The 71,016-nt window shown below is 50.7% G+C and overlaps 1 protein-coding gene across 4 annotated transcripts; it reads left to right on the top strand.

The window, feature by feature from the left end:
- Positions 1–40,191: 40,191 nt before the first annotated feature.
- PKDCC (protein kinase domain containing, cytoplasmic) lies at positions 40,192–50,249 on the top strand. Of its 4 annotated transcripts, none has more exons than XM_060026742.1 (7): positions 40,192–41,006; positions 45,266–45,388; positions 46,071–46,255; positions 46,921–47,000; positions 47,255–47,362; positions 48,981–49,154; positions 49,350–50,249. In XM_060026742.1, the coding sequence occupies exons 1-7, from the start codon at positions 40,353–40,355 to the stop codon at positions 49,433–49,435; spliced, it is 1,410 nt and encodes a 469-aa protein (XP_059882725.1). In that variant the 5' UTR covers positions 40,192–40,352; the 3' UTR covers positions 49,436–50,249. The 4 variants fall into 4 exon arrangements, with proteins under 4 accessions (XP_059882725.1, XP_059882722.1, XP_059882724.1 ...); XM_060026739.1 differs by having other exon boundaries at positions 45,984–46,255; XM_060026741.1 differs by having other exon boundaries at positions 45,984–46,255; positions 47,238–47,362.
- Positions 50,250–71,016: the final 20,767 nt, after the last annotated feature.

Here is a 71,016-nt window from a genome sequence, read left to right as displayed (position 1 = left end):
TTTTCAGAAGGGAAAAAGGAAAAAGAAGAAGCAGAGAAATGTGTTTGGGGCAGTGTCTGGGCAGGAGGGGGAATGATCCCAGCCTGTGAGGATGGAGGCTGTCCCCTTCCTCAGGTCCCAGGTTGCAGCCCACGGGCCTGGGAGGGGAAGGGCCACCACGCAGGGATGAGCCTCGGAAGTCCTGGTGGGGAAGAGAGACTGAACAGATGCAGGAGGCAGGCAGGAAGTTCACGGTTCAGGGGGTTCTAGAGCAGGGTGGGAGGAAAAGGATGAAGAGGGAAATAGGAGGGATCAGTTTTGACACCCAGGCTGGGACGGTGAGTGGGTGCGCTTGGGAGGAACAGAGCGTGAGGAAGTGAGCTGGAGAGCTTAATCAACGTTGTCTGCCTTCTCTAGAAACAGGAATTAAATGTGGAGGAGACCTAGAAGTTGGGTGTTATAGATGGTGGGGAGATCTGAAATAGTACCACGAGGAACTTTAGGGAGACAACGAAAGCCCGATTCAACCTCTAATGTGTGCAAGGCTCTCCTGGTTTGGAACACCCTCAGAGGAGGATCCCAGTCAGTAATCCTCAGAGACGGAGTAAAGGGTCACTTTCCTCTGGCTGACTGTCTACTCAGGCACTGGCTTATGTTCTGTCTACACCCCTGAACCAAACACCTGGCAGAGACTCATAGAAGTCCGCTAGCAATATTTTTAGAATGAATGAATGAGCTAATATATGAATGGATCAATGAATAAGACGAGGGTCTCCTAAGCAACTGTATTCTTTCTGGGAGGAAGTATGGGTACTTCTCCTCCATCACTACCAAGATTACATCCCCCAAAATAAAGCTGCCATGTACAGTTGCACAGGTATGAGGAATCAAAAAAAAAAAAAAAAAGAAGTTTCCTTCCAAAGTGGCTTGTCATTCAGAAAGCAAAATATTCTAATAGGGGCTTCCCTGGTGGCGCAGTGGCTGAGAGTCCGCCTGCCGATGCAGGGGACACGGGTTCGTGCCCCGGTCCGGGAAGATCCCACATGCCGCGGAGCGGCTAGGCCCGTGAGCCATGGCCGCTGAGCCTGTGCGTCCGGAGCCTGTGCTCCACAACGGGAGAGGCCACAACAGTGAGAGGCCCGCGTACCACAAAAAAAAAAAAAAATCTAATAAAGGTGGAGAAGTTCCTCTCTCGCTCTCCTGCTTTTCTGGGTTTAACAGGTTGGGATTTGAAAATCAGAGAAGGCACCCGGGACAGCAAAGTCAATCTGGAAGTGCCCCAGGGAGAGGCTGGTGTGAGACACCTGTGCTTTCTACGTGGGTTCTAAATCCTCGAAATTTAGAAGCCTTGGAAGGCAGACAACCCACCCGAGGCCCCTAAGGGATGGTGCCAGCTCTTCCCGTTTCTGAGGCTGAAACAGGTCTTTGGAGTTTCTGGATTGAATTGCCTCTCAGCCTCAAGAGAGATTCCCAGCAAATCAGCCAGTGCTTCCCTTCTGTTTCAGTCTGGTTTGAAAATAATGTCTCCAGTGCCTCCACTTCATTCCACCCAGGAGGCTCTAAAATGTATTGAGCTTAGCCCTTCCCCACCACACCCATATCAAAGGACACTGCCAGGGACCTCCAGGGAAAATGCTTCTGCACCCCAGGTGCCTGGAATTCACTCTTCCTTCTAGGCAATTGCAGTGGAATGGAGGACGGAGATAAAGATGCAGATGGTGTGAGCAGAAAGAGAACCCTCAAATCAGCCAATGTCCCTTCGTAGGCTGAAGCCAGGGAGAGGGGTTGCCAGTCAAAAGGCAACTGTCAGTGTCCCCCACAATTTGAACTGGCAAGAGAAAAGCACACACCTCACCACTGTCATTTCACTCTGCCTTATAATTTAGGGAGTAGAGGATATGGCCTCATGGAGCTAAAACTCTTCACACTAAACGTAAAATCACTTTTTTAAAAAAGACAACTGCTTACCAACTTAATTCCCCTCCTATTTGGATGTGGAAAACGCTCCGGAGGGAAGTTACGTGAGCAAAGCCCAGTTTACTGTATGTATTTCCCACAAACAGGGCTCCTGGTTTGTTCTGCAAGAAATAAAACCCAGAGGACCCACCCAGCAGGCCTCTTGGGCAAAAAGGAGTCTAAGCCAGATAAAAAAATCCACTTCAGGAATTTTTAATGCTGGGGTGGGTTGCAGAACTGTCAATGGGCAGGAAAATAGCACATCTGGAATGTGGCTGTGTCCCCTCGTTGGCTGGTATAACTCAACATGTACGTCAGATCTTTTTCTGTGTGTGTGTGTGTGTGTGTGTGTGTGTGTGGTTTTTTTTTTAATGGCCTAGATTTAACTGGCTTCTCTTCATTTTTTAAGTCCAGGGTGAATATGATTGTTAAGTTCTGTACGTTTACATTTGTGTAAATTAAAAGCCACATTTCACTACTGGGCGGATCTCCTGCTTGCCTGAAAGGTAAAAATGGCCAAACTAAGCCCTGTGATTCAAGACCCTGATGATCCAGCTCACCCAGAAGATACTAACGGAGAAAGATCTTGCGATTTTCTTCACCAAAGATACAACCCCTTTGTGCCTTTATAAAAACTGGTTGTGGAAAAGTCGGCGCCAAGATGCTCAAACCGAAAGTTAGACCTTTGGATTAATTTAGTCAGTCGTGTTCTGACCGTGGCAACAAGAGGCTATTATAGGCCTTTTTTTGCAGCAAGCAAAACTGGTTTGTAAAATTGATATAGCCATTTTAACTCCTAAAGGGATTTGAGACGTAAATGAGCGGACCCTTCTGGAGACAGTGATCTCTTGCTTTTCTGGTCGGGGGCTGAGATCAGTTTTGACCATAAGGAAATGTCTTTTTCATGGAAATCCACACTTGGCATTTGCTCTTCAGTTAAAAGCAAGAGCAATGTAATAAACGTTTGGTAACAACCCCCCACACGCTTAGATTTATTGGCTAGTTAAATCTTTAATGGTTAAAGTTTAAAACCTTTTATTTCAATGGCCTGGGGATTTGCACAGCTGGAAGGCTGCATTTTAATATATTCAAATTGGAACGGAAAAGCTAAAATGACCAGAACACTGACTTTCATTCTTGGATACTCCCAAGCTGCTAGTGAGCTGACAACAGGCATAGCCCTGGGGCCTCCCTCCTCACCCCAAGCCAAGCCCAAAAGGGAAAGAGGAGAGGGGGAGAAGGAAGCCTGCTGCAGGAGCCAGTTTGGGTGGCTTACTTCCTACCGGCACTTACCTGCTGTTATTCTCTACCCAAGTAGTTGAGAAATCAAGAAGCATTGATACAGGTACTCTGGTTCTGCCACTGAAGTGATCCATCTTGGCTGGGTCATACCCTACCGGTTTCGCCTTCCTGGAAACTCCCTAGTTTGGTGGCCTGGATTAGAGAGGTGGTGTACAATAGCAGTGGCAAAGGGACTGGGGTAACCGAGTTGACGGAGGTTGATAAAGTGATGAAGGGAGATGCGGCAGAATGGAAGGCTATCATGGCATAATGGAAGTACAGAATTTGGGATGAGAGATGGGAGTGATGGACGTGACGAGGGGTGGTGCTGATGACATCTAACCAAGTGCAAGGAGTTTCAAATTGCTTTCTATGAATTATTTTCTGGATTCTCCAGTTCAGCACTATTTTACTCTCCTTTTACAGACAAGGAAACCGAGGTATATAGAGGTTAAGCAACCTGCCCAAGATCGTGTGGCTAGAAAGAGATGGAGCCAGGATTCAAACCCAGGCAACCTGACTCAAGAGCCTGCAATCTTTTTTTTTTTTTTTTTTTGCGGTACGCGGGCCTCTCACTGTTGTGGCCTCTCCCGTTGCAGAGCACAGGCTCCGGACGCACAGGCTCAGCGGCCATGGCTCACGGGCCTAGCTGCTCCGCGGCATGTGGGATCTTCCCAGACCGGGGCACGAACTCATGTCCCCTGCATCGGCAGGCGGACTCTCAACCACTGCGCCACCAGGGAAGCCCGAGCCTGCAATCTTAATGGGACTTTCAAAGGGTTGGGGATAGGAACACCCAAGGTCTTGGATATTAAGGGGCATGAGTGTTAGGGTCACTGGTAAAGCAGAACCAACAAGGACATCTCCACCACCTTCAGGAAGCATGAGAATGAGGAAATTCTCATTCTCACACATATCCACAAAGGCACACGGCCACTTCAGCCCAGCAGTTCCTGATGCACCTTAATACACAGAAACACGTTCTGACAAAGATATGTTATGCACTCTTCCACTAACTTCATAGGCACATACTTCAGAAATGCACAGGCATCATGGTACCCATGCTTTCACACAGATGTACCAACATTCAAACTCACGTTGTGGCACCATACATGCATGTACACACGTGCACACGCACACACTTGTGCATGCCAAAGGGTATACCAGATGCAATTCTCTCTTGGTGATCCCTTGGGACTCAGCAATGCCATTGTTTCTCAAACACTGACTGCTATCTGTCCTGCTGACCATGATCCACCTTGCCAAAGATGGACCCTGAAGGGTGAAGGATAAAACATGTGGATCAGACTGCCAGGAATATAAGATGACCGAAAGGCCCCCAGGACAAAGTAGAGGTAAATGGAATCATCCATCCACCACTTCCAATCCCCCATCCTAAGAGCTGTCACCTTGAGAAGGGTCAACCCAGCCTTTGCTAGTGAACTTGGCCAGGTTGAGTTTAAAGGTCTTCGGTCACCAATAGCTATCTCAGCCTCCAGGATGCAGGCTGCAGTCACAGAAGTTGGATCATTCTTGTTAAGGAAATCTGATTGCTGGGAGAGAAGACTCTTGATGGAAAATGCCAGGCTCCCAGTGAATTTTCTAGTTCTGGAACGGTAATATTTCTCATATGGAGGCTCACAGATGTTCACGGGGTTTTCGATTTCAAGGCCGTTTTGGATTTTTATGGGGTTTGATGTTCTCTGCACAAACATAGGTTTAATAATAGACAGAGTGCCAGGATGCCCACCCTGGCACTTAGGAGCCTATCCTGCAGGACAGCAAAGCCGCTCAGCTCCTACAGCCCTCATGCCATCTGCTCCCTGGCACAGAGACCTTGCCAATTGCAGGAAGTCGGGAAATAAAAGAAAAGTTTCAAATAAAAAGATGTCAATTTAATGGCCAGGGACCTGGAAACAGATGTTCCTCGCATAGCCCCAGAGCTGCCCACCCGCCCGCCCATCCGTCCTCCGGGTTTTCAAAGTCACTTCTTGTCAGGTGCCCTGGTTAAGAGGGAGAATTAATGAGCTGTGCTCCATTTTACGGCTGTCGTCTGATGTGGGAGCCGTGCGGAGGTGCTCCGCGGACAGGCCAGCCTGGCCCCCAGCCCTTCCTCCAGCAGCTCAGCCTGGATCAAAGCAGAGAGCAGCCCGGCTTTTATAGCAAAATGATTAAAACCGCGTGGGGCTTGTTTCCTCCCACGTGACCTCTGACAAAGTGCAGAGGAGGAAGCAGAGGAAAGGTGAACCCAAGGGTCTCAAGGCTCAGGGTAGAGTGGGACCCCAGATGCAGACATCACAGAAGATAAGCCCAGATGTGAGCACATGCATGCGCACACACAAATAATGCCTTTTCCTCTGCGAGTTGAAACCTGGGCCCAGAATGAGCAGCCAGAGGGCCTAATTAGTCACGTTAGGAAGACCACATAGCCATAGCACCACAGCAGACGACAGCCAGAGAGCTAGCTAGCTAGATAGGTTCCTACTGATTCAGTCACTCCTAGTTCCTGAAGAAAGTAGTACAACTGGATTGTACTGACAAAGTAAGCCTCAAATGTCCCTGCTGCATCTGGACAAATGACTCATCTGTCTGTAGTCTCTGGCAATTCTGCTGCACCTGACAATCAGAGTTCCCGGCGGCAGGGAACCTCACCTCTGCTTGCCCAGCTGCCTCCCCTACCCTGGTATTTATGTGAATTCTCCTATTTCTAGTGAATAGGTCATGGGATGTCACTTCCAAGATCATATTATTAAAAGACTGTGGCTTCCGAATGGGATCGATCGACACACATACACTATTGATCCTATGTATAAAATAGACAACTAATGAGAACACACTGTGTAGCACAGGGAACCCTACTTAATGCGCTGTGGTGACCTAAATGGGAAGGAAATCCAAAAAAGAAGGGATATATGTATACGTGTAGCTGATTCATTTTGCAGTACAGTGGAAACTAACACAACATTGTAAAACAACTATACTCCAATAAAAATTAACTAAAAAAAAAGACCGTGACTTCCTTCTTGGGCATGCTCTCTTGCTACCAGGTTGAAGCTGAACTAGGAGAGGTCCAGGTGGCAGAGAACTGAGAGAGGGCTCTCAGCAGCAGCCTCAAGAATGAGTGTAGAAGTAGACCCTCTCCCAGGCAAGTCTTCAGATAACTGCAGCTGTGGTCACCATGATTGTAGCCATCGGAGAGACCTAAGCGGTACCTGAATTCCTGACCTACACAAACTCCAAGATAATAAATGATTGTTCTTTTAAGCTGCTAAGTTTGGGGGTAATTTGTTAGGTGGCCATAGGTAAATAGTACACCTACCTTGGCTCCTCTTCCACACCCGAAAATCACAGCTCCCTCAATCTTTCCTCCTTCCCCACTGAGATATCCCAGTGCAGCCAGGTATAATTTACAGCAATCTTAAACGAGCTTCTACCATCAACCCTACTCCTGCCTTTAGCTCTCTGAGCTCATCCCAGCCACCCTGGCCTGTTGTTGTGCCTTGAACATGCCAGGTATGCACCCACCTCAGGGCCTTTGCACTTCCCCAAGGCTTACTTTCTCTCCTTCTGCAGATCTCTGCCCAAACCATCACCTTCTCAGCTAGGCTTTTCCCAACCACTCGACGTAAAAAGGAAATCCCTTCCACCACCCCGCTGCTGCTCCCTTATTCCCCTTTCCTACTTAGTTTTTTGCCATAGCCTTTGTCATCAACTAGTATACTACATATCTTATTAATTTTGTTTCTTGTTTGACCCCTCACCCCTAGATCAAAGGACAGGGATTTGGGGATTACGTCTGTTTTGTTCACTGCTCCATTCCCAGTGTCTAGAACCTTGCCTAGCCCATTGTAGGCATTCAATGAGAATTCACTGATAAATTAATGAATGGAGATATAGATCTCCCATTTTCTAAACACCTATTATTAAATACCAAATATGTATTGTCACTTATCCTCATAACAACTCTACAAGGTTGACATTATTGTTTTTCATTTTACGGAATTTAAAACCTGAGATGAGGGGATGCTACGTTCTTCCAGGTCCCACAGCTAATACACGGAAGTGCTGGGATTTGAGCCTCCTACATTCTTCTCTCTACCCTTTTCGATTGCACGGGTAACTCTTTACAGTTAATGAGGTGCTTTCCAAAGCAACGATCTAAGCTTCACAAGAACCCTATGAGGTCGAAATTATAATTATTATCTCCTTTTTGACAGAGATGGATATCGAAGCTCAGAGAGGTGAAGGTATATGCCCTGGCTGACACAACTGGTAAACAGCAGAGCTAGAATTTCTTTGGTTCATTCAAAAGACACTGACTGAGCGGCTCCCAGGTGCCAGGTACCATGACTAGTAGGACAGGGTCCCCCCTCAGGTCTTCCTGTTTCCCACAATCCCCAGTCCCGTGGCACTACGTGTTGGCCACTGCAGTGTGCTGAGTACTTGCTCAGAATAAATGCAGATATTTGTAAACGTTAACTTATAAGTTGTCAGATATGGCCTCAGAGGAGCTGGTCTGAAGGGAAATTGACAAGTGAGGCCCCAAGACCTTTGGGAACAGAACCAGGAGAAATTATGAAGAAGGAAATTTTTAAAGATGGAGCCAGAAGATGCATTAAGCAAAATAAGGTGGAGGGATCAGAGTTCCTTTAAATCCCCTTTTATCCTTCTTCCTCACTCCCACACCCCCACAGGCAACTCTCTTAATGTGTACAGTGTATACGCATCTCTTGATTTGTTTGTGCTTTTGCAAAATGTTTATATTTCTTTTGCGTGGAAGTAGTTTTAACTTATGCAAATGGTATTAGGCTGTATATCTCCTTCTGTTTTTTTTTTCTTTTCCACCCAGCACTATGTTTCAGAGATCCATGCGAGCTCCTGAGTGCACATCTCATTTGTTGCTTCCAGTTGCTACATAATACTCCATGGTGTGCAGCCATGACATCCTACCCACCCACTCCCCCAAGGATGACACCCAGATGCTCCCTGTCACCAATGCAATACTGTCATGCACACCCCTACCATGCTCTCCTGGGCCTGTGTGAGGGGGAATGCCGGTACACAGGGTGTCAATAATTTTAGATCAGTAGTCCTGCTTGCTGTCCTGATACACTCCTCCCAGCAGAGCATTCACATTTTTAGACCCTCATGTCCCAGCCAGCACTTGGTGTTATACAGCTCTCTAACTTCTGCCAATCCAATAGTTATGAAATGATATCTTATTATTCCTTAATTTGCATCTCTCTGATTATTAATGAGTTGGAGCAACTCTTCATTGGCTTGTTGGTCTTTTAGGTTCTCTTGAGTGAGCTAACTATATTTAAGTGGCAGAAGGAAGATTAGTCCACAAAACTAACCTGGATTCTTGGAAAAGGGGAAGGGTTGGGAAGTCCTCAGACATAGGAACCAGGGATTCTCAGGCAACACTTCCAAGTGAAAAACGGCTTCAAGGTGAAGAGTTTGGGCCTGAACTATGAGGTTTTCCTTGAAAACCATCTTTGTATTTCCCCGGAAAACATAGAACAGAACATGGAAAACAGGATGACTCAGAAGGAAAGAATGAAGTCAGCCAGGAAGATGACTCTATATTCAGCCAGTCAAAGCACATTACCTGGAAACTTAAATAAATTGGATTCTATTAAGAGGAAGAACTTCTGTTCTTCAAAAGACACAGTTAAGAGACTGGGGAGGTGAGAAAATTTCATAGAAATATATGAAATGTACATATATGACAAGGAACTCAAATCCAGACTATATACATAACCTCTACAAATCAAAAAAAAAAAAGGCAAACTACTCAATAGAAATACGGGCAAAAGACTTGAACAAGCACTTCACGAAAGATGATATACAAATGGCCAATAACCATATGAAAATGTACTCCCACCTCCTTAGTAATCAGAAATACAAATTGAACCATCAGTGAGATACCACTAGACACCCACCAGAGTGGCTGAAATGAAAAATACAGACCATACCAAAGGTTGAGTGGAACATAAATTGGCACACCTCTTTTGACAACTGTTCAGCAATATCTTCTAAAGCTGCCCTTTGGGTATGCACACCATTTGAACCAATAATTCCATCCTAGGCATATATCCAACAGAAATGCATTCACCAAAATACATGTACGAGAGTGTTCATGGCATCACGATTCATGATATACATAAACTAGAAACTACCTAAAGGCCACCCAACAATAGAATGGATAAATAACTGTGATTTAGTCACATAATGAAATATGACACAGCAAAGAAAAATGAAAGAACTACCACTTCACACAGCAGTATAGATGAATTTCACAAACATGACGTTGAGTAGAAAGTAGCCAGGTACAAAAGAGTACATGTTATATTTATTTATGTACATTCGTATAAAGAACAAAAACATGGGGAATTAATTTATGGTGAAGTCAAGACAGCAAGTATCCTTGAGCAGGTATCAACTGGGATGGGACTTTGGGAGTGGGGGAAATGTTCTGTTTCTTGATCAGGGTGCTGATTACATGGACATGTTCAGTCTGAGAAGTGGCATGAAGATATATTCTTAGGATTTGTATTCTTTTCTGTCTATATGTTATACTTCAATGAAAAGTTCAAAACAATATTTCGCAGGTACCTACTGCCTCGCCCCAGCTGTATACTGACAAATCAGGAGTAGGAGACAGCCCGACAAGAAGCTACTGGCAACGGGCTGCGGAATCATCACGCACACGGGACAGATGCTCACGCTACCTTGTTTTGTGAGGGGAGTACAAGCTGAGCGCACAGCCAAGACATGCCTTGTGAGATTTCAGAGGAGAACCAGATACGCATGTCTAGGGCTTTATCGAGAACCGAGCCCTTTTCTGTATCTTATCCTGCTCATGCAGCTGAGTGAACTGAGTTCCCCAAAGGCAATGCTACTTGCCTGCAGCTACACTGCTAATAAATCCCAGAATTACACCTAGTCCTCAGGTCTCCTAGCTCAAGGATCTTTCCCTCAGGCCACACTGCCAGCTCTATCTGAGCTGGAGCAATCAGGGGAGACTCCCTAGGGGGAGGAACACATTACCCCGGATACTGAAGGATAGAGACAATTCAAAAGGGCAGACAACGGAGGAAGCCCAAGTATGAGCTCTGGCAAGGAAATGCTGGGACCGGGAGCTCACCAATGTAGCAAGAACTCAGCTTTCTGCAGAGGAGCTGGTGGAGGTGCTCCTGGGAGACACACAGAATGGCCAGGGGAGTGCAGCCCGCTCCCCTAGCCTCACTCTCTTGCCCGTTCTGTGAAGCCCTAGGAGTCTCTCCTCCCAACAGCTCTCTGTGTCCCCAGATTTATTTTGCTTTCTTTCGCTAAATCAAACTTTATCAGACAGTTTTACTGTCAGCCGTTAAACCAAAATGTGTTTGTGCAACAGTAAACACCCCGTTACTGCAGGGAAGGATTACATAAACAACAGCGGAGACAGGCCTGACTCGCCGCCGTACCCAGGAGTCCATGATGCTCCCTGGGGCTGGAGGAGGGCAGGCAGGAGGACACTCCAGGGGCATCCCCCGGCCTGAGGGCCAGCAGGATGGCCCACACTCTTGCCTGGAGCATCCTCTCTCACCAGAATGGAATGGCTGGCAAACACTCCTCCAGCTAGAGGTATGCATGGTCCTCCAGCGATCTCGGAGGGGTACACAGACCCTCTCCAGAGCCCAGTGGGAGAGGGCAGATGGAGAGCGAAGGGGGGAAATGCTAGGCAGGGGTGGAGGGGGTTGGGTTTGGATTAGTACCTGGTGAGATAGGGCAGGCTGAGGGCTAAATGGGGTTGGAAAAAAGATGAAGGCCAGGGCTTCCCTGGTGGCGCAGTGGTTGAGAGTCCGCCTGCCGATGCAAGGGACACAGGTTTGTGCCCCGGTCAGGGAAGATCCCACATGCCGCGGAGCGGCTGGGCCCGTGAACCATGGCCGCTGAGCCTGCGCGTCCGGAGCCTGTGCCCCGCTACGGGAGAGGCCACAACAGTGAGGGGCCCGCGTACCGCAAAAAAAAAAAAAAAAAAAAAAGTTGAAGGCCAGAGGAGTAAAGAGAGGATTAGGACTGGCTGAGGAGAAAGAGGGTAAGGAAGAATGTGGCAGCGGAGCTGACTGCTAGGGTCTGAATTATTGGCCAAGGAACAAAGAGATTGAGGCCCATGGGGGCTTGGAGGTTTATACCAGCCTGGGGTGAGTGGCAGATTACTGGGATATCTGACCAGAGGCAGGGACCAGTGGGCAGAGTAAGCCAGCTGGGCTGTCCCTCTCACTGGATCTGCCCAAGGTCGTCAGACCTCCAGGCCTCCTGCCAAGGCACACTGCTCCCTCCATGTGTTCACAAGACCCTCTCATCATGGCTGCTTGCCGAGCCAGAGAGACACGTGACATAAGCTGTCTAGGGGAACTTGAGAGATGGGATCTAAGGAGGCCCCAAGTGCCGGAGGGACACTAGGGACAGCTGGCGAGAAGATGAACAAATGGTTTACATTTTTGCCCCTACTGGGCACCAGGCACTGTGCTGGGAGCTTCTGTCCCACAGACATTATTTCGTTTTGAGTCTCACGCACTCTGGCTATATTTTTTCATTTCATCCTCACATCCAGTTTATGAGGCAGGTACTTTCATTACCCTCTTTTGGGGAAATCAAGACTCAGAGAGGTTGAGTTGCCTTGCTGGGGTCACACAGCTGGTAAGTGACCAAGTCAGAATTGGAGCCCAGATCTCTCTAATGCCAAAGGCTGTGCTCTTCCTGTCTGAGTCTGTGCTAAGATGGTCTAGAGGAAGGGGTAGTGTAATTGGGGGTGGAGGGGAGTGGAAGAGGTCCACACACTCAGAACGGTTTGCCCTGGATACAGGACATGCAGAAGCCCCTGGTGAAGAAGAGAGAGAGAGGTCATCAGCCCCACTCATGGCCCAACAAAGTTCTGGAAGCCACTGGAAGCCCTCCAGAGCCCCAGAAACCAAAGGCCATTCCAGGCTGAGAGTCTATACGGCACCAGCCCCAGCTTCCTGAAGTCCGGCCTGAAGCATTTTAACCTCAGAGGCTATATCTTTCTCTTCCCTCCAAGGTCCAGACCCCAAGCACCTCCTCACCCTTGCCTTTGGCCTTCTAAGCTACTCCGCAGGTACTTCATCTCCCCATCACCATCCCACCACCCCATCCCCCTACCCCCTACCACACACCGGCCCCACCAGCCAGGCCACAGCCCTGGAGCTTGAGGCCACACAACAGAGGCCTAACACCTGAGGTTAGTGTGACCTCAGAGCCTTAGATCACTGGGGCTGCAAGTCCCCAGGTCACTGCAGTCTTTCTGCTCAGGCCCTGAGCACACACAGGCTATTGACTTCACTGACAATCTAGTCCCTTCTGAGGAAACCAAGGAATCCAGCAAGCTCGGATCCTAGGGTCTGCACCGGTACCTAGGGCCACAGACATCAGGATTCTATTTAGTAGAACCACAAGGTAGGATTCAAGCGGGGAGGCCCAGTATCCCATGCTCAGAAGGGTCCATGCTTGGTTTAATGCTCTGTGGTCGCTGGCTTGAAATTTTTAATTTTTTTTTTAACAAGGAGCTCTGCATTCTTCTTTTGCACTGAGCCCTGAAAATTGTATAACTTGCCCTGCCCAACAGCACTGGGCCCTCTTCTTGGGTCCTCTGGGCCAATTCCAGATGTAGGAAGCCTGGTGTGGGCAGGACCGCCTCCCCAAGCTGGACACTGCTAGCCCAGAGGGCAAATCGGCGCTGGCCCAGGGAAGGGCACAGTTAGATCGTTCTGTGGATTTCTGGTATCTGGGACCCTGGGGCCAGCGAGAGGAGAGGAAAGAGGTTGTCGTGTAGGCAAGAGGGTGGGAGAAAAGAAAGATGACTTCCAGGAACTATAGCCAAGGGAGCTGGGAAAATGAAATAATCAGAGGTCCAGGGAGCTCATCCCCCAGGGGTCCTGGAACTGCAGCAGCATGGCCAGCCACAGGCACAGAGTCTGAGGCAGCCTATCAGAGAAGTCAGGCACTTGGGGTTCAAGTCCTACTCTGCCACTCAGTAGGTGTGATCTTGCTTCACGCAAGCTCTGTTTCCTCATTTGTAAAATAAAAATAATACTTACTGAGCAGAGGGAAAATTAGAGACAATGTAAGTCAGGAACAACTCCTCAAATGCCTGTCACATGTGAGGGAGTGTCCTGGGCACGCTATATATCCCTTGGGAGGCCTTATTTAATCCTCAGTGTCAACCTATGAGGTAGATATTGAGGCATAGAGAGCAGACCCTGCTCAAGGTCCCAGGGCAGGTGAGAAGCAGTGCTGACGTGTGAAGGCAGTTTCGTGATACTCCAAGCCTTCTGGGTGCCACCGCCCCGCCCTGTCAGGCTGAGCTAGGAATGTGGGTGCGGGTTTAGTCACACGGATTTGTCAGTGAAAAAAGTGTTCCAAGGGTAGATGACATCAAGGAGGTTCTTCCACGAACTATCATTTAAAATCCTTCTTTCGGAAAAAGAAAAAAAATTCCTTTTTCTAAAAGGAAAAGTATAATTAGAGACCATCTCTGCTGTCTCCATGGAGCCTGCCCCACCTCCCCACAATCCGCCACCCCATCTGAGACAGAATTGAACGGAGGTTGCCATCATGTCTGGAGTGAAGGATGCTGGGATGCCTGCCAGCCACCCAGGCTCTCCCATAATCCCATTGTACTTACTGGCTTTTTTTTTCTAACATTTTATGGGATTGTACGCGGTGAAAGTGAAAAAACTGTTAAGTAGGTAGCTTGATGAATTTTCACAAATCAAACACACAAGGTAACCAACATCAAGAAAACAGGACATTCCCAGCATCCCAGAAACCCCTCTCCTATTCCCTTGGAATATTGACCCTACCCCACCCCCCGAAGGCTGACTTACAACACCACTGATTAGTTTTACCTATTTTAAAATTTATATTAAAAAAATTTATATAAAGGTAACCAACCCATACATACTCTTCTGCGTCTGGCCTTTTTGCTTACTATTAGAGTTGTGAGTCATCTATATTTTTCCATGTACACAACTGCAGTTCATTGATTCACACTTTTGTACAATATTCCTTTGTATGAATAAGCCACAATTTACCTATTCTGGGCATTTGAGTAGTTTCCAATCACTTAGAGGTTTTTAAATATTGTATCTTGTGATTTTGAATAACTAGATGTCAGGCTCTCCAAAAATCTCTGTAAAAAGTAAGGTTTTGTTTTATTACTGATGGATTTTTTTAAACAAGGATTTAAGATTTCTCTTCTGTGAAGTTAAAGTATCACAACCAATTTGTGTGATAGTTTCACCTCTAATAGGAGTCTTAGAGAAATAATACCTTGGAATAAATACACGGGTTAAATTCTACAAGGCATCCCACTGAACCTTCTCTTAGAGCCAATTACAGTTTCAAGAAAATTTTGAGACTTCAAGTTAGCAAATTATTTTATGAGAGAGATGGACAAAAGAGCATGATAAGAAAAAAGCTTTGCATAAAATGTCCCTCATTCCAAAGAAGACCTCGCAAATGCTTTGCCATTTTTTTCCAAAAATATGGGAGACACAAATATGACTTAAATGGCTAAAATAATTTTCCTCTGTTCTATTGCAGTCATAAGAGGGTGGGGTGGAGGAAGTAAGTGACACATAAAAACACAATAAATTATTAATTTCCCTTGCCATGAATTTCTCCATGAATTTCTCAGTTGCCATAAATGAAAGTAGTTATATTACTGAAAATGCCTGCAAATTCATTTGTCCAAATCACTGAAATTTTAATGATTACTCCAGACTTTTTTTTTTTTTTTAACTAACTATTCATTACAGGAGCTGACATTTTGAATTGCTAAAGTGATGCATTAAGAATGCTGAAAACAATGGAGGAAGAGTTGGAAATGAGTCTGGACCAGTGGTCAGGGCTCAGATTACACAGAGCTGTAAGTAACAGGAGCTTGGATGCTCACTTACCTATGACTATGGACCAATTTCTACATTTTTAAAAGAAAAGAAATAAAATGTCCATATACATTTTAAACTTCTTCAAATTAGTTTACCAGGCAAAAAATATGTTTTCCTCTCATTGTTTAAATCAATGTGATCTTTCAAGTGTAAATTCAGTCTTCTGAAAGCTTGCCACGGAAGGGTTTGAGGCACTTTTTAATTTTCTCTGTTTAATTAAAAATCATATCCAAGATTTATCATTGCGGGAAACTGAGTGAAAGACACATGAGCCTTTGTACATGTTTCTGCAACTTCCTGTGAGTCTATAATTATTTCAAAACTTAAAAGTTGAAAAATAATAACATTAAAATAGTAAAGAACTCGGATTCCCTGGTTGCACAGTGGTTAAGAATCCGCCTTCCAATGCAGGGGACACGGGTTCGAGCCCTGGTCCGGGAAGATCCCACATGCCGCACAGCAACTAAGCCCGTGCACCACAACTACTGAGCCTGCGCTCTAGAGCCCGCGAGCCACAACTACTGAGCCCTCCCGCCACAACTACTGAAGCCCGCGCGCCTAGAGCCGGTACTCCACAACAAGAGAAGCCACCGCAATGAGAAGCCCGCGCACCGCAATGAAGAGTAGCCCCTGCTCACCGCAACAGAAAGCCCGTGCGCAGCAACGAAGACCCAACACAGCCCCAAATAAATAAATAAATTGATTAATTAAAAAAGAAAATAGTAACGAACTCTGTTGGTTTGGAGTTTGATTTGTTTAACCCTGCCTTCAGGCACCATCCGAGTGCTCACGTGGCGTTTTGGAGACACTGAAGCTGGGAACCTTTCCTTTCCACAAGTTTATCATTCCAGACGGCAATATAGAAACATAGCCTCCAACAAATGACTCCAAATTACAGACATTTGTAGCCATTCAAGACTTAGAGTTTGTAAAATGTCTACTTTCCTTCCATTTGAAACCTTTGGTGGGGGGACGGGGTGGGTAGCAGTGGGAAAGAAGCCTTTTTAGATACTTTTCTCCCCAAAATTGAATACACTGAAAGGTCGGGCCTTGCTCTACATTCTGTGTGCATTTTTGGTTTGATTTACGTCTGCGAGTAGAGTTTTTTTCTTCTTCCGTAACTACGTTTCAAACACAAGTATGGAGTTGTGTTAACAAACATTCATTTAAGCAGTCTGAGTTTGCAACTGACGGGGAAAAAATTTTCTCAATATTGAAAATTTGCTAAAAATTGTCAAAAATAGTGTCATCTTTTTGTTTGGGGGCCGTTAGCAAGGGTGCTGCCTGGAGATCCCTCAGAGTCCCTCAGGTGACGCCCCCACTTCATTCAGTACCTCAGTAAAAGAGCCTCCATCTACGTGCTGGGCACCAGATGAGCTGCCCGGAGCAGCAATTATGTTGAGACCACATTCCAGCTCTGTCCCATGCCTTTCAGGACAGAAACTGGGTGTTCTACTGGCCTCTCAGCAACAAACTCAGATAACCAAAATTCTCAGAAGCAGCTATGGAAACAAGAGATCCAATTTATTAAATTAATATGGGATCGACCCCTCACTCCCTCAACAGGAACCAGAATACTTAAATTCCCAGCCAAATCCACCAACTGGGTATGCAAGGGCAAGGAAGTGGTTCAGAGTTGGGGACCTCAGTGTCCAATGGCCTAGGTTCAAATCCCAGCTCTCACTTACTACCTACGTGATGTTGGGGAAATGAATTAGCCTCTGTACCTCCATTCCATCATCTGCAATATAAAGGTAATAATAGTCACTGATAGCATGAGTTATTGTGAAGATCAAATGAGAGAATGTATTAAAGGGCTTAGAAGAATGTTCTCTATTGTGCTTAGAAAGTGTTCTTTATTAACTAGAATTATTCACCAGAAGGCTGCTTGGTGAGCTCAGAATCAAAGCAAAGGGCAGTTAAGGTGATAGTTCCCCTTAGCTTAGGAGATGCCTGGGAAACAACTCTCACCCAGCAAAACAATGGACATTGTCTGGTCACCAGGCTGCTCCCAATCTTCACATTTTATACTTCCCTCCCCCGGGCCAGGCTGGAGAAGCCTGACGCGTCTTGTTTTTCTAAACTCCTTTTTCTGTGGGAACCACCTCTTGTCTGTTGGTCCATTTTTTCCCTTCTGTTTAAAATGCATTGAGATTGTTCTTCCCACATTCCTAGTAGACATTGCATCTCCACCCCACCCCCACCCAGCCCAGTGTTGATTCAATTAGAACCACTCTCTGAGCTCCAGCTGGGGCGCCCCAGGTCAGAGCCCATCTGCAGAAATCACATTACCTTCCCTATGAATCACAACCCATCATTTCGTATTGGTGTCAGCAAGATTTAAACCTTTCACTAAGAGCTACACATGCATTTCACAGTTGTATAGTTCCTGCCTTTTTTGTTTTGTTTTGTTTTCCTTAGCATAATTAAGTTCAGGGCACATGTAATTTTATTTTAGGTTCCATTACTTTATTTGCCTCTCACGATGGAAACTATATATATATGTTTGCATACTTTTTAACTTGACAGGTAAACATGCTGAGGGAGCTCACATTAACTCCTTTGATCTGTTTTCTTGCTTAGCTGAAAGCCGACTACTTCCATTCTGAACATCATGCTTTCAGATGACTGGCTTTGGAAATCCCCTGTTCTGGGCATATAGCTATTGACTTGACATTTCTCCCCTGACTGCCAAAAGCACCTTACATTCAATATATGTAAGATTAAACTCATAATCTTATCCCCAAACTAGGTCTTCTTCCAGGCCCTTCATCTGAGTGATGGCGCCTTCATCTATGCATGTGGATAAGCCTGGACCCTAGAGCCCATTCTTGACACTTCCTCTCCCTCATCTGCCATATGCAATTCATCTCAGAATTTCAGCTCCGGAACATCCCCTGAATCCACCCACTTCTCTCCATCTCTAATACTCTCAACCCTAGTCAAAGCCACTTTTGTTTCTGAGCTAGACCATGACTGTAGCCTCCTGACTGGTCGCTCTGCATTCTTTCCTGATGCTCTAAGTCTCCTACTGATGAAGGAGGCATGTTCTGTTTGCCAGATTGTCTAGATATAGTTTCTAACCATGGTACACATCAAATCACCAAACAACCTTGCTAAAATGCAGCATCCGCCTGTGGAAATTCTAATGCATTATGTTTTGAATGGGATTCCAGAATCTGTAGCAAGTACCTTAAAGTGATTCTGACGCAGCTAGTCTATGAATTAGACTACAGCTCACCATTTGGGGGTCATTGGCTGCAGCTCACCAGCACCATACTTGGCCCATTTAGAAAGAGTCAAATATGTTTCCTCCACGAATCAAGGGATGAGGACTAATCTGACAAATATTCCTTGAGTCCCCAGGCTGTTCAGGCACTAGGGATACAGTAGTGAATAAAACAGGCAAAAATCCCTGTCTTTGATGTAGAGACAGACTTGTGATTGTCAAAGGGGAAAGAGAGGGAGAAGGGTTGGATTAGGAGTTTGGGACTAGCAGATGCAAACTAGTGTATATAGAATGGATAAACAACAAGGTCCTACTGTATAGCACAGGGAACTATATTCAATATCCTGTAATAAACCATAATGGAAAAGAATATATATATACATATGTATGTATAACTGAATCACTTTGTAAACCAGAAACTAACACAACATTTCAATTTTTAAAATCCCTGTCTTCATGGAGCTTATGTTCTTGTAGTAGGAGACAAACAAAACAAAAAAATAAGATAAACAACAAGGTCCTACTGCATAGCACAGGGAAATATACTCAATATCCTGTCATAAACCATAATGGAAAAGAATGTACATATATATATATATATATATATATATATATCTGAATCACTTTGCTTTATGCTAGAAATTATCACAACATTGTGAATCAATTATATTTTGATAAAATAAATTAAAAATAAAAAATAAATTAATTAAACATATAGAAAGTTAGATGGCAATAAGTGCTCTGGAAAAAATAAAGCAAGTTGAAGGATGGGGGGATAGAATTGTGGAGGGAGGGGCAGGTCACCATTCAGAATAGGATGGTCAGGGAAGTCCTCCCTGAGAAAGTGGCAGTCGAGTAAAGACTTGAAGGAGAAGAGGAGAGGAGAGTAAGCCATTCAGATAATTGCAGGAAGCTCTTTCCTAGATGAACTCTAGAAGGAGCAAGCAAATTTTGCTTTTCCAGCATTCTCCAGAAGAAAGATATTCTCTGCAGATCCCGTGTTCACACTCTTGGTCCTCAACTCCAGACTGGAGAAGATATTCCCAATAAAATGCGGTATTTCTCACCTCTGTGTCATTGCTCAAGTGTTCCCTCTGCCTGGAAACCTGCTCAGGACCCCTCAGCTTTGAAGCTTCACTAACTCAGCCCTTTATGCTCCACCATATCTGTACATACTTCTACCACAGCAACGAAGATACAGTATTGTTTTTTCTGGTTTATATTCTTGCCTACACCCCCTTCCTAGACCAGACTTCAGGCTGTTTGTTATTATCTATTGTAGTATCCTTAGTGCATAGCAAAGCATTGGTCCAGAGGCGATTCTTAGAAAGTGTTAAGTTCAGAAAAGAAAGAGAGAAGGAGGGAGGAAGGGAAGAGGATGGAAGGAAAGAAGGAAGACCCAACTTCATGTTAAATGCGGGGATAGGTATTACACAGTGGTCAGCAAACCAGGACTCCTACCAACCAGTCCTATGGAGAGCAACACCCTCATTCTTCTACCATCCTTCAGTAGTCTCTCTGGAATTGCCTTCAGGTGCAGGTGAGTGATCAGAAGACATGGTAATAATAATAATAGCTGTCACCTGCCAGAGGTATGCTATGTGCCAGGCTCCACACTAAATCCTTTACACGCATTACTGTATCACCTCGTTTAATCCTCACAACAGCTCTAGGAGGTAGATACAGTTACCATCCCTATTTCACAAGTAAGGCGGCCAGTGTCTTGCCCAAGGTGAGTGATGGAGTCAATACTCACATCTAGGGAGTGTGACACTAGAGCCCATCTGTTTCATTTCTGTTTCTGAGTCAACTAAGCAATAACTTCAAGGGGACCCAAGTTCTGGGTTGGGAAGCTGGGGAGCGCAGGTGAAAAAGAGAGGAGGAAGGATGGTCTGGGCCAGAAGAGAGTCCTGCTGTTAGAGAGAGAGGGTAGGTAGGTGGAGCAGGTGGAAGTCCAGGGCTTCAGAACCCCAGAGCGCTCTCGGGAGCTGAGAGGCTCTTCCATGAAGCTCTACCCAGAACAGAGGAAATGAGGCTGAGAATCCTCTGAGGGAATTGGGGGAGGGCAGGTGGACTTGAAAGTGGATTGAGCAGGGATCCAAAATTCAGGAGGCCACAAATGGACCTGGGGGTCTTGGACCTCCAGGGAAGGTCATCAAGGCTGCCCACTGGCCGGGGTTCCCCATTACACAGTTCCAGGGGCATCATTCATACTGGGCTGGAAGAGGAGTTTTCTCCACTGCATCGATACACTAAAAGGAAGTATATTTGATCCCTGTGTCCACAGGACTCTCTCACCCATTCCACAGGGTCTCCCCAGCAGCTCTGTCCTCCTCTACCCTACTCTCATCGCACATACCCCCTACCCCCAAGAAAACCTCCTTCCACTGGACCTCTCTGCTACCTGAAAAACAAAATTTAACTCTGAGGAAATTGAGGCACAGGGCCCTGGGTTAAGGGAGAAAACAACACGGAAGAGGTAAAAGGGAGAGAGGTGAGGGGTCCAGCTTGAGCCCAGGCAGGGCCTCTGCTTCTGGAAGCTCTGGAGAAACTTGACACCAAGGCCAGGTCCGGAGCCAGGGCGGGGGAGGGAGTAAACCATCCTCCCGGAGCAGGAAGTGAGGGAGAGAGAGAGTGAGCTGGAGAAGCTCTGTTTTCTTTGGCCTCTGCCAGCCCGGAGAGGGAGAGGGAGAAAGGCCAGAGGGAGGAGGATGGGGCTGGAGGAAAGATCTGTCTTTGTGTCCTACCCTCTCCCAGGAGGCGGAGGCTGGAGGTGGGGAAGGGTAGGATGGAGGGCACCCAGGCCAGGCCAGGGTTTCTCCCCGTCTGCTCCCTGTGAGATGTGCAAGGGAACTGGGGCCATAGGACCCTGGGATCAGAGGCCCTTCAGATCCCAGTGGGTGTGCTGAGAGTGGGAGGGCTGGAGGCGGGGAGACAGAGTGTTAGTGTGTCGGAGGGATGGGACTGGCCCAAAAGCACAACCAGAACACTGGCCCTGCCTTCTCTCCAGCCTTGACCTCCTAGGGCTCCCCCCAAAAGGCCTTGATCTTGTGCATTGCTCTTTCCACCAAACAGAGGCTGAGGGGTGGGGGTCATCCTGGGAAAAGCTCCAGGCTTAGGCAGGCTGGGGTACCCCCTCAGAAGGCAGACTCGCAGAGTCCTAGTGTGACTCCTGAGTGCATGGTGGGATGTAGACAGAGGTAGCCATTCTGCTCCCAACAGAAAGGCCTCCTCAAGGGCAACTCCATCCCTAACTGTAATTCTCCCAGGGCCTTCCTTCCTAAATGTCATCCAAACCTCAAACTCGGTGCTAACACCCAGACCTCCCAGGAACCCCAAAGCAGTCTCAACCCAAACACTATTCAAAACTGCTGAATTTAACCCCATATCTTAATCCTCATCCGAAACCTTACTGTAGCCCCAACTCCAGACTCTCATCCTGATCGTTGTAAATCATAAGCCTGGCCCAGAGGTGTCTGTGGTGGGGTGGGAATTACCAAACAGAGTTAACATGCGTGGAGCATTTATGAGGTGTTAGGCACTGTAACCGGTTTTTTCTATTTCTTGTTTCGTTTAATTAATACCAACCCGACGCCTTAGGCATTACTATTACTACCTTTTTTATTTTTTTTTTTTTGCGGTAATGCGGGCTTCTCACTGTTGTGGCCTCTCCCGTTGCGGAGCACAGGCTCCGGACGCGCAGGCTCAGCGGCCATGGCTCACGGGCCCAGCCGCTCCGCGGCATGTGGGATCTTCCCGGACCGGGGCACGAACCCGCGTCCCCTGCATTGGCAGGTGGACTCTCAACCACTGCGCTACCAGGGAAGCCCTATTACTACTGTTTTTACAGATAAGAAAACCAAGGCTCAGAAAGATTAGGCTAGTTACTCAGGTGAAGTACGACCAACCCTGGATGTGATTGGAGTCACTGCTCCCATCAGGATTATCTCACAGGGGAAGTATGGGACCTCAACTGGTGTATCTTCTGTCCGCATGAGGAAGGTTATGGCCGTTCTAGAAGCCAAACCAACTCCCATCAGGTGAGATACAGATGAGGGTGTCTGCTCGGCTACTGAGTGAAAGTGGGCTGTGAGGTCGCAGAGCCTGGAAACCCACTGCAGAGTGACAAAAGGTTCATAGCATAGGTGGGAAGATTTGATCCAGGAAAGCAACCCCAGACCTGTTAACTCCCAGCTCTACAGAACCACTGAGACCCTCCACCACGGCCCTCATGCCACCACTGTGGGGTGCTCTTCCGAATCAGCCAGCTGTAACTTGGGCTCAGCTAATATTCTGATTCATCCTGAGGAGTGTGCCAGGCAAAATGCCACTCTAAATCACAAGGTCCTTCCAGAACACAGTAGGGGGGACCCTGGATCAGGACAGGTATGATGGCCCTCTAAGCACAGAGGATGATCCCTGTCTCACACACACACACACACACACACACACACACACACACACACTTACAGATGGGCTCGTTCATACTCTCACACACTCTCCCATTCAGGACCTCTCCGGTTTCTTTTCTCTTCCCCGAACTTTATGTCTTCTCTAGTCCAGTGAGGGGAGCCAATAGGGGGTCTACCTCCCTCATCCTACAGGACCTCACTCAGGTAGACACTGGCCTGCAGGGTTCCCAGGACATCAGCAGGTCTGGGCCAGACCAGAGGGTAGGAATTGGCTCTCTGGAGTCCTCTATCCCCTTCTGGGTCAGGCTTTTTGTCTGGGTTTTCATGGCCAGGGTGTCTGTCCCACCATGAAGGACCACAGCAAGAAATGCTCTGTGTGTCCCACCCCCATCCCCACCACTCTCCAGCAGTCTTGAGAAGGTGACCCAGCCGGGGAACTCTAGCCACCAAAAAGCCAGCTGGGAGACCCAGCCTGTGGCCCAAGGTGCTCTGGCTTAAAAGCCAGACGTCCTCTCCTGGATACTCCTGGCCTGTAAGCACGGAACATCTTGACCACACAACCCTTGCCCCTAGTGTTGCACGTTGACATTACCTGGAGCCTTTCCACACCAGTCCAGGGATCCCTGAGACAGCCCAGGAGGCCCCCCAAAGCACCTGCACCCAGTCCCATCTTGTTTTCCCTCCCTCCCCACATTCATCTCCCACTCAAATGCAGCATGCATGGTCTTTCTCTTCTGACACCACCCCCAGTGTCATTTGGGAACCATAACTCAGACTCAGTAAGAATCATAAGTATAATTAGCTCCTGGAGGAGAGGGGCCAGTGGCATAGGCAGAGTCAGACTGGGGGAGGGTGGGAGCCTGGGGAGGGAGGTGTGAGGCTCTGGTGCGATTCCTCCCCAGCTGTCTCTGCCTGGAATCAAAGAGCCAGGAATCCATGACTGCAGAGAGGTGGGAGCCGCTGCCCCTGACCGAAGCCCATCAGAACAGCTCTTCTGGGCCTGGTGACATGGAGTCCTCCCCAGCCCTCCCCCGGAAACTGACAGCTCCTGGGGCTGGGAATCCACCAGGCACAGATCCCCTCCAGATTCCACAGATGCAGATAAAAGTCAGAATAGAAAGAACCAGCTCTGAGAGGGGCGGATACAGATGTGGCCATCAGAGCCCCAGATGTGGCTCAGCCATGGCTGCTGCCAGGACTGCTGTGGCTATGAACAGGAATGCAGACCCAGATGGGAATGGGGATGGGGGCCAGAGGAGGGGACAATGCACAGAGTTGCTCCAGGAGGGTTGCAGCTCTGAGAAGGAGAGAGGTCTAGTGGCTGACTTTGCAGAAAGATTCAGCCCGGTCCCGGGGCCAATAGATTCTTGCAGATGAATCCTCCACTCTCATCCACCCCAAGCCTGCTACCCTCATTCTACACTCCCCTCCTATTCCTGACGCCCTTCTCCTACCTCCGCCTCTAGCCGCAGGATCAGCTTCACTGATGGTGACCCTGGGGTCCTCCTTGGGTACCTCCTGCCGCAGAGGGGAGGGCAGCAATGCTGCCTCTGCGTCTGTCTCTGGGAAATGGAGGGACATGTCAGTGTCAGCCCGGCAGGTCAGCCTCTGTCCTAAGCCCCGCTAATACCCAGCATTCCAGGTGCCATAAAGACGAAGGGGCCCACGGCCCTGCTCATGAACACCGCCAGCGATAAAGCTCCCTATGCCATCACTCACGAGGCCCATTTACTTCCCACTTGATTTTGAACGTTCATCTCAAGAGACGTTCGCAAATCGCTAACAGCAGGAAGGTTGCAGAATATAATCGGTGCCTTCTAGGCCTTGCCCCTCTGACAGAGCACCTCCAGGGAGCCGCCTGCCAGTGAGTGGAAGAATCAGGAGGCCGCAGGCAGCCAGCAGAGGCTACGTGGGAAGGGGCCGGGGAGTTCCACTTTGCCCAGCCCCCGCCTTTGGGTGAGCTTGGCCTGTACCCCAGCCAGGCCCCATCCAGGTCCTGTTTGCCAAAATAAGGAGACCAGCCCACGCTCAGCTATTCTGGGAGGATTAGCTATCTCAACACAGAACATCTCTCCTAGGCAGGAAGTTTTCTTTAAATAGACCCTCACATTGCAGGATGGGCCATCGCCTTTGGTCAAGCCTTGGGGGAGGGGAGGGGAAGGAAGAAAGCTGTCACTGTCCTCTCTTAAGGAGCCAGAGCGGCAGCTCCGGAATGGCCGGGTCCCCCCACCCCGGCACTTCTCTGGCATCCCGTTCATCTGCAGCTTTGGGATCCACTGGCCTCTGAGTGGAAATTTTAGGACTGGGTCCCTCAGCATCACTCTGTCCCTTCGATGATCTCCAGGGATAGCCTAGTGCGTTTACCACAGAAGCAAAATCTCTTTTAGAAAAATTCACCCCCTTCTTCCAGTCTCCTCGAAAGAGCCAGACTAATACTTCCTAAGTACCTACTGTGTGCCTCACAGGCTTGAACGCATCTAATTTCATCTTGACAACTCTGCAAGTGTAGAAACAACACCATCCTCTTAAACATGAGGGAACAGCCTCAGAGAGGAAGAAATAATTCACCTGAGGTCACACAGCTACTAGACAATGGGGCAGGGGCAGGACTCGAACTCAGGTCTGAGTCCCCGACCTGCGCTTTCTCTTCCATGTCACACTCCACCTGAGAAGGCAGGAGGCTGGACCCTGAGTGGGCAGAGGAAAGAGACAGAGAGGCTCACACAGCACCTCCCTCACAGTCACGCTCCAGCTGCGACTCACCTGGCCGCCTTCCTGACGCGTAAGCATCCGGCTTCACACCTGGACTCACAAATCGTCCCACAGCCCAGCAAGCTGCGGGGTAGCCATCGCTTCCCCTTCCTTCACCAGAGGGGAGTAAATGGCTTTTAGAGTTCCACCTGGAATTTAGAGATTGGTAAGGATTGTCAGTGTCAAATGGGTTTAAGTCAAGGCAGACTCCAGGGAAGAGAGGGGCCTGTGGCCCGTTCACAAAGAAGTGAAATTCTTTGTGCAGAAAGGAGGGAGAAGAAAGCCCCAGAACAGTGAAGGGATGGATCAAAGTTTGGAGAACTGGGCCCATCACGGCGGGGAGGGAGTGGGAGCGCCAGGAATGACACACACTCCGTGGGGCTCAGTGGCCATCTGCAGTTCTCCCATCCAGAGCCCCGAATCCCCAGATCCCCGCGGGGGCCGCAGCAGCCCTCCTCACGCGGTCTACTCCGCATTCCTCACATTCTTTACGCTCAATTAAGGAGAAATAATCAGGGGAGTAAGCAAGGCCGCAGCAGGGCGGCCATGCCCCATACCGGCGTCATCACGTGTGCGGAAACAGCCCGCCTCGGTCAAGCCAAACCGGAGCTGGGACCCAGGGGCCTTCGGGGGAATGAGGAAGACAAGTGATGAGGACAAAGGTGTCTCTCTGTGCCGCACAGAGACAAAGGAGGGTGAAGGAAGTGGGAAGGGAGTGGAAGCAGGAAAGAAAAGGAGACAGAAGGCCAGGTCAGAGCAGAGGGGAGGTGTGCAGCTGGAAGACCTCAGCCATCCTTTTCTTAACCGTGTCATTGCTTTACCACAATCACAACATTGTGGCAACATCACCATCCTTCACCATCATCAGATGCCCTTTGAGACGGTCCTGGATGCATAGACGGTTGTTGCCTTCACCAGTTAGTGGCATGTCATAAGAATAGTACCTCCCTGTGACCTTTAAAACTTTCTGCCCATAGTCTGCAGGGGACGCCATTCTTGACCCCAGTGGAATCTGCGCGTCTTTTCCTCCACTTGGACCCAACAGGCCTGGTCAGTCAAGCAAAATCGTACTTCCACAAGCCTCTATCCGAGGGCTGCCTCCACCCCACTCCCAAGCCCCACTCCCACAAAAGCACCCCCCCCCCGACATCCCCAGCAGACCCAGAGTCTCCTCTGGGTTCCTCCTTCGCTGGTACATGGAACCAGGACAGATCTTATGCTGTTTTGTAATTTTAGGCATGTTTGTCTACATCCCCACTGGAATGAATAACAACTAAACGAATGATCATTATTATTTATCGAGCGTGTTCTATGCGCCACGCACTGTGTTTGCACCTGATAGAGCACGTCATCTAATCCTTTTAACGTCCCTAGAGGTCGTTATTATTATTAGCCCCCATTTGCCCGTGAGGAAGTTGAGACTTAGAAAGGTTAAGTAACTTGTCCAAAGTGATCCAGCTAGTAAATCAAGGAGGAGGAACTTGAACACAGGATTGTAAAATGCCCAGACCCATGATGTTTATCTAACGCTGAGATGTTTGAGCACAGGGTCTGTATTTAGCCTTGTTCAGCACTATATGGCGAAGAATAGGTGCTCAGTGTAGGATGGAGGGATGGAGGGATGGAGGGATGGATAATGTGGGCTTTACAGAGTTTCAGCAGTGGAACTAGACCAAGAGCTCTCTTCCCACCTCCCTTATCAATGGATCGAATTTGTGAGATGATTTGCTAGACCGAAGACCCACTACGCTCTTTATTGGGTCTACTGTTAGGACACACTCTGTGGGCACTTTGGAGCTTCAGTCTATGACCATATCCATGCTCAGTCTGTGGCCACTTTGGGGTCTCAATCTGTGGTCAGAGGTAGGAGCCAGCTTATAATCAGGGTGGGAATCAGCGTGGGCCCAGCGTACGGGATCAGTCTGTGGCCAAGCTGACTTGCAGCTGAGTAGAGAACGGGACAGTCTCGAGCCAGAGCACCTCGCTCCTGAGCACTTAGAGGTGGATGACACGTGTGAGAGTAACCGGGAGTGTGGGATCGTCCAGGCCAGAGTGCCCTGGGAACGGGGGTAAGAGGGTGCAGCCACTCGGCGAGCGCCATGCTGTGAGTCCCACATACGTGTGAGCGTGTGGTGTGGCACGTGTGTGTGCTCTGTGTGTGTGGCGGGGCGACAGGGGCTGGGGAAGCTGGGAGAGACAAGCACACACCTGTAATAACATTGGCTTCAGACGCTAGGAGAGAAGAAATTCCCCCAACTGTTTTATCAGAACCCGAGTTACCAAATTACGTTGTTGTTTTAAATTTGAGCTTCTCTGCCTGCAAACGGGGGTGGGGGGTGGGGGAAAGGGGTTGGGGATCTCAGGTTCACGAGCTTAATGCTTGGCTGGGCCTGAAGCTCCACTTCCCCACCCAGCCCCGGCTCCCAGAGCTCCCAGGCCCTGTGAACAAAAGTCTTCTCTCTTGGGGCTTTGAAGTGGAAACACTAACTGCTCCCTTTAATTAGAAAGAAACCCCCTATTGTTCCTGCTTTATTACTGATGGATGAAGATTGGGGGGGGGGTTGGATTCTGAAGAGCAGCAGTGGGGTAGGGGAGGAGGGAAGGGGGCACGAAATCTCTGTTTAAAATAGAGAATCTCCACACTGTCTCCATGCATCACACCAGATCTCTTTGCCCATTCAATCAACCACGATTTTACAGGACATCCAGACTTTGATTAGATGTTATAGGAAAGATAGAGGACAGGGTCTCGGCCCTCAGAGAGTTTATAATCAAGGTAAGGGAGGCAGGGCAGGGGGACAAGAAATGAAAGATAATTGACACTAAATCAGTACTGCCAATATAAGCCAGAAGAATTTAGGATACATAGAGCAGGGAGATAGTCCCATAAGATAACCTCCTAAGAAAATTCAGGGGCAGGGGGTGGGTGGGAACCAGGGACTTGCTGCAGACTGGAGAGAATTGACAGAGAGTCTAGGAGAGGGTATTCCCACTCCAGGCAGGGTAAATGGTCTGTGCAAAGGCAGAGAGGTAGGAATGGGCACCTCGTCTTTGGGGGACTGTAAGCAAATGGGTCTGGTTGTAGAGGAGGGTGCAATGCAAGGAACTGCAAGAAATCAAGTTGCATAGTGCAGGTGTAGCAGAGGAGTGGAAGACTTTGAGAGCACATAGAGGACAATGGCCTTGATGAGATAACTGGGGAGCTATTGGCTCTTCTTGAGCAGGGGAGTGACCTGATAAATGGTGGCCGTTGGGGAGATGAAGCTGATAGCCCTGTGCAGCAAGGCACGGAGGGGAGACAGAGGAAGGGCGGGGAGACCCATTGAGGAGCTCCTGGGGAAACCCAGGAAATGATGGCTTAGACTAAGGTGACGTCAGTGGGACCAGGAAAGAAAAGGTGAGTCGGGGATGGATTTCAAAGGAAGAAATAAGAAATAAGATGTGCTGACAGAATAGATATCCGGGGATAAAAGGGTGGGAAGAGTTAAAGATACTTCCAAAACCTCTGGTCTGGGAGACTAGGTAGTACTGGAGGGGGAAAGAGGGTAGAAGCCCTCTAGGGGAAGTGAGGGACCAGAGAAGTAAATAAGCAAGGCCCCCAAAAGCTTTATTCTCCCTTCCAGATGCCAAAGATGCCCTGAACTCAGTACTCAGAGGATAGCAACTCCAGGGCAGGAAAACTTTGTTCCCTGTGACAGGGAAGGCCATTAATGAAAACAACAACATTTGTATAATCTTTTTTTCATGCACTTCAAAGTGATTCACACCTGTGCCTCATTTGACCCTCAAAAGAACCACAGCAGGTATCACTATCCCCATCTTGCAGATGAAAAAACTGAGTCCCAGAAAGGCTGAATAACTTACTCTAAGTTACCCACCTAGTTAAGGGCAGAGCTGGGTGCTGAAGCCTTCTGCCTTCCAGCTCAGAACGCCTCCCAATGCCTGTTGGCAGCCCAGGGGAAGGGAGGGGACTGGAGCTGTATGTGCCCTGCGTCACTGGGGGCAAGGACGCTGAGGGTCAGAGAGAGGGTCCACACCGGACTTCAACCGCACCTCCAGCCTGCTCGTCACACTCACATCGGGCGTAAGTCGGGAGCCCAGAGTTGGAAACGCCAAGTCTAATCAGACCTCACAAGCCCACAGATGGTTTGAATCAACGTGCTACCTTGATAGGAATAATGAAGAATCCTGAAGACAGTCTTATGCCAGCTCCATCCATCTGGACAGAGAACCTCATCTTCCACAAGAATTATGCCATCCAGGGTCCCAGTGCCCTCCAAGCTGGGCAAATCCCTCATGGGAAAGTCCCCAGGTCCCACATCACACCTGCTCCCCAGCCGGCCCCCCCCCCGCAGCAGAACCTTCCACAGATTTTCCAAAATCTCTGGCCTCAGGTTCTGATTTGACAAACTCTGACTTCCTAGGCCTTTCTTGAGGCTGCAAATGGTTCCTAGGGAGGAATGGGGGACCATGGGTTACACAGCCAGGGAAAGGGCTGTGAGGCAACATCATGAGGTGGGTGGGCCCGGACCCAGACAAATGCAGAACCAGACAAACGTCCCACCCACTTCCTGGCAGAATGAGTAGCCCCGGTTTCATTGTTTCATTCATTCGACATGACAAGTATCGTCAGGACACTTCCTTTGATGGGACAACTGACCCAGGGCACCCAAATCTCATGAAGCAGAGGGTTAGTCAATCCATGAGGTCACAGAGTCCCAGGACCAGAACCAGACCTATGGTTTAGCATAACCTTGCCTCTAACTGGGGTAGCCCTTTGGAGCCAGGCCCTCAGAATGGCAGCAGTGGCCCTTCCATAGGGAAAGCTTAGGCGTGGGATCTTCACTGTCCCCACACACAGGAGGCCCTGTGGTCAGGGACCAGCTTTAATGAAAATTTGGCCCTGCCCCACCCCCTTGCCTAGCAAAGTTTAATCTGAAGTTTAAAAAACAATGAAGTTAATTTTTAAAAACCTTTCATTGAGTTCCATGAGACCCCTATTAATTTTATTGTTTCAATAAAGCATTTATTTAATTGTCTCCAGAAGGGCCCTGTTAAATGCACAGATGTAACCTGAGTCAGAAGGAAGGGAGCTGGGAGCCTTTTTCTCACCCTGTCCCGTTAGCACATTAGCAGGATTCTGTTATTGGATTAGCTGATTGTCACCTTAAAAGTCACAATGTAGAGCCCTGAGGGAGAGACACAAGGCAGGTAAATTCCTGGGAAGCAGTTCGGGTCACAGTTTCCGGAAGCAGGAAGCCAGGCTCATGATAAGGAGACTGGGTTTGGTTAAGACAGAAGGAGAGGATTTCTTTCTGCTGATGAGGAAACATTTGTTACTTAGCCTCTGGCAAGAGGCAAATACCCCTGAAAAAAAAATCAGAGGACAAGCACATTACAAGAGATATGGTGTCCAAACCACAGGAGGGGAAGGGCTCAGCTTGAGCCCTCTGGAAGCTCGCTGGAATGTCAAGTTCAATCAATCCACAATTATTTAGTACTGAGTACCTGCTAGATGCTGCCACTACTTGGCGACTCGAGCAAACAGCAGTGCACAAAACACAGACCCTGATCTCATGGTGCTTACAGTCTAATGAGGGGAGAGACAGACAACAAAAAAGTAAAAATATAACAGACATATCAAGATAATTTCAGATGACAAATGCTCTGCAGACAGAACAGAGTAATGTGGTAGAGAGTGGGCAGAGGAGGCCTGTCTGATGAGATGACATTTGAGCCAAGACTTGAATATACAGAGAAGGAGCCACAGGAGGGAAGAGCTTTCCCTCCTGAGAAGAGCTTTCCAGGCAGAGGGAACAGCAAGTGCAAAGGTCCTAGGGCCACATTTTGGGAGGAGCATTATCAAACAACTAAGTAACCAGGCGAGCATGATCTGGGAGAGGCCCAGGAGACCCTCTTACACAAAGAAGATTTCAAGAAATACCTCAGGACAGAGACTCATCGTTCATGTTTGTGTCCCTGGTTATTTGCCTGATGTCTAACACAGAGTAGGCGACCAATAAACGTAGAATTGAAAGGGGGGAAAGGAATGAGAGGAAGGGGGAGATTGAACATCTAGAGGGTGCTTCATTTAGTCAGATTACTTTTTAATTCAACAGCCAATTAAAAGAGAAAGAAGAGGGGGGAAAAAAAGGCTCAGTTTATATGCTAGGTCATTTGTTATCAAGCTAAAGGAGGCTCAGGGAAGGAAGGCATGGGGATTATACTTCTAGGTCCATCTAGGAGACTAAAGTGTAGTTGAAGAAACAGTAATAGTAATCAGTCCTTGGGCTTCCCTGGTGGCGCAGTGGTTGAGAGTCCGCCTGCCGATGCAGGGGACACGGGTTTGTGCCCCGGTCTGGGAGGATCCCACATGCTGTGGAGCGGCTGGGCCTGTGAGCCATGGCCGCTGAGCCTGCGCATCCGGAGCATGTGCTCCGCAACGGGAGAGGCCACAACAGTGAGAGGCCCGCATACCGCAAAAAAAAAAAAAAAAGTAATCAGTCCTAAAATTATTATAGGCCCTGCTTTGGAGCTTACAAAATGCTTTTGCATACATTTACTGTTTCTAACAGCCATGTGCAATAAAAAAATAACAATATTAATCAATATTTAACTAATTGCCTATAGACTGTGGCACCATGCTAGGTGATGGGGATATGCCAGAAGAGAAATATAACAAGGCCCTGCTTTCACGGAGTATACAGTCCAGAGTAGACCGATTTCAATCGAATGACACAAGTGAGAGAAATGGCAACTGCGATGAGTGTTGCAATAGACAGGTACACAGGGTACAAGAATCCATCCTGGGGGTGGTCAGGGAAAGCTTCTTTGAGCAGGTGTCTTAAGACCTGAGCTCTAAGGATGAGTGGAGTAACTCGGCAAAGAGGGGAGATAAGAGTGTTCTGAGCAGAGGGCACCGTAAATGGGGATAGAGAGCAAGGTGCAAATGAGGAGCAGGGGAGGGTAAACGGGCCTCAGCAGAGACAGGCAGGAAGGGCACAGGGCAGGCGAAAGTGGGAGAGGTGGGCAAGGCTATAGCATGTGGGGCCTCAGAAAACATGAAAGAAGGTTTGTCTTTGGCCTATAGGAAACTAGAAGCCAATGACAGTTTTAAGTTATCTTCAGATATTTGAAGAGCTGTCCTGAGGAAGACAGTTTAGATTTACTACGATCAAATAATGTCTTGGCTACCTATAAGAAAGTGAGTTTGTCCATCATGGGGCTGGGGGTTGGGGTGACTGGGCTGTCCCAATGTCAGGGAAGAGTCGTACTTTAGTCAGGAGATGGTCAGGATCAGTGACTCCAACTTTTTCACCATCAAGGATTCCTTTTATCCATCCTGCTACCCCACAAACCCCAGATTTTTTAAAGAGTCTGCCTACCAGAGTACATTTCCATAACATAATTTCTCCCCCAATTTTTCTTAATAAAAAACCAGTGTCACTCATCAGCACAAGAGACCCAAGGCATGACATAATTCTGGCCACAAGCAAAGAAAGTCAATGTTTCCCTTGACTGGGCAAACTTACCATGAAATATTTCCTATAGGTTTTCTGGAATATTGACAATAGCTCCCCCTTCCCCAATACGTTTACAGACTCCTGAAGACCTTTGGCGTCCAGGCTGAGAACTACTATTTGATGATCATACCCAAGGTCTCTTCCAACAAGGGGACTCTGAACCGTGATGTACAGCCTCCTCGTGGTCAGACATTTGGGGAATGAGCAATGGACGTGAACTAAAGCAGTCAGGGAAAGCTTTCTGGAAAAAGAAAGTCTCGGGGTGGGCCTTGAAGGATGGGCAAGCTTTGGATAGGTGGGGAAAGGATGTCATCAGGCAGGAGAAGCAGAGAATGCTCTAAGATGGGTGAAGCAACCAGTCAGGCTGCAACACAGCATCAGGAAGTACTCGTGGAAACAAGAATAGGAGAGGTAGGTTGCAACTGACTCTAAATGCCAAGCTAAATTATCCTCCAAATCATGGGGAATCATCAACAATTTTAGAACAGAAAAATGATGTGTTGGAAGCAGTGTTTTTGGCAGATGTATCTGGTGCCCATATATGCTTTGAGATGGGAGGAGAACATCGAGGGGACACAGTCAACAGACCAGATGTGTGAGGAAGAGCCTAGACTGGGGAGGAAGGCTGTGAGGAAATAAAGGGGCAAATCCAAGAGACTTTTTTTTTTTTAAGCACAGGATTTAAATTTGGGTTTGGAAGCATCAAAGAGACTGAGGTGTCTTGGAGCCTGCCGGTGCCGAAATGAAACAGTCACCAAGGGAAAGCCTGTGGGGGGAAGGAGATGATGAGTGCGTGGGGCACCTTAGGGCGTCTTTGCACGCAGCATCCTTCACAGTGGTTACCTCTGCAGGTGGGGTTGGAGGGGCAGGCAAGGTGGCTTTCATATCTTATGATATATAATCTCTTTTAATGGAGGGATTTTGTGTAATTTTTACTTCCTTTTGGTGCTTTTTGGAATTTTTCAACTAATTATTTTAATTCCATGCAGACACCCAGAGTCTCGTTAACCCTTTGTAAACCATCTCCTCTGCAGGGAAGGGGAAGGGGAGAATGATTTACAGAGTCTGCTGGGGTCCCTGAAAAACACTTCATAGGAGTTTAGTCTCAGCTCCTGAGTCTGGCTCTCCCTGGGAGGGGGGTGTGTGTACCTCTTTCAGTGTCTCCCTCCTTCTCTCCCCACTGCCTTGTGACCCCATCAGGACTTGCCGCTGTCCTTGAAAGGCTCAAACATCATCAGACACCCATCTTTGAAGCAAGTTTGCAGCACTGAGCTTGGAAAGACTGACCTTGGGGGTTTTATAGCTGAAATTAGCCCAGCCCAGACCATGAACTAAACAACGGACACAGGACGGAAGATGCAAGAGTACAGCTCTGCCATCAGCATCTGTGTCCAAATCCCAGCTCTGCTGCAAGTTATCTAACGGCTCTATACATCAATTTTCTCATCTTGAAAATTGGAGATAATAATAGTATTTATCTCTGAGAGGTATTAAGTGGGTTAAATGATGATGAAAGGCATTTAATGAGTATACTCTATCATTAGAGTCAATAAGAACAATAAAATAGCAAATCTTTATGACCAAACTTTGTTGCTTGGAGGCAAAAATCACCGTAACGCGCTTCCATCTTGGTTCCCACTGGGGGCACTTACTTGCCTCTGCTGCTCCTTTTGACAGGAATTTTTCTTTTCTTCCCCAACCAACAAAGAGCTGAGAGAAGACCCGAAGCGGGGTCTGAGTTGCTGCTTCCTGATGTCATGGTAGTCTGCTCTGCCACTTAAGATTTGTGTGACATTCGACAGATTCCCTAATCTCATGAACCTCAATTCCCCCATCTATAAAATGGGTGTAGTGATACTGACCTCACAGTACGTGTCAAGAGGTTAGACGGTTCCTGGCGCACAGCAGGTGTTCAGTACATGATAACTGTCCATCAGGGCTCCAGGTAGGGGCCAGCTCTTACCTGCCCCAGACCCTGCACAGTTCCCTGTGTCCCTAACAGCTGACGGCAAATCTTCCCAATTACACGGTAAACTCCTCAGGGCAGAGGCAGGGCCAAGGCCTCTTTAACTGTAAGGAACAGTCTTCTTTCTGGGCCTGGGTCCAGGCCAGCCTCCCGGGGCAGCTGGGGAAGAGGGAGAGAATTGTGAGCCTTCTGGAGGTCCAAGACCAGATGCACAAACTCAACAGCCCCTCTTTCTTCTTCTTTTTTCTCTACTTTCCAAACCACAGCCCTGAGGCTGCTCAAGAAGAACTGGTTCTTTCTATTTGACTATGGCCTGGGAGAAAAGTTGCCCCATTGACTCAGGGCACATTTGGCTTGGTCAGAGAAGGTGTGAATTGTTAGATCGGATCACCTGGCCCCTATGCTCCCATTCCTATCCCTCTCCCCTGCAAAGGCCTCTGGACAAAGGCAAAGGCCTCCTCTCTACCACCCCCTGCCACCAGAGTCCACCCATCACCCATTGATCCAGGGGCCAACTCTTCATCCCTCTACCTGCTTCTCCATCTGCCCAGGGAACAGAGACCCTAGGGTTTAGCCCTCCCCTGGCCTGGGTCCAACGCCAAGGCAGCCGCCTCCCTCCTTCCCCTAGGTAATGGCTCTAAACAGGTACCTCTCAGCCTTCTCTGTCCTCAGCCCCACGCCCCCAGCTCCTCCAATCAAAGGAACCAGTGAAGGGAGAGGACACACATCCCAGACATCCAGGGAAGGGAGAGAAAGAGAAGCTGTCACAGAGCATCTCTCTGGGCTGGTAGGTGAAGCTAAGCAGGAGGGAGGAGGGGTGAAGAGCGAGGCTGGCTCGGGGAGGGAGACTCTGGACCACAGATCTGGAGGCCCAGACAGACAGAGACCAGCACGGGCAGGGAGAGCTCTGAGCCCAGAGGGCCTTTTTGTTTCTGGGGTCCTGGAGAGCCTCACCCTCTGCCAGGGTCATGGAGCCAAAATGGCTCACGTTCCCAACTTGAGACCCACAGAGAGGAACTAAGCTCTTTTCCAGAAACGGGTGGAAAGATCTTTCCTGAGCCACGGCTTTCTGTCTCTGTCTTTGTCTGACTACCCTCAGGATTCAGGGGCGTTTTTCTCTCTCTCCATGTTTCTGCATCTTTGTCTATCTTCTCTCCTCTCCTCTCTCTTTCTCTCTCTGCCCCCCATCTCTGTCTCTGATCATTTCTTGGGGACTCTGCCTTGGGGCTCCCGCTCTCCAGTGTGTAGGAAACCTGACCCTCATCATCTGTTTTTTATATTTTGGAAACGTCAGCTTCACTTCCTACCTGAGGGAAGGGGGGGTGGGGGCTCAGGCTGCCGGCTCCACCCCTTTCCCTCCCCCCTTCCTTTCCGGAGCCCATCCCCTCCCCCAGCTCCTTGCCCCAGGGAGGACAGACCAAGGCCTTCCCTGTGCTTGGTCACCGTGGCACCAAGAATCAGGCCTTGATTCATAGTCTTCCCTGTGCAGCTCACCACCGGCTGGGGGAGGCAACGAGGCCTCTTCTGCTCCACCACTGGTTTACTGATTCGGGAAAAAGTGAAAATTCCAGACGCAGAGAGAGCCCAGGAGGCTGAGAGATTTCACCAGTGGAAACCAGGAAGGAGAGTAGTTAAAGTCATTTCTGCCTCTAGGCAGAGTTATGGTTAGCTGTCTAACATGTTGTCACAGATGTTTATTTGTTTAATATCATCATTAATACTAGCTACAGATTACCCATATTGAGGGCTTAGCTTGTGCCAAGCACTTTTTACGTCTTTGCATTTCATTCACTCAACAGCCTTAAGGAGTAGGCACTACTATCATCTCCCATTTTCTGCATAAGAAAACAAATACCCAGAGAAGTTAACTAACTCACCCAAAGTAACTCGAATAATGAAATTTGAACCCAGGTGTCTTTGACTCCAAATCCCAAAGCTCTTTGCTCTATATCAAGGTTTCCAAGACCTGAGAAATGTATTTCGTACATTTCCTTTTAAAGAAAATAAATCCACAAAAACTCTAAGAATAGACCTTCAAGGTCCCAGGGACCCGTGTATCCCGGTTGGGGAAGCAGTATCTGTAATTCACTATTTTCTGGGAGACCCTGAAAAACCAGCTAGCAAAGATGACACAGAAAGGCTACAAGCGGGCATTTCAGGAAAGGGAACCGGGAGGGCCACAGGGGAAAACACTAATGATGGCTGCAAGTCAGAAGCCAGTGCAGGCGGCGGGCTGGGGGAGTCTGGTTCTGTGCAGGGAAATGAAAAGGGGGTCACTGGGCCAGGTGGAGGGCTGGGGCCAGCTCACAAAGGCCTGAAGGCCCAGTTCAATTTATCCTCCAGGTTGCTGAGCCGGAGAATGATACTCCAAAAGAGGTCTTTGAGACCTGGGCTGGAGGGAAAAGGTAGACAATAAAGAGGCTACTGGCCTTGCCAGGTCTTCGAGACAGGGCAGATGGGCGGACCCGTAGATCTGGATCCTCAGCCAGAGTTCTGTGTCTTTTTCAGTTCTTTGAAATGATGATTCCACTCCTTGGGTGGCAAAAAAAAAAAAAAAAGAAGAAGAAGAAGAAAAAGCAAACAAGTACAATTTGGTTAAGAACTCAAGAAGCTGCCAATTCAGAAACTCTAATCTGTTCAAAAAGTTCAATCCCTTTTTTTCAGAGTCCAAAAACCTATTTCCATCCAAGATTGTATATGTCTGTATGTCTGAGAGCTGGCAAGGGAGACAGAGTGAGTGTGAGAACGAGTGCTGAAATGCCTTTGTTCCTGCGTGTGAGGCCACTGTTCCGTGGGCTCATGTGTGTGCACTGTATGTATGTACACTCAGGCCTGTTTCTCAGGCCCTGTGTGCGTTGAACTTTCAAACCATAACAGAAACACTGAAGCTTGGCAAAGATATCACAGGAACAATTATCTAATTTCAGAACATGTTATTATAATACCTACACGATGTGTAACGAACTCAACAATGTTCATGTTATATTCACCAACTCCGAGTTATAGATTCTCAATGCCAAGTCCTACCTAGGAGGCTCCTCCAAGACCCTAGAGCAGAGCAGGCCCCAGAGAAAGCTCGTTAAGGAATATTCCCCCCACAATGGATTCCTTGGGGATCAGGAGGTTTGGCTAATAGATACCAAGAGATCTTTGGAAGGGGGGCAGAGCCTATCTTGAAATGGCAACTCTGTCCTCCCAGAATCCCCATTCTTCCCCAGCAAAGGAGCCCTGGAACTGGTAAGGAAATGGCCATATTAGGGTCACAGAGGTAGAGAGGCTTTCCCTGACTCAGCTGTCGGCCAGGGGGGCCCCATGATCCGCCAGGCTCCCCTCTTCCCCAGGCGGCTGGATTGGACTGTAGCTGTGTGAGGGGAATGTTTGCTGTTTGCTGCTGCTCCCTGTTGACTTTAGCCAGTAGCTCTGTTTACAAACCCAGGTTGGTTTTCCCAGCACAGTTAATTAGACCAAAGACATCTGGTGTGAGGGCTGGGGAGGGCATCTGCTCAGAGCCTTCCCCCTACACCCAGCAGCCAAGGGCCAGGGCAGGGCAGAGCAGCTAAACAGGACCAGACCAAACTCCACCAAACCCAAGGTCCTCAGGAGAATCGTGGCTTCTCTCAGCCCTCTCATGTTTTCTAAGTTAGACTGGGCCCCAGCTCTCCGAGTCTTAGGGGACCCCAGGAGTCAGGATTGGTTGTCCCTTCATCAGTGGGATCACAGGCTGGAGATCAAGAATTCAGTGCTGTCCTCTGCCCTTCCAGGTCCAAAAGAACCGGCCAGAGATTCCTGTCCCCTCCCTCATCACAGAGACTGTGCTTTCTGTCGGAAGGCCAGAACCTCTTCAGCCTCCTGGAGGAAAGATTTTCTAAGCCCTCCACCTCCTCCCTGACTCCTCTCCAGCCAACCTCTGACACTGCGGGGCGGAAAGAGATTAACCTGTAGAGGACCAGGAGGCAGGAAGGTGCCCAGGAAGGTGGGAGGATCTAGGTGGACAGTTCCTGGGCGGTGGGGAAGTGGAGGGCTGGGAGGGGGAGGGGCAGCGGCTTATCTCTCCCAGGAGGGGGGAGCTCACTCCAAACAACTAATGCACTGGCGTGTGAAAGCTCCTCAATTAGCACTAATGATGCAATCAGGGAGGGAGGAGGAGGGGCCAGAAGTTCTGGTGGAGTCAGCACCTACTTACACACGCGGTATACACTCCCTTCCTCGGACACAGTAGCCCCTTCAGATATACTAATGCACACACTCCAGAGACAATCTGGACCACGCACGTCCGTGGGTACAAAGGCACTCTTTGTAAATTACTAGCACGAATATGGTTCGTGATCCGCTGCTAACCGCGTCTGACTGCGGGGATCCCGGGGCAGCGGTTCCACCTGGGGCTTCGGGGACAAAGAAAATCAGAAAACTTGGTAGAGGAGGTTGAAGAGGGCTTCTCCGAAAACTTCAAGATTTTTCTTCTGATCCCAGAGTTCCCGTCCCACCCGCGCTCGCAGGTGCCAGCCCCTCCCTCAGCGCCGCCTCCCCATCCCCCGCCCCCGAATCCGGGACTGAGCCAGGAGCCGCCACCCGCAGTCCCACTCGCGGGAGGCGGGACCCACGCTCCTTCCCTGCGCCCAGCCCGCCCCAAGGCCCCGGGTGCCCGGGAGGGCGCTCTGGGACCACGCGGATCCTCAGCACCCCGGACCCAGCTGCTCGTCCCCTCCAGAACCCGTTACCCGCTGGCCTCGCCCCTTCATCTTCCCCCCCACCCTGCCCGGCCGGCTCCGTTAGCCGCCTCTCGGTCCCGTTATCCGGCCGCCCCGACCCCATTATCCGCCCTTGCGCTGGGCCCGAGCCCCCGCGCGTCCCGGGGCCGCTGCCGCCCCCTCCCTTTCTCGCTGGCCGGAGCTCGGGGGCCGCGGGCTGGGCAGGGTCGGAGCCGCCTCCGCGCCGCTTCCCAGGCCCGGACGGCCGCGGGAGGAGGTCCCGCTGTCAGTCAGCGGGGAAGGCCGGGCCGGGCAGCCGAAGGGGGCGGCGCCGAGGATGGGCTCTGGCCGGGAGCTGGGAGGCGGAGGCGGAGGGGGCGGGGGCGGGGGCGGCTCAGGGCCTTATAAGCGGCGGGGGCAGGGCGGGAGGGAGGCAAGTGTCAGGCCGATGTGCAGCCCGCGAGGGGCCGGGGTCGGGGCCGCCGGGGCCATGCGCGCGGGCTGGGCAGGGGACCCGCGGGGCGCAGAGCGTAGCCGCTTCGGAGCCTGAGCCTCCCGGGGCCGCGGCCGGGGAGCCGCGCGGGGCCGGCCGGCCGGGGGGAGGGGAGCGATGCGGCGCCGGCGGGCCGCGGTGGCCGCGGGTTTCTGCGCCTCCTTCCTGCTGGGCTCGGTCCTCAACGTGCTCTTCGCACCGGGCTCGGAGCCTCCGCGGCCAGGCCAGTCCCCCGGGCCCTCGCCAGACCCGGGCCCGGGCCGTCGCGGGGGCCGCGGGGAGCTGGCCCGGCAGATCCGAGCGCGCTACGAGGAGGTGCAGCGCTATTCCCGCGGGGGCCCCGGTCCCGGGGCCGGCCGGCCGGAGCGGCGGCGCCTGATGGACCTAGCTCCGGGCGGCCCGGGCCTGCAGCGTCCCCGCCCCCCGCGGGCCCGGCCCCTGCCCGACGGCGCTCCGGGCTGGCCCCCGGCTCCTGGCCCGGGCTCCCCCGGCCCGGGATCCTCCGGCCCGGGCCCGCGCCTGGGCTGCGCCGCGCTCCGCAACGTGTCCGGCGCACAGTACGTGGGCTCCGGCTACACCAAGGCCGTGTACCGGGTCCGCCTGCCCGGCGGCGTCGCGGTGGCGCTCAAGGCGGTGGACTTCAGCGGCCACGATCTGGGCAGCTGTGTGCGCGAGTTCGGGGCGCGGAGGGGCTGCTATCGGCTGGCGGCCCACAAGCTGCTCAAGGAGATGGTGCTGCTGGAGCGGCTGCGGCACCCCAACGTGCTGCAGGTACGAGGGGGGCGGGTGCAGGGATAAGGGTGCTGGCTGGACGTGCCAGTGCTCGACCACTCGGGCTGGAAGAGAAACCTTGGTCTTAACAGATAAAGAAGCGAAGCCCTGATGACTGCCCAGGTTAAGATAGGGGCAGAACCCGGACAGTGGCAGCTTCCCATTACACCACCCTGCTTGGGTGGGTGACCCGTTACGGAGAGACTCCCGGGTTTCTCAGCTTCCAAACCGTATCTCTTGAAGACAGGACAGAGGGTCCCCAGACTCGGGGTAGGGGTGGGGGTCCATTCGGGCTTAGGACCCTGCTTCTGGCTGGAGCTGGGGTGTTGAGCACCGGGGAAGGGACCCCAGCCAAAACAATGAACAGAGGTCATCCCTGAGTCAGGGTCCCAACTGCAGTGATAGGGTCCCTTTTCTTGTTGGAATCTGAACCCCACTTCTCTCAACTTCCAGTGACTTGTCTGGCTTTGAAGTTGGGGTGGAACTGCAATGGGGTTGGGAAGAGCTAGAAAAAGACCAGACTTGATTCCCAGAGAATATCCCGTACCCCACCCAGAAGCTGCTGAAAGGACTGGAGGGGATTGGACAGTAGGCCAGAAAATGCATGGCCCTTCCCAGAAGAGACCCTGGCCTCAAAGTAGGCTTTGGAAGTATTGAGGAAGCCTCGGGGTCCTAGCTCAATGCTCGGGGGACAGGCTGAGGACCTGAGGGTCTGCATGTCACATTATCTGAGCAAATGTGGCCAAGAGGCTGGAAGATTGAGAAGACCAGATGCCCAGGTTCCTACTAAATGGGACTCTGTCTCTCCCGTTCACTGGGGGACAGGGGAAAGATGAGACCCAACCTTGTTCCCTCCAGGCTAGACTAAGAGAGTGGGCCTCTCATAGTCCCAGCACTGCCCTAACACACCCACTTCCCCCTCTCCCCCAGCTCCCCTTGGTCCTTGAGTCAGCCCTAGGATTAGACGAACCGTTCCCTTAGCACATGTCTGAGCGGACTGAGAGGGGAATCCCTGGCTGCTTTTGGCCCGGTGAGCATAGGGTTTGTTCAGACTCCCCAGCTGAGGAATGTTGCCCACACCTTCCACCTCCTAGCCCACTCAAATTAACCTTTCTGCACCCGGCAGAACTGGTCAGAAACCCAGGAATCCTTCCCTCCTTTCCTCAGGAGTGAGTTGGACACCAGATCTGGGTGGGCCTGGCAGAATAGGAGAGAGAAGCCAGAGAGCTGTTTATACTACTGCTGGCTCCCAGTCTCCCTGGGCTACTCCAGCCCTGGTCAGACACACGTTGACTGGGTCCTGGGCCCTAAACTGGTTGCAGAAGGTCAGGCAGAGCCAACAGTTATGGGTGGTTACGCTCCAGTGTCAGCCAACTGTTGCACGGCTGACACTGGAGCTACAGGGAGTGAGCAGTGGGTCACGTGGCCCTTCTAACTGGGAGGATCTTGTTCTCTTTGCTTCCCAGGAGCTCCTGGGAACCTTTTGGAAACCTGGGGTGTAGGCCAGATTCTGAGGCAGTGGAGAAGGTCTTGAGTGTGTTAGCAGGATATTAAGTGTTAGTTAATTGACTCAAGACCCCACCCCCCTCCCTTAGGAGGGATTTGAGGTTTGATGCGCTTTCCTGTCTCTTAAGGAACTTCTCCCGCCCTCTCTTACCCCACCCAAACTTCAAGACGAGCATCCAGCTAACCGCCCTCACGCATATGTCAGGCCCCCAGCCCAATGCTGAAGGTGCCAAAGGGGAAAAAATTACAACTGAATAGTTTTCACTCATTCTCTCTCTAGACCGAGACTGGGTTGGCTGTGTTACTCTTACAGGGTCGGAGACTGGGGTTAGTTGCCCTAGGACAGAAGTGTTACAAGATGGAGAGGGTGCCAGGTCCTTTCTGTCAGGGGAGAGGTGAAAAGCTACCATTACGGGGAGGTAGAGCTACCTTGGTGTGAATTTCGGGACTGCCTTGGTATTGGGTCTCCTACATTCGTCCCCCAACCCCCAGGCCAGTATCCCTCTGGCTTCTTCAGCAATGCCACCTCTGCTCCAGGTAAGCCTGCCTGGGGGACTTCCTGCTCAGGAGGCTCCAGGTCTGGTGTGCAGGGAACTAGAAATAATGTTGTTTTAATACGTCTTAATCGTTTAAAATTTCAAAACTGTTCGACTGTTTGCTGAACCGGGGAGGAGCCAGAGAGTGTTTCCCGCTCCCCGAGGCCCCCTCCGCCTCTCTGGCAGCCCTGAAGTTGGTGCTGGTTCTAATAGAAAAGGGCCAGGATAGCATGTCCCACTGGCCCTTCTCAGAGCTTGCTCAGTCCGGGGACTGCCTGGGCGAGATCTCTCCATCCATCTCTGTGACCCCTCCCCAACCCACCTCCCCCTCTCTCTCTCTCTCTCTCTCTCTCTCTCTCTCTCTCTCTCTCCCTCTCTCTCTCTCTCTCTCTCTCACACACACACACACACACACACACACACACACTCCCTCACGTGATAGATGCCTCTATAGCCCAGGGTCAAAGGGCACAAGGGTCTTCCCTCCCCTGCATCACTGTCGTTCCCAGGGCCTCAGGCCTCAGATGGGGCCCCAGGCCTACTTGGGCCCTGATTCTGGCCCTGCTAGAGTATATTTCTTCTCCCAAAGGAACAAAAGATTCGACTGAAATGCTCAGCCTCACGCTTCCTGCGGGGGGGGGGGGGGGGGGGGGGGGGGGGGGGGGAGTTAATGGTGTCTTTTTATTTTTTCCTGAGGGGTGTTGATTAATACCTCGTTAACAGCGCATTTAACGACCTCTGGGTGTTTAATAACCTTCAGAAGTTTCCCACAAAGGCTCAGACTCTGGGCAAGAAAATGAGAACCAGGCTCCAGGGCTGCTCCTTTTACCTCACCCCTACCTCTGCCCCACTGGGGTCTGGGGTCTCCCTGGGCTGATGTGGGGTGGGGAGGGTAGAGAGAGGGAAGAAGGGGGCCCTGGGGATTTCCCCCTGACCCCCCCCAAGCTGCAGCCCTACTGATCTGAAAGCGACACCGAGACATGCCTTCCCTCGTGCCAGCAGGACTGAGGTAGCTGGCTCCAGGGACGGGGAGCTGCAAGGGCACTCCTGGGATGGAAGGGAGCATATAAGGACCTGGAGTGGAGCTGGGTAGGGTGTGAAGGGTGACGGTGTGCAGGGACATCTAGCCCAGGGGCTTGACTCCCCCGCCGCCTCACCCCACCGGCACCCCGCATCGTGCAGCCCTCCCCTCTTCCCACTCTGGCCCAGACAACTCAGCCTTTGTGTTCCTCCTCCCTACAGGGTGCTGGTTGTTTTGAGCACCGGCTGATCCTTAGCTGATGTGCAGCATGGTGGGAGAGACTGGGAGAAGCAGAGATCTCTGTGGATGCTGGTTGAGGTGTCAGCGACAGAGTCAGGCTGTGCTTCCCAGAAGCCCCTGGCCAGCTGAGCTGTACGGAGCCCCTCCCCCAGATCACATGGAGCGGGCCGGCCCTTGTGACCCTGCCCTCAAAGAACTGACCTTCCCCAGGAACCACCCTTACTACTCCCCCAGTTGATATGGGTGACCCCACCCCACCCTGCCCTGCCCACCAGCTATGCAGAGAACACCCAATGATATGCCCCTTGGATACTTCTTGTTCTGATCGACACTTGTTACCAATCCCAAGGGAGATTGCTTTTCCTCCAGAAAGACCAGGGCAGAGGAAAAATGAGGGTGCCAGAAAGTGAAAATGATGAAGCAAAGACAAGGATTAGAGCAGGGGAGGAGGTATAACATCCATTTGTTGGCTGGGCGATTAGCAAATGGTACTCATGGAAAGAACAAGGCTGTGGAATCAGAGTAACATAAATTTGAATCCTAGCTCCTGCAATTCTTAGCTGTGTGGCCTTGGGGAGGTAACTTAACCTCTCTGAGTTGGTTTCCTTACATGTGAATTGGAGACACTAATAGTACCTACTATGCCCTTTTAAGGTTATTCTAAGAATTGAGTTTTGCTTGTAAAACATTTAGCACAGTGCCTGGCACATGGTTAACACAAGGTGGCCAGACCTGCCCATTTACCTGAGTGGCCAGAGGTAAGGGGCTGATGGAATCAGTAGGAACTCTGGCTGCTGGGACAGAGGGCAGGCTTCCCAGGCAACGTTGCTATTCTCTTCTGGCCCGAGCTGAAGCAGAGACCTAGGGATGGGAGGGTGGGGGGCATGTGAAAACCCAGCCCTTCCTTGTCCCCACTCCCATCCTGTGACCTCATGACCCTCCTGGGCCTCTTCCAGCTCTATGGCTACTGCTATCAGGACAGCGAGGACATCCCGGACACCCTGACCACCATCACGGAGCTGGGCGCCCCTGTGGAAATGATCCAGCTGCTGCAGACTTCCTGGGAGGATCGCTTCCGAGTGAGCAGGGAAGAGGGCCAGGGCCCCGGGCTCCTTGCTGCGATGGTTCTCCCTTAGAAGGCCAGCTCTCCAGAGCAGCTTCAACTCCTCCTCCGTTGAGGGAGAGGGAGGGAAGGATGGAGCAAAGCTGACTCGGCCGTTGGCCAAAGGGTTAAAAAAAGAAACGAGGCAAAGAGGATCCTGAGGTTTTTGTGCTCCTGCCGCCCTGACACACACACTCACACATACTCTCAGCCTGGCTGCAGGAGGGCCAGTGTCCTAGGACTAGAAAAGAGCTTAAGGTCATCTTGACCCTCCCTCTATTTGCATACACTGCACAGAAACCACACCGAAGGTGCAGCTTCAGGGAGGATATGCACTATGCCCAGACTGCCCATTTCCCACTTATTCCATGTTACCCTCAGGATCAGGCCCACCGGGGGTAATAGAAAATCGCTGGCTTGCTCAGTAAGGCCCCAGGCCTCAGTCCTTAGTGAGCTCCAGAGCCTTGAAGAAAAAGGCAAACCCCCAAGCTCAGTCCAGAGCACCAAAGCGGGGAGCCCCCAGGCACCCTCCCAGGAGAGAAGCCGTGAGCAGCCTGGTGTTTGCCCCTCAGATCTGCCTGAGCCTGGGCCGCCTCCTCCACCACCTGGCCCACTCCCCGCTGGGCTCGGTCACTCTGCTGGACTTCCGCCCCCGACAGTTCGTGCTGGTGGATGGGGAACTGAAGGTGACGGATCTGGATGACGCCCGCGTGGAGGAGACACCGTGCACAGGCAGCGCTGACTGCACACTCGAGTTCCCAGCCAGGAATTTCACCCTGCCCTGCTCAGCCCAGGGCTGGTGCGAGGCCATGAATGAGAAACGCAACCTCTACAATGCCTACAGGTGACCTCCATCTCCACTCAGGAAGGCCGGGCCGCGAGGGAGCGGGAGCCCGGGGTGGGGGTGGGGGCTCGCAGGGAGGGAGCCAGCATGGGGTCCAGGAGGCCAGCCAGACGCAGCCATGACCAGCGGAGTAGCAGGGGCGGGGGAAGGCCTCCACCCCTTCAAGAAGGGAACATTCAGGCTCCTGACCATGAGGCTAAAAATAGTCAGCCCCAAGGAGAATCTGGGTTGGGGGTGGCAGCTGGAGGCTTCTTAAAATAGTGTCAGACTCAGAGCTTAGAGCTGGTGGGACAGGCCCTGCCCCTTCCTCCCCTGGCCCTTCACCTCTGGAAGCTCCTCATAGAGCCAAGCCATGGGGCTGCTCTGACACGGGTCAGCCGGGCGATAATGCGGGGCTGAGGGGTGGGAAGGTCCCTGGGACGGGTGGGGAAAACAGACCTCAGATTTCAGTTTGGTATGAGGTTACCTGTGGCCTTAGCATGTGCCCAGACCCCGACCCTGAGTCTGAATAGACTCCTTGGCACACTCCGGGGCTATAGGCCCAGTTGGTTAGCCTGACAGAGCAGGCTCCCTGGCCAGGTTGGGGTTCTGTCCCAAGTTGGGGTAGAAGAAGGATATGTCCCCAAAGGCTGAAGCACTAAGCCCCTGATTTCTCTCTGCCCCAGGTTTTTCTTCACATACCTCCTGCCCCATAGTGCCCCACCCTCACTACGGCCTCTCTTGGACAGCATTGTCAATGCCACAGGTATGCTCTCCAGTGCCCACCTGCCTCCCGTCACCATCTCCCACCCCCAGCAAGCATGGGCATAAGAATGACCCAGGGCAGCCCATGGTCCAGAAACATCATTTCCCAAAGTGGCATTCTGTGGCAAACTCAGTGCCCAGTCCTCCGGTCATCGGGGCCCAGGCTCCAGAGGGAGGGGGGAAGGGCAGCTGGCTGCCTACCTCAGGGAGAAGTAGGAGCCCAGGTACCCTCTTACAGCACCGTGCACTCTGCAGGAGAGCTCACCTGGGGGGTGGACGAGACCCTGGCCCAGCTGGAGAAGGTGCTGCACCTGTACCGGAGCGGGCAGTATCTGCAGAACTCCACGGAGGCCGGCAGAGCCGGTGAGTGGCCCCGGCGAGGATCCAGGGGCTGGGGAGGTGGGGAACAGGTGCGAGGGTGGGTGATTCCCCTAATCGGGGAAGTGGCTCATCCTCCCTCTGAGACCGCTGTTTACCTTTCACTTTGACTGAGCTAGAACAACTATAATTGTGCCTTGAACTGGGGGGTGGGCGCTGACACCCCTTCTCTGGGTGGCTGCAAACCCCACTGTGTACTGACTGCGTGACTATGAGCAAGTTAACTTACGCCTTGAGCCTCAATTTCCTCATCAGTGAATTGGGTTCAGTATTACCTGCCTCAGAATTCTTATGGGGATTAAATGGCAGGTGAAATGTGTGACGGCAGTTAACTTGTTTCCTGTTACACAGCTTGAACACAATATATGTTTGCTACTCTTTCCTTCCTCGCCCTTCTGGGGCTGGGAGGGTGGCTGGAGGTGGAGAAGGGGCTCCACACTGAAACCAGTTAAGAAGCTCCAGGGCAGAGAGAGAGTTCTAGCCACGGCTTGTGGGCTGTGGTCTCTCCTGCTGAGGCCCTGGGGTTTAGCATGGTTGGCAGGGGGGCGAGGGATGGGCAGCCTCTGTATTCAAGGAGCTCTGGCCAGTCTTAAGGGTGGGGGAGCCCTCGTTAGCCCTGTAAATAAAGTTTAACGAGGTGAACAATGGCTGGCTCTGTCCCTGAGGACGCTGTTTATGGGGCTATAAATCACAGCCAGCCCTGGACTTTGGTCTAGTCCCTGGTAGAAGACGGAGGCAGGAGGGCGGGGTGGCCGGAGGCCCAGGGCTTCTGCATTATCAGTCCAGAGCCGGGCTCCCCAGGCAGCGGGAAAGACTCGCGGGAACAGGAGGCCTGCGGCTAAGCAGCTTCTGGATTGAGGAGATTTCAGAGCCTTCTGTGGGGCTCTTTCTGTGAAATGGGGAGATTTCACATTCTTCCTCCAGCCTCTGCCCCAAATACTCAAGGTGTGGATTCCCAAATGGTCATTTTTTGTGTTTTACATTCATTTGCACGCCTCTGAACTTCAAAAACTCCATGACTGACCCCCTGTCCGAGGAACTGGCCTAGCCTCTCTCCCCAAGGCCAGGAGGAAATGGGACCAAAGGGCAGCTCTAAACTCTTTGCCACTCAAAATGTGGTCTGCCAACCAGCAGCACCAGAAGCTGGTTGGAAATGCCAGTTCCCAAGCCCCACCCCAGACCTTCTGAATCAGAATCTGCATTTTAACAAGATTCCCTGGAGGTTCACATGCACATTGAAGTTTGAGAAGCCCGGCTTTAAATGTCTAAAGTGTTCTGAGCTCAGCAATCTCCCTGGTCAGCCGATGGCTCTGTGTGTGCACTTATCCCATGCCTGTGCCCGCCGTCATGTGTAGCCTGAACGAGTGTGTGCCCTTATATATGGAGACGTGTGTCTCCCAAAAAGTCAACCTGAGCTTTGCCTTTCCTGTGTGGTCATCCCAGTTTCACAGTGGTAGATGCTTTCATCTCCATGCTAGGAGGACTGGGCTGGATTTCAGCCCTCACCTAGGAAACGTGGCTCATAGCCCTTTAAAGAAAGCGACCCCAGCCCTTACCCCTGGGCACAGAGAGTTCTCATCTGAGCTCCATCCCCAACCCACAGAGTACCAGCACCTCCCAGGCAGTACCATCCCCCAGGAAGACTACCGCTGCTGGCCATCCTACCACCACGGAAGCTGCCTGCTTTCAGTGTTCAACCTGGCCGAGGCTGTGGACATCTGTGAGAGCCATGCCCAGTGCCAGGCCTTTGTGGTCACCAACCAGACCACTTGGACAGGTGAGCCAGTGGGAAAGGACATCCTGAGGGAGGTGACTGGACTCCCCGGAAGAGATTGACAGGTAGCGGTCCCCCATCAGAAGCCAGCGATGGTGAGAAGACAAGTGTCCTCAGGGCAGTTGCGTTATGAGGAGAGTGGCCCTGCGTCCAGGGAGAGAATCATCCAGTCCTGTTACCTCTTACCTCTGCCCCCAGGTCGGCAACTAGTCTTTTTCAAGACAGGATGGAGCCACGTGGTCCCTGATCCCAGCAAGACCACATATGTGAGGGCCTCTGGCTGACCTGTCTGTGGGCTCAGCTGACCATCCCTGCCAGCTGGGCTTGCCTGTGACTTGCACTGGCAGCACTGCATGTCACCTGGGCACCCCTGCAGACAAGGCTGACATCCCCGACAGACCGAGGTGACCAGGACAACGTGCAATAATGCCACATGTTAAAATGTGAGTTTACCAGTCTAGGTCTGGGACTGCTGGCTCCAGGGCAGGAATCACGGAGGGCTGACTGCCCCTCTCACCCTCTGGGCTGCCAGCGAGGCTCAGGACGGTCTCGCCACTGGGGGCTCTGCCCCTCACTGGGACAGTTCTGTGGGCAGCCCCATCACTGTGTTCGTAGCGCGAGAATGTAGCCAGAGACCCTGCTGCCGTTGCTGCTGCCTGTGCCATGGCCCGGCCGGGGCCGCGTGGGGACAGTCAGTCACAGAGTGTTCTCTTAGCCAAGCTCCAGACTGGAGACTTGAAAGGATGCTCCGGGAGATGGGTGATTCTGTACCTGGGGAGGCCGCCTCTGGGCCCGACAGGGGCGCTGACCGGCCAGCCCAGGAGCAGGGGCACAGGAGCACGCGAGGTATGAGCCAGGTCATGGGGTTGAGGGGCAGGTAGCAGTTTGAGCCAGGACCTGGGGCGGGGGTGGGGCCGGGGCCTTTCTGCCTCATTTGCTTTCAGTGAAAGCCGCAAAGCAGCCAAAAGCAGCCTCTCCCCGCTCCTGGAGTTTGTATATCCAGAAGCTTTTGTACTTCTTGTTCATCAAAATGTTTATTTTTGTAAGAAAAAAAAATCAATTAATAAAAGGACATTTCATGGCAAGGGCTCTTCTCAAGCCGCATTTTCCTGGGCTGCCTTTCTCGTCTTCAGTTTTGTCTTTGGTGTCTGTCTGGGGGCGGGGGCAGCGTGTGATGAAGGAGTGAAGTCTCCATGCAAACACTGAAGCTGGCACAGTGTGTGTTCAGGCCCTGCTCCCATGGTTCCCGTCTCCGTCCTTGGCCCTCTACATCCATGTCCTAACAAAAGACAGGAGGGACTAACAAGGTTAAAATTTTAACACACACTCGCTTCTTCTATACAAAGCCTTTACCCAGAGGACTCATGTCCTAACGGTGGGATGTCAGCAACGTCAGGGTGCTCTGGGCAGCCTCCATTCAGGTCAGCTTTGCCTCTGTGCAGGGTTGGGCCTGGCCATCATCACCACTGCCCACCACGTGGTAATGCACACTTGCCTTTCTCAGAGCCTTTCTTTTTTTTTTTTTTTTTTTTTTTTTTTGCGGTACGCGGCCCTCTCACTGCTGCGGCCTCTCCCGTTGCGGAGCACAGGCTCTGGACACGCGGGCTCAGCAGCCATGGCTCCCAGGCCCAGCCGCTCCGCGGCATGTGGGATCTTCCCGGACCGGGGCACGAACCCGTGTCCCCTACATCAGCAGGCGGACTCTCAACCACTGCGCCACTAGGGAAGCCCTCAGAGTCTTTCTTTGAGCAAGAAATAAATATATGGAAAGTGCGGAGACAGAAAAGTCAATGGAAAGCCCGGTCCCCTCTTCCTGGGTTTTGGGAGGGAGGGTCTAACAGGGAAAGGCCCAAGTATATGGAAACCCAAAGTGAAAGAGTTCAAGATCACAGTGAGGCCAGAGAGAGCCCCAGCGTGGATGCAAGTCTTCAAACTTGAAATCCCACATCTTCTCCCCTGTACACCATTCTACTTCTAGAATATTCTCAACGTGCACAAGCCTTTGAGGGCTTTAAAAAGAATAACCAAAATTCAACTCAGAATCCAGTGTTTTCTCAGCAGATGCAGTCGGTGAAATTTCTCATGCACAGGACGTCCCCGTAGTTCTGAGTGGTTGAAGAGCCGATGTTAGCTCTGGAGTCCTCATCGTGGACGCCCGCTCAGACCCTCAGGGTTGCACCTTGCCACCATGCCCAGCCCACACGTCCTACATCTTGCCTCTGGTTACCTGGGCTTGGTGATCGTGGAGGGCAGGGAGGGTCAGAGCCTCCACAGAACCTCACACCACGATTCAACCAAGCCATGTCCTGCCCACGCTCACCACTCTCAGTCCCACGCCTCCCAGGAGGAACTCGGCTTCCATCAGCCTCCAGAGCTCTTTCCTCAGCTGAATTCACACGCTCCCGCACGGGTAGCCTACCCCTTGCTAGCCAGTGTTAGAGTTTACAGTGCCCTCTGTTGTTCAACTGCCCACCAGTCTGTGGAGCTCTGAGGACAGGAGAACCACGTCACCATGCTGGACCCAAGGGGGTTCCACAGGGCTGGGGCAGGAAGGTCTGCGGGGTCTGTGCCATTCAGAAGGAAACGAAGACCCTGGTTACAGTCAGCAGAGAGACCCGCAGGCTCAGGAACTGTGTGACTCAGTGAGGAAAGCGAAGGCTGAAGATGAACCAGCCACTGCCTCTGGGCTTCCAGAGGAGAGGTTCACTGGCCCGTGGAGAGGCGCAGGCTTTAGCCTCGGCAAGGTGTGATTATCACTCCAGTTTTACAGACCTGAAAACCGAAGCCCAGGTCACAGCTGCAAAGGGATTTAATGAGCATTCAAACCCAGCCCTAACTTCCAAGCCTGTTCTGGAGGGAGAATTGCTGTAAGAGGAATCTAAGTCAGAGTCAGGGAGCCCATCCTCTGAGTGTGTGCCAAGCTCAAATGGAGGTCCAAAGTGCATCAAACCTTCTTAGAAAGACTCACCCACAGGTAGCTAAAGGGGTGGTAAACAGCTGCTTCCTCAGTGGAGTGAGCCTTGCCTCCAAACCTATATCAGGGGGGCAAAAATGGCCAGGCTCAGTCCTGCAAAGTAGAAAGGGGCATTTGCAGCTGGGGGTGGAGAAGTGGTGGAGTGCCCTGAAAGGAATGGGGTAGAGAGTGAAAGCCGGAGGCAGAATCATCCTCCCCCCAGATGGCCCTTTCCACATAGCCACCTGTGTCCCTGAAAAACGTTCAGCTCCTGGGAACATCTTGTTCCCTTCCTAAGGAAGCTGGACCCATCCCTGCCAACCCCAAAGTCTACGTTCTTTCCACTCCACTGCACAGTCAGTGACACCAAGATCTAGTGCATGGAAGAAATGCATTCGCCCAACTGAAGCCTCAGGTGATAGGACCAGAGGAGGGAGGTGGGCCCTTTCCAGGGCTGGAGGAGTAGGAAGCAACACGAAAGGGCCTGTGTTGCCACTGGTCCCCCATGAGGTTCTGGAGGAATTCTGGCCAGTCTTTCTCTTTGCTCACTGTGTGATCTGGGCCGGGACGACTCCCTGAGCCTCCATCTCCTAACCTGCAAATTTCAGATTTATGACACCTGCTTCACAGGAGTGTCATGGGAATTGAACGAAATTACATACATAAAAGTCTTAGCCAGGGCTTCTCTGGTGGCACAGTGGTTGAGAGTGCACCTGCCGATGCAGGGGACACAGGTTCGTGCCCCGGTCCGGGAAGATCCCACATGCCGCGGAGCGGCTGGGCCCGTGAGCCATGGCCTCTGAGCCTGCGCGTCCGGAGGCTGTGCTCCACAACGGGAGAGGCCACAACAGTGAGAGGCCCGCATACCGCAAAAAAAAAAGTCTTAGCCAGGGTCAGCAAACAGTACTTAGGAAATACTGATACCGTCATTGTTATTGTTATGAGTGAGCTGAGCCCTCCACAATCATCCAAGGCCTGGCCTACAAGAGTGTCCAGGTCAGCTGGGGAGGACCCAGGCACAGCCAGACTGTCCCCCGACACTCCACCTCCAGCACCCACACCAGGGAGCACTGCCGTTGCCTGGAGGAGGTGGAACCCGGCTCTCTCTCCGGGTCGGTGCCCTGGGAGTTGAGTGTGGCAGATTGAGTGTGGAAGAGGATTAACATGAAAGGATTAACATGAAAGCAGAAAATGGGATTAGGAGGCTTCAAGATAATGTGCCACCCACCCCCATCCATGACAACAAGCTTCTTACTTTCACTCTGTGGCTTCTGGAGCCGGGAGCCTGTGAGGCTTGGTTGCCCCCTGCTCCCAGGGGAAGAGCCGGGAAGAGGCTTGGTGGGCTCAGAACATGAGACTTTTAATCGGCTAGGAAGGGGGGCCTGGCTGCCTTTCTGTGCACTTTCTCGTCTAATCCTCATGGCAGCTCTGTGAGACGGGGGATGGTCCAGAGAGGTGAGGAGGTGGGATTCAAGCCTAGGTGATCGCCCCTGGAAGCCTGTGATCCTTCCCCTCTACCCACTGTCTCGCCCAGGAGCATAGCGCCCCCTGAACCCACAAGATCAATGATCCGCCCAGACCTGCCTCTTCCCTTGGGAAGGATTCCCAGACTCACACTCTGCCTTTGATGGGAAACCCAGAGGGCAATTTAAGGAGACCAGGTCCACTTCTCTGGCCTCATCCCATAAGGGTGAGGATGTCCCCAAAGAGCCCGACCTACTTTAAGCGCCGCCTTGAGGTCAGTCGTGCAGGACTTTCACTTCCCTCGTTCACCTCTCCGTGAATGCAAGCCAGGGCTACAGCCTTGGGGGGGGGAAGGAGCTACGTCAGGGCCATCTATGTGAGGGAGATGGACCACGATATTTCTTAAAATTACCTCTCAAGCTGTAGTGGATCCTTGATGACCATGTAGGGAGAAGTTCATTTTCCACCTCATTCCACAAACCAGATCAAGGCCCCTTTCAGCTTCCCTTTTTTTTTTTTTTTTTGTGGTACGCGGGCCTCTCACTGTTGTGGCCTCTCCTGTTGTGGAGCACAGGCTCCGGATGCGCAGGCTCAGCAGCCATGGTTCACGGGCCCAGGCGCTCGCGGCATGTGGGATCTTCCCGGACCGGGGCACGAACCCGTGTTCCCTGCATCGGCAGGCGGACTCTCAACCACTACACCACCAGGGAAGCCCCAGCTTCCTTTTTTAGGGCAGTGATGCCTTGTCCTCCTCCTCCTGCCCCATTTTAACCAACCCCCCGCCAGCCTCTCGCCTGCCCTCTGCTAGCCTCATTCCAGCTCCAGCAGGTTCCTCCTGAGGTGCAGTAACCAGACCTCCCCTACCCCCCGCGTCAATCATTCAGGGTCTCAACAGGAAATGGAGAGCACAAGGAACATTGGATATGTTTACAAATACGTGGGTACAAGGGAACCCCATGGGGGTTATAACCTGGAACTAGTGAAAATAGAGTTGTTACCATCTCTACCCAAGGGAAGGGAGTAGGACCTGCTACCAGAACCCAGTAGGAGAACCTAGGAGGAGTCAAGTGACCGAAGGACACAGCCAGACAGGATGACCTCACAAGGAGGGAGCCAGTCTCCCCTCACTCTCCAGCCTCCCTTCCCCCACCCCTCCATCTCCTGCTGAGCTCTCCTTGAAGCCAGAGGGAGCTAGATGTGAGGTCTGTAACTGTCAAGCCTCTAAGACAGCAGGGTGGAGAAGGGGAGATTGCCGATGGGGAGGGGCAAGAGGAATACACCTAGCACTCCGTCCCTCTTCCTGTTTGAGCTTCCTGTTTGAGGAAAGGGCAAGAGAAGACTTCTCTTTTTTTTTACTCCCAGTTCCATTCTTAGATATCCAGCTCTTTGCTGTTCTGTTTGGATAAAAGAACACACGGGACCAAACCTTCAGGGAGTCCTCTACAGCATACATTCTCATCAGGGAGACAAAACTTGGTTCTTGGGAGATGAAAAAATCTTAGATATCATAATGGATGCCTAAAGAGACATGCAATATAACTGAGCTACTAAAATTCCATGGGGGTGGTAGCATTTAGGAGAAAAGTATCCACAAGAGTATTGGATGGGGATGTGGGGCATGTGATAATGAATCATAGGTTAAGAAGCATTGGATCAGAGTTGACCCAAAACCCTTTCTTGGGCTGTCACTGAAAGCTTTGAATCTGTCACCCTCAAAAGTACAGATTATATTCTTTTCTCTAAACTGATATATACATTTGTGTGTACTTTCTGTGCCATCCCTAATAAAAACAAAGTGAAATGTGAGGGTTTTTTTTGTTTGTTTTTTTTTTGGCTGCATTGGGTCTTCGTTGCTGCACACAGGCATTCTCTAGTTGCGGCGAGCGGGGGCTACTCTTCGTTGTGGTGCACAGGCTTCTCATTGTGGTGGCTTCTCTTGTTGTGGAGCACGGGCTCTAGGTGCGCAGGCTTCAGCAGTTGTGGCTCATGGGCTCTAGAGCACGGGCTCAGTAGTCGCGGCGCATGGGCTTCATTGCTCTGCGGCATGTGGGATCTTCCCAAACCAGGGCTCCAACCCGTGTCCCCTGCATTGGCAGGCGGATTCTTAACCACTGCGCCACCAGGAAAGCCCAAGTTATTTTTCATGTAACATTTTATTCAACGTATCCTTGCCCATGATGAACATCTTGGGCCATGCAGGGACTCCTGCATCTCCCCGCAGCTTACAGCCTTTGGTTGGTATTTTCCTACACAAAAGAGCTCGGGTCATGGGAAGCCAGGGTATTTCAACGCACACTCACTCGTCTCTCTAGTGATCAAGCCACAAAATATTTCTTGAATGCTAGTCACTGCAATGAATAGTCAAATATCAGAATACCCCCTGCCTTTTAGGAACTCACAATGTCATTAGAGATGTCACAAAGATGGACAAATTCAATGGGGCAACATATGAGCTGTGACTCTAGAGCAATGAGATCAATTTCCACATGTGGTTTATGAAAGCAAAGGGCTTGATGGTCACATCTCAAATCACTAAGGGCTAGTTAACCTGGTCCCCCAGGAGTACCAAGTCCCCACCAGGAGCCCCACTGTTAACACTGTTCCATCCAGAGGAAGGCTTATCCTTACTCTGTATTTCTTATCTGAAAGTCAGTTCCGTTTTGTCACCAGACATTCCCCCCTGCCCACCCCCATTCCCAAGGCAACTCAACAGGCTTTGGTGTGGAGCCTGTCAGAGGCTTCTTGAAAGTGTAAATAGACTGTGTCTACTGTTTCCCCCCTTATCCATACACTTCTTTGGCCCTTCAAAGAGCTCTAGTAGATTAGAGAGGCACAATTTCTCCTTACCAAAGACAGGCTGCCTTTCCACAGGAGGAGGAGTTTCTCAAGTGCTCCATAATCCAGCCCTTAGAAGGTCAGCCGACTGGCCTGGCAGGGGAACAAAACTTGTGGGCCATTTCCCAGAAGCCCTTTTGGTGCCCTTCAGATCTTCAGCACGGAGGTCAGTCTCAAGAAAGGGCTTTCATTTTGTCCTGCCCTTCCATAAAATCAATCTTATTTATTTGGGGAAAGACACGAGGCAAGATAAAACACACAGTATGCTTTGCTTCCCATTGCATGGAGGTTTAAGGCCCTGTTATTCATCTGAACTTGAACAGGAGATAGTCGTGAGATTATCTGTATCACATTTCATTTTATGACGTATCACCTTGTTTACACCACTCTTGAGGTTGTTTACAGGACACAGATTACCCTTAAATGCTCTGGTCTTGTTTCGTCATTTTTTTCTCCCATCAATAAAAAATTTTAAAGGCAGCCATTGTTCTAAGAAATGACTACTGTACTTGGGGCACCAAGATACTTTAATCGGGAAAGACAGCTTGTCTTGTATCTTGGCCTCCCCTATCTTTTTGAACCAGGCTTTGACGCGACGCGGAGTTTTCTGACTCCATCGTTGAACTATGCAGCATTTTTCAGTTCTTAAGAACAAATGAGTTTCTTCTTTAAACATAGGCCTCTGCTTAGCACATTTAGTACTATTTGACTTGGGTCTCAAGATAGTGCTATTCCTGGAATGGACTTCACATGCCGAATTTTTCTTCTTTAATTACCCACACTCCTATCACATATGCTGAAGTGACCTTTTTTTCCCTATAGCCTTTCCAACAATTTGCTGAGATGAAAAAATTTATACAGGGTCCTTTCGGGTTAGGAATTTACAGGTTAACTCTTTCATGTGCAAGTCATATAACTCATTCATACTAGTTCTGAAAATATATTCCCAGCAAATATGGAAAGGTTGGGGACTTCCCTGGCGGTCCAGTGGTTAAGACTCCACATTTCCAATGCAAGGGGTATGGCTTCAATCCCTGGTCGGGGAACTGAGATCCTACGTGCCGTGCAGTGTGGCCAAAAAAAAAAAAAAAAAAAGGAAAGGTTCAAATGTACACAGATGTTCCTTCCAACATTATTTAGAATAAGGAAAAGTGAAGATTATACAGCAATATAATAAAACATGTAAATTATAGTGTTAAATGAGAAAAGGAGGATGTAAACCCAGACATATAACTATATAAAAATGCAGTGGAAAAGGACTGGAAGGAATACACACAACTCTTGTAAATAGTTATGAATACCACAATTTTGCAAGGATGACAAACTAGTTTTTTGGGTTTTTTTTTGCGGTACGCGGGCCTCTCACTGCTGTGGCCTCTCCCGTTGCGGAGCACAGGCTCCGGACGCGCAGGCTCAGTGGCCATGGTTCACGGGCCCAGCCGCTCCGTGGCATGTGGGATCTTCCCAGACCGGGGCACGAACCTGTGTCCCCTGCATCGGCAGGCAGACTCTCAACCACTGCGCCACCAGGGAAGCCCCTAGTTTTTTTTTTTAATTTTCTATACTCTTCTTGTATGTTGTTATGTTGCTTGATTAATAAAAATTGATTTCAATTAGATCATTGTTTCAATGGATTAAAGGAGAAGCTCAATCTTTTTACCTAAAGTGGTACCAAAATCTCTCTCCCATTTTGTTTCATAACCTCCATTTAAATTGGACTTTTGGAAAGTCAGCTCCACGAAATCTCTTATTCATAAAAGGTGTTTGATGGCTTAAAACAGGAGCTGAAATCACAAATGACTGTAAGTCCAGCAGGAAAGGGAGTTGTGGTGCCTGACGCCATCTGGAGAACTTAGGCCTGAGGGCATAGGTATTTCAAGGGAGCTGGAGTTTTCTGTGATTCTCTTGATTTGTGCATTTTGGCCACCAATCCAAATTCAAAACTAAAGTAGAGACATTTGTGGGCCAAACAGAACATGTCTACAAGCTGGACTCAGCCAGCTGGCGGCCAGTTTGTGACCTCTAGCATGAAACCCATTTCTGAAGTTATAGCCAACAGCTTGATTTCTGAGTATTTAGCCACCAAACCTCCTGTTCTCTCTCCTATTGACTCTTCCCCAGTGAACCCTGTGCCACTTCCTGCTGTTTGATGAGGGTGATGAAGGATATTAGTACTCAAAGTATGAAGGCTTGTGACTCTGTCCCTAGTTAGAAGCATTTCTCTTGCCAGAATGAAAAAGCTGGCAACATTTTTAATATTAATTTGTGTCTCCATCTGTCACTTACATTTAGTGTGGCTGTGAGGAATGGATTTGATGCTGTTCAAATACGCCCAATTTCATCCTTGAGCCCTTCACAGTTGTCAGATGTACCAGCCAGGCCCAGACTCTGTTTCCAGCTTGTTGTCAATCAGATTTGAGCAGTCAATGTGTTTATCAGTTTCTTCCAATACCACTGCCCTGACACCAGTTACCGGCTTCAGAGGACTGACCTCAAGATGTAACCTCCTGGGCTTCCCTGGTGGCGCAGTGGTTGAGAATCTGCCTGCTAATGCAGGGGACACGAGTTCGTGCCCCGGTCTGGGAGGATCCCACATGCCGCGGAGCAGCTGGGCCCGTGAGCCACAACTACTGAGCCTGCGCGTCTGGAGCCTGTGCTCCGCAACAAGAGAGGCCGCGATAGTGAGAGGCCCGCGCACCGCGATGAAGAGTGGCCCCCGCTTGCCACAACTGGAGAGAGCCCTCGCACAGAAACGAAAACCCAACACAGCCAAAAATAAATAAATAAATTAATAAATTAAAAAAAAAAAAAGATCCCGCAAGCGTCACAGTGCAGCCAAAAAAAAAGATGTAACCTCCTCTTCTGCTTCATCTCCACTCTCTCTGTCTCCCTCTCTCTCTCATCCCTGGCTGCTCCTTTAGCACCATGACTGACCACAGAGGGATCCTACCTGCTTTTATGCTGGCCTCTGCTTCCGGTCTCTCAGGAAGGGGCCCAGGCAAACTTGGCTTCTAGAAAACGGCCCTTTTTCCTGCAGTGACCCCACTGGCTTTGCCACACAGATCTTCCCACTGTTCTCTGGAATAGTTGACCCTGGACTTGCAGCAAGGGGCAGCTGACGCTCCAGGACTGACCATCGTTCCCAGTCCCTGCTATACCACGGACCATCTGGCCCCCACAAAGTCAATGGGATGTCCCTGCTGCCCTGGGGCCATGGCAGACTGCACCAACAAGATCTTCTAGGAAACGGTACATTGATCAACTAATTAACCCCCCATCAATAAACAAATGAGTTGAGGCTCCCCAAGTAGCCAGCTTGGCTTCTACATAGAGACCCACTCCCTCCTCCCCGATCCAGGACCTACTGTGGTTACAAACGCCTCCTATTAGTTCTTGGTTTACTTGGGCACTGCCGATGCTGCCAGATGTTTACTTTTAACGTGAGAATTACACTGCTCTTTTGGTTGGGGGGAAGGAGGGGGGAGCTCCAGGCTGCGGCAGCGTGGGGCGAGCAAACCCGTCTACAGCCCAGTCACCTGGGGCTCCTTCCCTCTCCCCTCCAGATGCGGCCCAGCCCACCACCCCATTTTGCCAAGTCAGCAGATCCAGACTATTCCGAGCACGGAGGACCCTGCAGGCTCCAGAGGCCAGACGGCGGCACACATGGCCCACCATGTGGGGCACATGTGTGTAACTCCGAGGTCATGCCTGGGCCCCACCAGCCCTCCCTCTCGGAGTGGGGCTCCTTGCCACAGAGTCCCCTTCTCACCTTGGCTCCCCTTGAAACAACTCCTTCCTTGACAAGACCAAAAGGCAGACTGCCCTGTTCGATGATTTGGACCATCTGTAACACGTTGGGCAGTTATGGCTGTGGAAGAACCCCAAGACTACCATTGGAACCCCACAAAGCCTGATCCATTTTGCAGCTACAACCCCATTGCCTGATCCCATCACGACTTGCAGAACCCAGTAGGATTTGTGGGATCTTGTGCTCCTAAGGGAAGCTGAGGCTCACGGCAGAGGCCAGAGCAGAAGAACCAGCACCTTCCCACCAGGGTCCAAAGTCGTCCAGAGACACGACGGGCAATTACCTACAATCCATACCCCTTGAAGGAAAGCTTCTAATCCCACATCACCTTGCCACCATTATCTCCACTGCTGGACAAGGAGGGGAAGCCCTTCTCATTGGTCCAATCCATCCTCCTTCTCCCTTCTGCCCTTCTTGAGCACTAACAACCTAAAGGCTAAAAATCTCTTCTCTTTTTCTCTCTTCTTCCTGGTGCACAGAAGGCAGGATGGAAAAGCAGAAACTCGTAACCAGCCCATACTCCCAAACAGAAATGGACCTGGGAGGAGAGAAGGGTTAGCAGCAGCTCTCAGCCCATCCCAGACAGGCTGGAGGAGCCTTGCAGAGAAGAGGCCCACGGTTGGAGCCACACATATTTATTTGAGGAAATGATGTGACATCAGACTAGTCAGAGTATGACTGAGTAGGCCCACATACTAGATTTTCTTGAGATTCCTAGGAACTATACGCCTCCCATGTCTGTGCCGTTCATCCCAAACTCAGCAATGACTGAGAGCTGGTAGGAAAAGGGGAGACTACCCCGATAACTTTCTCAAAAACCTGTTTTTCCAAGACTAAATGGGAGGCAGAAATTACAAACTGTTGTCTCAACCTGAAACGGTGAACTTACCCCTCCAACCCATCCTTCGCCATTTCCATCGCCTGCAAAAACCCACAGTATATAATTATTCAGTTGGAAACTGAAGTGCTTCCAATCCAGTGCTCATTTTTCCTTTCCCTCTCCCATAGCTACTCCTGGACAGGGCTAAAGCTTAGATGATCTTCAATACCACCTCCTCTAAGAAGCCCCTCTATCTTTTTCCTCAAAGACTCTTGCCACCCCCAGGGCCTGCTTTCCTTTTTCTCACAGAATCTCTGGCCCTTCTGAGAAGGCAGATCCATCAGTGAACAATTTATTTGTACACACACATATTCCATTTTCCAGCTTTGGTTAACAACTTTACCACCAGGTGACTCCCTGAAAACTTTGAGGGGCCCAAGGGAGGGGACACAAGGGAAGAAGGGCCTGGGGACACACAGGGAGGAGTGGGGGGTGTGCGGCTCTGGTGGCCCACCTCTGAAAGTGACCACGAGTGAGGTTATTCCAGGGTTGTTCTCAAAAAGGAACAGGAAGTATCCAAAGGTTTAACTGAGACTATGGCTGTAAACTCCGCCTATCCCCTATGGGTCCTTTGATCCTAGACCAGGGAGAGGTCATTAGAGACAATAGAGAATGTTGCTGGGATCTTTGGACAGAGTTCGTGGGTCATCAAGGAGGCACTTTGGTCTGGTGGTTATGAACTTGAACTCTAAAGTCAAGCACCCTGGTTCTGAATCCTAGCTCCATAAATGATGCCCCGTGGGACCCTACACAGATTCATTTTTATCAGTTGTTTGTTTCTTCATCTGTGAAAAGGGGCTATAATAGTATTTACCTTCTACGCTAGTTGTGAGGTACACCTACAGTAATGCTGGTAAATCATTGAGCCTGTCACATCAGGTACTATTTTTTTTTTTTTTTTTTTGCGGTATGCGGACCTCTCACTGTTGTGGCCCCTCCTGTTGCGGAGCGCAGGCTCAGCAACCATGGCTCACGGGCCCAGCTGCTCTGCGGCATGTGGGATCTTCCCAGACCGGGACACGAACCCGTGTCCCCTGCATCGGCAGGCGGACTCTCAACCACTGCGCCACCAGGGAAGCCCATGTACTATTATTATTATTGTCTCTTACTCTGGGTTCCAGACCTGACTCTCTCCAAGAGGTCCTGAGGGAAGATGACCATCTCTCTGGGGATCAGTGTGTCAGGGCCCATGCAGCCTCCCCCAGCTCTGTATTCAGCCAGATGTGGCTCTGTACACACAGCAGATGAGGCAGGCTGGGAGGGCCGGGACCGGACGGGATCACCCATCGGGCTGGGGAAGGTGTTGGTAGGATGGCCTCAGCTGCAGCTGCTGGGCAGCCGTCCAGGGTGACAGGCAGAACGCAGCGTGCAAGGGTGTGGAAACAGACAATAGTCAGCAGCTGGGGAGGTGAGTGAGTGGCGGATCTTCTAGCATTTGGTAACAGGGTATCTCTACCAGCAGGTGGGCCACAGCAATGGGTGGTTCCAGAAGCGGAGTCTGAAATCTAAGCAGGCAGGCAGTCTCAGGAGAGTCTGTCAGCAGATCCCAGCACCCACCAAAGGCTAGATCTGGTGGGGAGAGGCCAGAGAGAACAGAGCAAGGCCCCAGGCCTAGAAGGACAGACAGGTAACCAAAACAAAGCTGCAGGCCTAGGACACAGGGAGAAGTGGCATTGCTAGGACTCGGCCTCAAACCCAACCCGCAGGGTGGGAGAAGGCCTGCATGGGCTGATAGTAGGACAGGTCCTGATGTGAGCCAGCCTGACCCCTGATCCCTGGCCAGAGCCAGGCTGATCGCCAGGGTAGTAGGTGCAGGCCTGAGACTGTGATGTCCCCACGATGTGGGTGCAGGAGAGGGAAGTTGGAAGTCATTACAGGGTAACTCCGATCTCTGTCTCTCTATCTCTCACACACACACACACACACACACACACACACACACTCTCTCTCTCTCTCTCTCTCTCTCTCTCTCTCTCTCTCTCTCTCTCTCTCTCTAGCTACTACTTCAGTTTTCCCGGTTCTTACCCTTTTGACTACTTTTTCTCCCCCAAATCCTGCCTGCTGATAAAGAACCAAAATAGGTTGATCAACTTTTTTTTTAATGAAAAGTCCAGTCAGTCCATCAGGGCCTAAGAGCTTCTCTGATAGTCACCTGGCAAGTGACTTGCCACTAGGCCCCTGCTCTGTTCCCCAATGGAAGGAGCATGCTGCAGCAGTGAACAGGGAGCTGGACCCAATTAAGGAAGGACGGTGGGGGTCCCCGTAGCCCCTGACTTGGGTTCAGCTCTTGCTTGTCTCTTTTTTAGGCTCAGCTAACAACGCCTCCATAAACTCTGCTCCAGACTCATGTTTTGCCAATGACCCTGAAGACTTTGTCTTGGAGACTAAGTGATCTTGGGAGCCAGGTTCAAGGTTCATCTGTGGCAGACCCACATCCTTACAGACGTGGAAACCGCACCCGTACTCATCTATGTAAGCTGTTAAGCCTCACACTTGCACGTGTACATTAGCCCCTAAGCCTTATGTACACACACATATTTATACTGTTTCTCAACCCAAACACATATTCTTAATCACTGGCCTCCGGAGTGCAAGGGCACAAGCAATGGGAGTGGGCCCCATATCAGGGAACCTCATAAGGACAATCATTAGAGCACCACGCCCCAGCCTCTGGGCACATCAGACACACTGTCCCCTTACCTGCCCCGGCTGGGCCTCTTCTTCCTGCTCAGCAAGGTGGTCTGAGGAGTTAGTGACCTGGACTTGGTGGGAGCAGGCCCGGCTGCCTTCTCGCTTTGCCCCCAGCTGTATAGTGCAGCTACTGGTGTGCATAACATTCAGATCCCTCTGGAGCTGAGCTCGCAGACTCCATCTGGAGCCAGGGTCACAGGACCCTTCCCACCTCCAGGGCTTCCTGGATACATAAAAGGCAGATGACCAGTGATGTCAGTCAGAGGAAATTTGATAGAGAGAAGAGGTTACACAGGTGATGGAAGAGCTAAGAAACCACACAGGGATGCTAAGCCCATCCAGACGTGAGTGACAGCAGGAAGCCATTTCTGCCCCAGGGCTGGAGAAAGATAGGAAAGAGAGAAAGTGAGGTCACCAGAGTCCAAAGCCAGGGCTATCCCACGGGAATCACAACCACAGAGAGGGGTCGTCTGATGTGAGCTGGAGCCATAAAGAGATCCAGCTTCTGCTAAAGACACCTTAGGAAGCAAAGAGAAAGGAATATCCCAACTTTCCCCCTCTTAACCACCTTCTAACCTGCTGCCAGGCCCCCCACTGGGTGAGCTCATCTGGAAGCCAAAGGGCAAAGAACCTGGGAACCATAGTCCCTGCAGAGCAGCCCACAAAGGTCAAGGGACAGTCTGAGAGCACCTAGGCGATGGACCAGCAAGGCCAAGAATGATGACCCAGCAGGCTTCGGATGGGCCTGTGGCAACAGTTTTAGAGAAACGTTAGAACCAGCTCCCCGGGAAGCAGCATCCTCCTTAGTCCTCTCGCCGCACAGAGATGGAAACGGGTCAGCCGCCTTGACGCCCTGTCAACGTGCACAATCAGGTTACTCTGTACGTTCGTCACAGCAGGAGACACCGCTGAAGGAAACTGAACACTGTTTGTAAAGAAAGGGTGGCCTCCCTCAGAGGCCATCTGGCTTTGTGCCCTAGTTCGGGGCTGGGCTGGGTCCCGGGCCCTTTGAGCCATTTCTTTTGTGGAAAAGGGCATGGTCTGTGCCTTGGGGAATGGCAAGGGATCTGGCTGGGGACTAGGAGGGAGGCACTGTCCAGGGTACCAGGGCACTCAGCACGCCTTAGAGGAGACCTGAGATCCCCCTTCTCCCGTCCCCCGTCCCAGACCACCTTTGGCCCAGCTTCCTTCAAGCCTCTTCCAGTGACTCACTCAAGACCTTCAGCCTGAGCTGGGCATTAAGTGAATGTGCTTCTACACCCCCCTTTCCCTCCTACCCACACCCCAGAGCGTGATAGGGAAGCCCCTTTGTAGAAGCCTTCAGCACAAGGGTCCTGGGAATAAGGGTGAAGGAAGAGGTAGAGTGGGGAGAGGAAGAGAACATTCCTAAGATTCCTAGATGCTTTTCTGGCCCCGGAGAAGGAAGGTTTTGCCCAGCATGGATTTCAAGTCTGAATATGAGCCCAAGACAACATACGAGGATCCTCCCACCCGACCTGGGCCCACCTTTGGCAATCACAGCCTAACTTCTGCTCAGACATTGTCGTTGTCTAGTTTTAGTGCATCTGTGTTTCTTGTGTCCTCAGATGGTCTGCAAGTTCTCCACAGGCAGGAGTTCCAGCTGCAGAGCACAGAGTCCAGCCCAGGTCCCCCCTCCTACCATGCTGCACAAATCCTTCACAATGGGTCCTGCGGGGGACCAGCTATCTGATTTGCCAAGGCCCAGTGCAAAATGAAAATACAGCGCTCCTTGTTAAAATTATTAAAAATTTCAAGATGATGACAACAGAGCATTGACCCAAGCACAGAACGCTTCTAAGTGTGAGGCCCCGTGCCACTGCCCTGGTCGCACACCCGCAGAGCCTGCCCTGGGCCCATGTGGTGTGAGTAGTAGCTTGCCTCCAAAGATGCCGCCATCAACACCTCACTTCCCTCTGCCCGCATCCCACTCCCACATCATGAGGTGGCGTCTAAGTCCTGTCCCTTGAACGGACTTGACCAACAGAACGCAATGAAAATGACATTCTTGTACCTCCATGACTAGGTCATAAGAAGCCTTGCAAGTTCTTCCTGACCCTCTTGAACACTTGCTCTTAGGATACTCCCTCTCAGAACCCAGCTATCATGCTGTGAGAAATCCAAGCCATGTAGAGAAACCACATGTAAGTCAATGGCCCCCTGCTGAGCCCCAAGCAGACAGCCAGGGTCACCCCCCAGTCATGTGAGTGAACCAGCCTTCATAGGACTGCAGTCGCTGAGACATCGGACTGAAAGCATATGGGAAACCCCCAGTGAGAACCACCCAGCTGAGCCTGGTCAACCCACAGAACCATGAAAAATAGTCATAAATTGTTGCTTTAAACTGCTAAGTTTTGGGAATGCCCTGATGGTCCAGTGGTTAGGACTTCGTGCTTTCACTGCTGGGGCCCGGGTTCAATCCCTGGTTGGGGAACTGAGATCCCACAAGCTGTGCAGCACAGCCAAAAAAAAAAAAGCTAAGTTTTGTGGTGATACAATAGATAACTGGGATGTGCTCCAAGGAGCGGCATTCACTTGGAATACAATGTGAGTGGCCTAGGTTGTGTGTCACATCAGTACTGGCTGAGCACACAGTAGGAGCTCAAGAAAGGCTGACCACCATTCACTGACCACCATTCACTGTGTTGGCACCAGACGTGTGGACCCCCTGACCCAGGACATACCCTCCCCCTGGCGGATGTCCTTTGTGATGAAACATTTGCCATCTGGTTTCAACCTGACATCTCACTGGCTGATGGGGATGCAGATCCTGCTGTCTCCAGAGAGTCATGACCCCTTCCTCCCAGCACGTTCCGACCCTTCCTATCTCAGGAAATGAAAGGCGATTTTTTCCCAGGGCCTGTTTACCCCAGCAACATAACAGGGTTTCCAAAACCAATCTCACAGCCAGTTCCAACATCAGTCTTCACTGTAATAATAATAATACAGAAGCTGCGCCTGCCCCCGGATTCCGTTTTCTGCTCTTGTGTTTCTTCATTTGTTTCTCCAGGATCTTTAAACATCTGATTAAATTTCATGCTTCAGATGAAAAGTTCTGAAGATGGAAGATTATCAGAATTTGTAACTTTCATCAGCCCTCCTCTCTGCTCAGCGGCTTTTTACAACCCTCGTTCTCTCCCTTCCTCCTCACCCCCAGCCTCCCAGAAGTCCTCTTGTACCCTGTGAGGATAATGCGGGTCACACTGTACTCTCCCCCGAAGCCCCCAACATGGGCAGCAGGTAGAGGAGGACATCAAGTCAGGTGCAGCCCGAGGCTGACAAAAGGTATAGCTTGGCCAGGCGTGGGATTCTCTCCATGTCAGCTGGACACAGGGGGGTCTGAGATCCAGGCTGACGTGACGCTCGCTCCCTGCGATGCTCGTGATCACACATGTCCCTGCTTTTTTTTTTTTTTTTTTTGCGGTACGCGGGCCTCTCACTGTTGTGGCTTCTCCCGTTGCGGAGCACAGGCTCCGGACGCACAGGCTCAGCGACCATGGCTCACGGGCCCAGCCGCTCCACGGCATGTGGGATCCTCCCGGACCAGGGCACGAACCCGTGTCCCCTGCATCGGCAGGCGGACTCTCAACCACTGCGCCACCAGGGAAGCCCCCACTTTTTATAACACTAACTCTCCCAAATTTCACCCCTCCCTGAAATGGGCAGACAGTGCAGGCAAAACCAAGTAACCAGAGACGCAAGGCACTAAGGTTGGGAGGGGCGACCATGGGGGGGTGCCAAGCCCGCATCTCCTGCCTACTCCCAGCTACCCCTCCTGTCCCCCGGGAAAACAACAGCATGCAGTGCAACCATCTGCACAGCCTGATCCTCGTATTTGTTTTGTGAACATAAATCGTCACTTTAGAGATCTCGGTTGCAAGCTAGGTCCCCAAGCACTTTTCATTTACCGTGTTACTGGCAAGTAGCACACTCGGCTGGCTACCAGGTGGGTGCTGGTCTCAAGGCCAACAGCTCTAATGCAGCAGGACGCTTTTTGGAGAGAATGACCCATTTCTGTGCTCCCAGGAGCTCCCTTCTGTCTTTCACCCCCCACCGCCACCCCACCCCCAACTCATGTTCAAGCAGCCAGGCTGTTCTCTGCTCTCTGCCTCAAGGGAAGGATGTGTAGGGAGCAAAAGGAAAATACAAGCTTTGATGTCTGGGCAAGATTAAAATATTTAGGAGAAACATCTTGAGTGAGAGCAGGGTTTCTCTCCACCCTTCCTCTGTACTCTCCAAAGATAAACAGTAAAGTTTCCTCTGAAATGGTGAAGGGAGAAGGAGAGGAGGGAAGGTTATGAGGACAGAGAGGCTGGTGGGCCCCTGACCTGCGGGGCCCATGCAGAAGGGATGAAGATCATGCCAGCAAAGGGCCTCTGTGAGAGAAACTGCTCTACCCAGACCTCTGCACCCAGGGACCAGCAGCAGCCCCCAAGAATCCTGGGCTGTCTTTCCCGATGGCCCACCAGTGCCTCATCTTTCCACAACAGCCAGCACCAGAGCCATTCTCAGCTCTCTCCCCATCCAAGTTACTGCCCCACCCCAGGCCCACCATGTCCCAGGACACCTGAATCCTCAAGAAAAGGAAGTTGGGCCCTCAACTCCCCCTACCATCACCAGCCCACACACACCTACAGGGAAGCAGCTCAAAACCTCCCTCGCCACCCATGAGGATTAAACCTACCCTGGTTGCAACACAGCTTGAGCAGATTGAGAGCACGCTAGGTGGCAGGCATCTAAGTAAGTCTTTTCATGCATAATCTTAGTGATAGAACTTCCTTCACCCACGCTTAAAACCAGGCTCAGACCTAGCCTCCCTCCAAGCCTCCCTTACAGCACCGCTCAGCCGCATGGAGCAGTTAGTCTTATGTCTGTAACATTTTCTTCTTTCCATCATTCCACTGTTACACTTCAATGTAATACTTACAACCAGGTCTGTATCTGCTATTGGACTTGAATGCTTTGGGACCAGGGCCCAAGTCTTACTCATTTTTGCATGCCCTGTAATTGACACATCACAGTTTGTAACTATACAAACTAATGTTTGTATAGTTAAATTGAATTTTCCACCCAATTCTCTTTTTAAGAGTAAAAACAGGAATCCTCATTAAAGCAGTCCCAGAGCAAAGGAGATAGTCCTAAAGAGCAAGCAATTAAGGAAAACACAATTTGGTAAATCATCATCAGGTTTCACCTGTTCCTAATCACTGCTTAATTTTTGCTAGAGCAGTTGCTCTGAGCGTTTTCACCTTGATTCTTCTTACCTTCACCACTCTCCTCAAGCCCCAGTCCTACCCCTGAGCCCCTCATTCTGAACTCAGGCCAGGATTTCACCTCTTAGCTTACTGAGAAGAATAAGAATGTCTGGGGCTTCCCTGGTGGTGCAGTGGTTGAGAATCTGCCTGCCAATGCAGGGGATATAGGTTCGAGCCCTGGTCTGGGAAGATCTCACATGCCGTGGAGCAACTAGGCCCGTGAGCCATGGCCACTGAGCCTGCACGTGTGGAGCCTGTGCTCCGCAACAAGAGAGGCCGTGATAGTGAGAGGCCAGCGCACCGCAATGAAGAGTGGCCCTGGCTTGCCACAACTAGAGAAAGCCCTCGCACAGAAATTAAGACCCAACACAGCCAAAAATAAATAATTTTTTTTTTTTTTTTTTGGCTGTACTCTTTCACCCAAAAGAGGGTGAAAGAACCCTCCAGAGCGGAGGAAAGAGCAGCTTATGGTGGGCTTGCTGACTCCTGGCCACTGGGTCTCTCTGATTCCCACCCAATTCTGCTTAGACATAGGCAAAATCCTGAGTTCATCTGAAACAAATTAGAATTTTTCAAAAGGAACTTTAGTTTTTGTGGGTTTTTTTAAGGGACAGGGAGATAAATTCTGATATATGAAACATTTAAAAAGTGAGTTTGTGTGTTTCCTATCTTAAAATAATGACCACCTGGCCAGATATCTCTTCCCTAGCTCTCTGAACTCCCAAGCCCTGGCTCCCTGTCCTTCAGTTCTATGTACAATCCTCCACCGCACAGCCCACTTCTCTTTGCCTTTGAGACGAGAGTGTCGACAAGCTTGACCCTGGATGACTAATGGAAATCATACCTTTTTCTGTGGTGGTTGTTTCAAGTCGTGCTATATTTTATCGTAAACTTTTATTTTTGAAAAGGTGATCCCTGAACATGTTAAAAATGGTTTTCAGCAATGCCAAAATATATACAGTGAAAACACTTGCCCCCTCTCACCCCTAACCCAGGCACCCAGCTCTTTTCCCCAAAGGCCAACACTGGCCAGACACTGTTCCCTGGCCAGAGTATGTGGAGATGCCCAGTACGTGGTGGTGCACAGTCTATGCCCTGTTCTCCTCCTTGCCTTTTTCAATCACGTATCTTAGAGATTGTTCCGTAACATACACATAGATAGGCCGTATTCCTCTTATCAGCCTATGGATGTACCATAATCCATCCACCAAGTCCCCTATTGATGGGTGTTTAGCTTGTTTTCAATCTTTTGCTGTCGTGAACATGCTGCAGTAAATATCTCTCTATGTTTCCCTTGGTACGTCTGTTAGAAAAATGCTAGAAATGGAATTTCTACATCAAAGCAAATATGTATTTAAAATTGTGATATTGTCAAACTGCCCCCAAAGTGGTTATTACAGTTCACATTTTCACCAACAATATGCGGGAGTACTGGTCTCCCAGTTTTGTCAACCATCCACCAAACTTTTTTATCTTTGCCAATCTTTTCACGTAAAGAATGATGTTTTGGGGCTTCCCTGGTGGCGCAGTGGTTGAGAGTCCGCCTGCCGATGCAGGGGACACGGGTTCGTGCCCCGGTCCGGGAAGATTCCACATGCCGCGAGCGTCTGGGCCCGTGAGCCATGGCCGCTGAGCCTGCGCGTCCGGAGCCTGTGCTCCGCAACGGGAGAGGCCACATCAGTGAGAGGCCCGCGTACCGCAAAAAAATAAAAAAATAAAAAGAATGATGTTTTGGTGTAGTTCTAAAATGGGTTTCTTTTAGAATAGGTGACATGGAGCAAGTAGTGTAGCACAATGCTTGAGAGGACAAACTCTGGTCCTTAGTTGCTTGGGTGACTTTGGGTAATTTACTTAACCTCTCTCTGTTTTTGGTTCCTCATCAGTAAAATGAGTACCATCATAATAATACATTCCTCCTACCATTATTGTGAAAATTAGATGCGTAAATAAAAACAAAGTTC

Source organism: Delphinus delphis, chromosome 12 (genome assembly GCF_949987515.2).
Source record: "Delphinus delphis chromosome 12, mDelDel1.2, whole genome shotgun sequence".
NCBI classification, from domain to species: Eukaryota; Metazoa; Chordata; class Mammalia; order Artiodactyla; family Delphinidae; genus Delphinus; species Delphinus delphis.
This window is presented reverse-complemented; position numbering and strand designations above follow the sequence as displayed.

Bases quoted from the DNA above. Each gene is read 5' to 3' on its own strand.
- PKDCC (XM_060026739.1), top strand. From the start codon at position 40,353: ATGCGGCGCCGGCGGGCCGCGGTGGCCGCGGGTTTCTGCGCCTCCTTC. The intron at 46,256-46,920 runs GTGACCTCCATC...TCTCTGCCCCAG, and splicing joins AACCTCTACAATGCCTACAG to GTTTTTCTTCACATACCTCC. The intron at 49,155-49,349 runs GTGAGCCAGTGG...CTCTGCCCCCAG, and splicing joins CAACCAGACCACTTGGACAG to GTCGGCAACTAGTCTTTTTC.